Source organism: Elgaria multicarinata, chromosome 15 (assembly GCF_023053635.1).
Source record: "Elgaria multicarinata webbii isolate HBS135686 ecotype San Diego chromosome 15, rElgMul1.1.pri, whole genome shotgun sequence".
Lineage (NCBI taxonomy): Eukaryota > Metazoa > Chordata > Lepidosauria > Squamata > Anguidae > Elgaria > Elgaria multicarinata.
Genome location: NC_086185.1, coordinates 24,661,451 through 24,722,398, shown reverse-complemented (window position 1 = coordinate 24,722,398; position 60,948 = coordinate 24,661,451). Strand labels below are relative to the sequence as shown.

The 60,948-nt window shown below is 45.7% G+C and overlaps 2 protein-coding genes across 2 annotated transcripts; both read left to right on the top strand.

Moving 5' to 3' along the window:
* The first annotated feature begins 779 nt into the window (after positions 1 to 779).
* Positions 780 to 16,282, top strand: LOC134409364 (uncharacterized). The gene is made up of 9 exons (XM_063142077.1): positions 780 to 846; positions 3,782 to 3,895; positions 5,568 to 7,256; positions 9,163 to 9,262; positions 10,767 to 10,915; positions 11,034 to 11,146; positions 12,817 to 12,906; positions 13,601 to 13,723; positions 16,205 to 16,282. The coding sequence occupies exons 1-9, from the start codon at positions 780 to 782 to the stop codon at positions 16,280 to 16,282; spliced, it is 2,523 nt and encodes an 840-aa protein (XP_062998147.1).
* Positions 16,283 to 47,034: 30,752 nt separating this feature from the next.
* LOC134409363 (cis-aconitate decarboxylase-like) lies at positions 47,035 to 51,678 on the top strand. Its single transcript, XM_063142076.1, has 4 exons — positions 47,035 to 47,313; positions 48,657 to 48,749; positions 49,379 to 49,584; positions 50,760 to 51,678. Exons 1-4 carry the CDS (start codon positions 47,035 to 47,037, stop codon positions 51,676 to 51,678), a joined length of 1,497 nt encoding a protein of 498 aa, XP_062998146.1.
* The last annotated feature ends 9,270 nt before the right edge of the window (positions 51,679 to 60,948 follow it).

The following is a 60,948-nucleotide window of genomic DNA, read 5'->3' as shown; positions in this document are numbered from 1 at the left end:
CAACCATCTGTCAGGGCTGCTTTAGGGTGGATTCCTGCATTGAGCAGGGGGTTGGACTCGATGGCCTTGTAGGCCCCTTCCAACTCTGCTATTCTATGATTCTATGATTCTAAGGGAAGGTAAGAACTTAAGAGGAGCCCTGCTGGATCAGACCAAGGGTCCATCTAGTCCAGCACGCTGTTCACCTGATCCGAACCCACCCAGACACTACAATCATGATCTGAGCCCTCCTCAGAATGCCTCCTTTGGAGAGGCTGGGAGGATGGCAACAAGGGAGAGGGCCTTCTCAGTGGTGGCCCCATGATTTATGGGATACTCTTCCCACAGAAGTATTTCACGATCTCAAAGAACACTAAAAACCTAGTGAGGTAGTAATAATAATAATGATGATGATGATGATGATGTCCCTTAATATTTGTATAGTACTTTCACGTGTTCAAAGGGCTTGCGATACAGTAGATGTAACCCTCAGCCCTGTAAGGGAAGTGTGTCTCATTACGGGAAGACCATCGAAGTCAATGGTCTGACCCTGCCTAAGGCGGTGGGGGGGGGGGTAGGAGGAAGTCTGTGGGAGGCGCGTCTGCCCCCCCCCGCACCCCCCCCCGGTTCCCTCCCTCCCGGCATGTCCTCCTCTTCAAAAGGGCGGATCGCACCGGCGAAGTCGACGCTCTCCGCTCTCCGCCCAACGTCCGGCTCGCGCCAGTCCGGGGCTCCAAGGCGGTGCCGGCGCATCCGAGCGACCCTCCTGCCGGTCCAGTCCCTCCGAGCCGGGCGAGGCGATGGCAGCGGATGGGACGCGCGGCGAGTCGCTGCACCAGTCCGTCGGGCTCCTGAGCGTCGCCGCCGGTAAGCGAGCGAGCGAGCCTGCAGCAGCCGCCGGCGGGGGTGGGGATGGGCGCAGAGCAGAGGACCCCCGGGCCCCGTGTTGCTCCGAAGTGGTGGCTTCGCCGGCGCCGGCGCCGCCCTGGGTTGGGTCGGCAGCAGCCCAGCTGGCTTTGGGAGAGCCCATTCACAAGGAGCTTGGAAGGGGAGCTCGGGAACATGGAGCAGGGTTTCTGCGGGGCTCAGTCTAGCACTAGAGTCTGAACTTTAATCATGAATTATTTTATTTTATTTATTTATTATTGCATTTATATCCCGCCTTTTTTCCTGCAAGGAACCCAAGGAGGCGTACATAATCCTCTCCATTTTTATCCTCACAACAACAACCCTGTGAGGTAGGTTGGGCTGAGAGTCTGTGACTGGCCCAAAGTCACCCAGGGGGTTTCCATGGCCGAGTGGGGACTAGAACTCGGATCTCCCGATTCCCAGCCTGACACTCTAGCCACTACTCTACACAGGCATGATGGTGGAGATGATGATGATGATGATGATAGCACAGCCAGGGCCGGTGCCAGACTATTTTGCGCCATAGGCAAGGTGAACTACTTTCACACACCCCCCCCCCAAAAAAATGCCAACTTTGATTTTTAAGAACATACGTTTCCTGGAAAAAATAAGAAGCACAAAGCTTGAAACTGCTAGATTTATTTTAAAGTGCCAGAAATACGTCATGTCAATTATAGCAAAGAAATTGGAAAGGAGCATCTATGGGTCTAAAATGCATGATTTAATAGGAATAGCACATCAAAATCATCCCCCCCCCTAACTCACACGCACGCGTGCACACACACTCAGCATCACTCACTCCAAACAAGCACACACATGAACACATGCATTCACTCAAAGACCCCATGCACCCCATTCACCCATACATTCATACTCTCTCTCTCTTCTGGGTGCGTTCTGGAAGTCTGAACGTGGAGCTGCCCCAGCGTCCCTGGCTTCGCTTCAGCTGGGCGGGCGCGGGGCACCATCTTGCCCGCCCAGGCCCAGCTGAATCCTCGGGCCGGGCCAGCTCACAGCCAACGCGCGTGAGTGCTGCGTTGTGCCCGGCGCCCCTCTTAGCTTGGCGCTCTAGGCGGCCGCCTGAGTGGCCTCTATGGTAGCACCGGCCCTGAGTACAGCATAACTTGGCAAAGCCCGTCATGTCCACCAGGAGCCAGAAAAGAGAGATAATTATGTAACATCACAAGCATACTCTCAGTCGGAGCCAGATTTAGACCTAGTTAGAGTCAGTTGTGAGTCATGACTAATGGAAGGCCCATTGATTTCAACCGGTCTAATTGAAGTAGGACTACATCTGGGTCCAACTCTTTATATGTTAGTGTCAGCACCTAGCCTGACGTGGTAACCTTCGGGGGAACAGAACCTGCAACACAGGAACAGTCAACGATAATTGGAGAGAAGATGAAAATCGTTCAAGTCACCGTATTCAGGAGTCCCCCATCAAGGCACGGCCAGGAAGTGGACAATTGATTCCTCCCTTGCAGATGGTCGATATAATATTTTTATTAGCATTCCAGGAGGATGAGAGTTTTTCAGTGGAGGGACATAGCATACAAGTGGGTTGGTGACTTTTGGGAGGGGGTAATTTGGTTTCCTATTTTGGGAGGAGGGTGTCTTGTTTCTTCCCATCTCCTTTTTCTTTGTGAGCCGGGTCTATTAAGATTGCAACACTGCAGGCATGCTAGACAGGGACTGTCGTGTTTTAAAGAGGGGTGGGATAAACATAATTTAAACAAATAAATGATAAAAAATATCAGGAAACCCCTCCCACCCCCCGGCCGCCTTTATGTAAAACACCAAACACCACACTGCACCTTCCTGCAGGGAGACTTCTGTTTCCTCCATTAGGTGAGGACACTCTGGGGAAATTTGTCTTTTAACCAGAGTCTGGCTAAGCCCTTTCCCCAAGGCATCGCCCTCTGCCCTGTCCTTTTCTCTACCTGTTTATTTTTCTTTTATGCCACTCAGTTTCCCACAGAGCCGGCCCTACCATTAGGCAGATAGAGACAGGGCTTTCTCTGCTGTGGCACCCCGGTTGTGGAATGAGCTCCCCAAAGAGGTCTGCCTGGCTCCTACACTGTACTCCTTTCGTCGCCAGCTGAAGACCTTTTTATTCACTCAGTATTTTAACACTTAATTTTAACTCAAATTTAAATTATACTGTTTTAACTCTGTATTTTAACCTTATATCAATTGTGCTGCGTGGTTTTATCCTGGTTGTGCTTTTTATATTGTATTTTGTATTTGTATTTTTAACTTGTTGGTTGTTTTATGATGGTTTTAATTTTTGTGAACCGCCCAGAGAGCTTTGGCTATTGGGCGGTATAAAAATGTAATAAATAAATAAATAATAAATAAATAAATAAATAAATAAATAAATAAGCCACTTTGGGCAGCTGATTTGGGGTGTCATGGAAAAATGTTGGATATTTACTGTGTGATCCTATGCAGTCTTTTTTTAGACAGGAAAAAAGTCCTAGCCTTCACTAGCGAGTTATGCTTGGAGCGGCAGGACTTTTTTTCTTTCTGTTTAAACAATTGTAATTTATTTTTCCTGCCGGGGATGGAGAGAAGGACTTGTGGGATATTCTGCCTCCTGCACCAAAAGAACTGGGCTGGCCTTGGGTACTCTACACCGCAACTTGGGTGGGTGGGAGATGCCCGTTCCGGCTCCATCTCGAGCAGCAAAATGCCCAGCAGGCACTGCTTACCCAACCTACTCTGTCACCATTCCTTTGTTTATTCAATTTCCATTTTCATCCCGATCTCTGTCTCCCTGTACTTTGCAACCCCATAAAGGGCCAGCAACGCTGGGAAGGACCTGCAGAGCTCTCTGGTTTTCCTAATATCGGTTTCAGAGTGTCCCCACCCCCTCTCCACTCTTTCATTGCAGGCTCTCTCTTACTCGCGGTCCACTTCTACAGCTCCACGAGGCTGACCCCTCTGCTCTCCAGCACGGCTCTGGGGGTTCTCCTGGTCCTTTTATCACTTCTCGTGGGCTATGCAGGTAAGAAAATTGCAGACTCTTATCTCGAGGGCCGCATCTTCCATAAGGTGGCCCTCTGTCTCATATATATTCGTCCAAGCTTAATTGATCTTCTCCAGACCACTGATGCTTCTTCAGGATAGCAGGGCCTGGTCCTATCATTTGATAGGATCCTAGCATTTCTAGAAACCAGGGTTGGATAGCCTCCCCACACCCTTCAGTTCTGTTTTCACTTGAAGGGAATATGTTAGGGGCGACAGGTTGGGTAGCAGAGACAGTGGTGGGCATGGCCAGAACCCCCTGACATATTCTCTTGTTCTCTCGATCATCACCACCTTGGCCTGTCTGCATCTCTTTTTCTTAGAAGGAAGGAAAGAAAAGAGAGAGAGAGAGAGAGGAACACACACACACACACACACACACACACACACACACACACACACACACAGAAACAATCAGGGTGGGTTGGTGATTATCTTTAAAAAAAGAATGGTTTGCACTGCTGATCACCACCCTACACACACACACACACACCATGTTCCCACACCACATCCACTCCATTCACAACATTCATTCACCACACCTCATCGGCTCCCTACCCAGGCAGGAAAATTTTGGAAAACCGCAGGCTGGGGAGATTTACGCATTACAACGTGCTCTTCAGTCCTCGCTGGATTTGCCTCCCCGTTTAAAATGGGATCCCCACAGCCTAGCAAGGGGCTATTTGGCATGCTGTGGGAGCATGAATGATGACGGGCAGGAGGATGCATGGGATGACCCTCTCTGCTTGCCATCTTCTGCCTGAAAATGGTCCTCCCCCCGCCCCCTGCTACTCAAATAGCTGATTGGCAGGCCGGGGACAGCAGCCAGGTGATAGGAGGGCCCCTGTGAACCGCCACAGATAGGTGTCAGGTTGCTCATATGTGATATAAGTTACTGTTTACATAAGAAGAGCCAATGGGGGATGTATGAGATATTAAATTGGTTCAGAGCAAAGGCCCACCGGGTCCAGCATCTTGTTCACGTGGGGCCAACCAGCTGCCCCAGTTGGAAGCCCACAAGTAGCACCCCGGTTGTGGAATGAGCTCCCCAGAGAGGTCCGCCTGGCGCCTACACTGTACTGCTTTCGTCGCCAGCTGAAGACCCTTTTTATTCTCTCAACATTTTAACACTTAATTTTAACTTAAATTTAAATCTTACTGTTTTAACTCTGTATTTTAATCTTATGTCAATTTTGCTGCGTGGTTTGATCCTGGTTGTGCTTTTTATACTGTATTTTGTAATTGTGCTTTTAACCTGTTGGTTGTTTTATTGTGGTTTTAATTTTTTGTGAACCGCCTAGAGAGCTTCGGCTATTGGGCAGTATAAAAATGTAATAAATAAATAAATAAATAAATAAATAGATAGATAGGACAGGAGGGCCACAGTACCCATTTCCTGCTCATGTTCCTCATCAATTGCTATACAGAAGGTGAAGCTGTCGTGGCTCCAAAGCAAACTTGGTTCACAAGTAATGTCGGCTGGGCTTGTTTAGAATCTGACTGTAGATGTGAAGAACTCTCATTAGGCTGGACAAGAAGTCCATTTTAACCTTTGAGGCTATAACTCAGTCATGATACTGATTAAAGTTTGCAGCCCTAGAGTTTTGGAAAGCCTTCACTTCACCCAAGTGTTGCCTTTTCTCCTTCGACAGGGGTGCGGAAGAGCCTCCAAAATGCCTCCCTGTTTGTGTCCCTCTGCCTGACCATCTCGGCGCTCTGGTGCGGCTACGGAGTGATCCAGATTTTGGCCGGGCAAGAGGTCCTCCACGACGCTGCTGACTTGCGCAACGCAGCCGTGCCGGGACTGGTGGCCTTCTGTCTGGGGCTGCTCCTCATTGGCCTGGTGGGCTTTATCCAGAGAGACGTCCCCTTGGGCGTGGTGGCTTCCGCCATCTCTCTCGCCTGTGCCCACGAAATTGCTGCATTCTACGATGCCGCCTTTGGCTCTGCTGCCGTGGCTTGCAACTACCTGGTTGTCTGTCTTGTAGGCAGCTATGTCGGGATGGGCAGGTGCCTCTGCTTCCTCAGTAAAGAGACCGTCTATCTGCCGGGCACTGACTTGGCAAAAAGAAAAGCCAAGAACAGCCAGAATCTGGCCAGTGGTGCAGGCACAAATGATTTTACTCCGGTTGGCTTGATCCTGAACATGCTGGTGGCCAGCGTCTTTGGCTGCCGGATCCTGGGGGTGACCAGGGATCTCTTTGTAGGGCAGGTCCCCTGGCTCTGGGTGGGAGGGCTCTACCAACTCGGGGTCTCCATCTCCTCCTATCGCACTCTCGATGCCCTGACTGCCACGTTCTTTGGCTTCACCGCCCTCCTGAAGTTTGGAGGAGGCTATTCCCTCTTGATCTTGCTCTGGTTGCCCAAGGAGCCTGTTTTCCCCATTCCCTTCTGGGTGGCCTTTGCTGTCCTCCTTGCTGTTTTGGCACTTTTCATCGCTATCGGCAGCCTGGCTGATGGCCTCTATGTGCTCTTCTACATGGCCTGGTGTATTTCCCTAGCCTCCTACCCACATGGCTTTTTTGCAGATGGACCTCAGGGTGTGGCCGTGGCCGTTTTTGTGGCCTCGGCCCTCCTGACCTTCATTCACCTTTACAACGGGAACGCCAGTGTCCAAATCCCACGGGGGAAGCAAGCACTCCGGGCCTTGCTCTTGCGCCTCCGTGGTTGCAAGCTCTGGGAGGGGAAAGACCTCCATGCCCCCTACCTGGGCTACTCAAAGTACGCCGATGCCGAGGTGCTGGGCTACGCGTGCAGTGTGCTTGCTTCTTTTGCCATCACTGTGGCAGCCGAGCCAAAGTCCCTGCTTGCTACAGTAGTCATACCGTGGCTGGTGGTGGCTGGAGGGATCTTGAAGCTTTTGTGTGGCTCCGTGGCCTTCTCCCGTGGCAAGACCTTGGAGAGCAGTGCCTTCACCCTCTACGGGTTCATGTGGATCATCTGGGGCATCGCTAGATACGGAGGGCTTTATAGCACTGCCCGGGGATTCCAGGTTGCTGTGGGCATCATGTCTCTCCTGCTCTTCAACGCATTCCTTGTCCTTTGCACCCTCTTCCTGAGCGTCTCCTGGTTTGTTTACTCCCTCACCTTTGAGCTCATACTCATTAGCTTCCTGCTAGATGCTGTCGGTGTCATCTCAGCCGGCTACGACATTGTCGTCACCATCATCTTTGGCCTGGTTAGCTTCTACTGCTTCTTGTCTGCCCTGGTCAACAGCACCTTTGAAAGCCCCCAGCTGCCCACGGGACGCCCCATTGTGAGGCTCAGCGGCTTCCGGGGAGGAAGCGCCAACTGCCTCCACCTGCCGGCCAGGAGAGCTGCTTCAGTCAAGCAAGTGGCAGGTGAGGACATCGCAACGTCTCCTGTGCGGTGTGGCTGGTTCAAGGCTTTGGTTAGGAACAAGGCTCTCAAACTGTTCTCAAGGTAGGATGGCCATATGAAAAGGAGCACAAAAGGAACACAAAAGAAAGATCTCCACCCTGTGGTCAGAATATGAAAGGAGAGTCCAAGGAAGGTTCTATTGTGGTGTAAATGACACTGCAATCACACCTGTATGTTTGCAAATCATCTATTTTAGAGGAATAATCAAGGTGAGCATAACAAAAGTGTAACTAAGTATAACACTATAATTAACACCCCAAAACACATCCAAGTTGTACAGTAATACATAAAGTTGAATACGTCAATATAACAAAAATCACACATTACATGTACTGATCTAATGCATGAATACCACACATAATACGACAGAATAATGTGTGTAGACCCAGAGAATAAAACACTATATCGTATGTTAATCGATATAAGCGCCTCTGAGCCAAACCCACAAGGTAATCCGAGTATCAGCATTCAGGTTATTCACTCTTAAACACCTGGATGTCATCAACGTGGATTGGTAAGCTGCTACAGGTAAAAGTCTTACATATCACTGTGATAGAACCTGGTAGACTGAAAATACTATGGGAAAATGTATTCCGGAGATTTCAGATTCCTTCTTCAGTAACCATACCTCTGGAGGTCAGGCAGGCTCCGACCTTGTACTCCTTTCGGCGCTTCCTGAAAACATCTTTATCCCAAGAAGCCTTTCTTTAATATGCAGCCTTGGATTTCTGTTTTTGCTTCTTTTAAATTTTGTTTTAACTGTTTTATTCTGTTTTTATTTTCGTTTTATCTTGTACACCGCTCCGAAATTTTTCAACGGGGAGAAAATTCTAAATAAATAAATAAATAAATAAATATTTGTGAACCGCCCAGAGAGGTTCGGCTATTGGGCGGTATAAAAATATAATAAATAAATAAATAAATAAATAAATAAAATATTTCTCAAAATAGTTCACTGAAAAGATCAGTACATGTAATGTGTGATTTTTGTTATATTGACGTATTCAACTTTATGTATTCCTGTATATGCATGTTACAACTTGGATGTGTATTTGGGTGTTAATTATAGTGTTATACTTAGTTACATCTTTGTTATGCTCCCCTTGATTATTCCTCTAAAATAGATGATTTGCAACAATACAGGTGTGATTGCAGTGGCATTTACACCACAATAGAACCTCCCTTGGACTCTCCTTTCATATTCTGACCACAGGGTGGAGATCCTTCTTTTGCATTCCTTTTGTGCTCTCACAGTAGGGTTTTCTCTCCTTTCTTTTTCGGGATGAAAAGGAGGACAGGGCTTCTGTGTCTTTAACAGTTGTATTGAAAGGGGAATTTCAGCACGGGTCATTGTTATGCATGCAGCACCTGGTGAAATCCCTCTACATCCCAACAGTTAAAGCTGCAGGAGGCTTGTCTAGCGTGACCAGAAAGAAAAGAGGGCAGGGCTCCCGCAGCTTTAACTGTTGGGATGAAGAGGGAATTTCACCAGGTGCTGCATGCATAACAATGACACCTGAAATTCCCTTTTCAATACAACCGTGAAAGATAGAGAAACCCTGTCCTCCTTTTCACATGGTCACCCTGTCTCAAGGGGTCTCTTAAAACATCACTTGAGGGTGTGTGCATCTGTCTCTTTACCACTTTTCAGAAAGCTCAAGTTCATTTTGGTTCTGATTTTGTGCATTCAGACCTATTTCACCATCCCTTTGAACTTTTCCTTTCGGGGGTCTCCCCCTCCCTTCTGATGTTGCCCTTCCCCTTTTGTTTGTCAGGGTCTGATATGGCCACCAGGAGCTCCACTGTGGCTCCCATGTGTCTGTGGCCTGCCACGGTTATTTCTTGACCTCTTGCTTCTTGTTACAGATATAATGAAGATGGGAGGGGCCTGTGGGATCCCCACAGACACGGTGTATGTACTTGCTGCAGCCTGCAATCGGCCTGATGCTGTGGAGAAGGCTTACAAGTAAGTGGTGTATGTGTGGATGCAGTCCCAAATTAGGGTTTCCTCAGTGATCTCTGTTTATTAGGGCTGTGCACCCATCCCTGACCCACCTCGGAGGCCGGTTCGGAGCCCCCGAAGCAGCCCTGATTCGGCTTGGGGGTGCTTCGGGGTTGCCCGAGCTGCCTCGGTGCTGAAGCCGAGGCGAGATTTGGGCCCTCCGAGGCGACTAAACTGTTTACTACCTCTACGGCCACAAACTACAGTGGCCATAGAGGTCCTAATCAGCAGAGCCCCTGTGATATCTTAAAATCTCATGGCCTACTTCTGGTCATATACGGCGGCGGCGGCAGAAGCCGCCAGACACAAGGCCAGCGGTGGAAGCATCAGGTAAGGGACCACCGAGGGCTGCTCCAAAGCGCTAAGCGCTCCGAAGCATCGAAGCCAATTGGCTTTGGCTTCGGGGCGCCTCGGGCTTCGCCCAAACCATCTTGGAACCGAACCGAGGCAGGCTGAATCAGCCCGCCTTGGCTTGGATTAGGGGCCTTGGCCAAAGGTGCCGCACAGCCCTACTGTTTATGCCCCAGAGCCATTGACAGAAATCTTTGCAACCCACCATAACTCGCATATGTACCTGCCCGGACCCTAAGGTCATCGTCAGGGGTCCTTCTCCATGAGCCCCTGCCAAAGGAAGTGAGGCAGGTGGCTACCAGGAGGAGGGCCTTCTCTGCTGTGACACCCCGGCTGTGGAATGAGCTCCCTAAGGAGGTTCGCCTGCCACCTACATTATATGCCTTTAGATGCCAGGTGAAGACCTTTTTATTCTCCCAGCATTTCAACAGTCTATAAATAACTCGGGGTTTTAAATTCGTAATTTTGCATTGCTGCTGTTTTTATCTGGTTGAGCTTTTATATTGTATTTTATATTATGGTCTTATACTGTTGTTTTATACTTTGAATGTTTTTGATTTTTGTGAACTGCCCAGAGAGCTCCGGCTATTGGGCGGTATAGAAATGTAATAAATAAATAAATAAATAAATAAATGCAAGAGATCCATCTCCACAGATCTTGCTAGCGGTCTTTTGCTCTCCACACGCTCCTCAAGGCATTCCCACCCTTCTCCCCCAGAGCTTATTCTAGGAGTGTGCATGTATACACACACATATATATCAGAACGTAGGAAGAGCCGTGCTGGATCAGACCAAGAGTCAATCTAGTCCAGCATTCTGGTCGCACAGTGGTCAACCAGATACACCAGTGGGGAATTCTGCCAATGTCCTGTAATGACGGTCTGCCACTGCTCCCCTTCCACATTCACATACTATCATCTGCACGTCTCCTTTGAAAGACCTGCCAGGAAATAAGTGTTGGATAGTCAAGCAGGGGAGGTGTGTGTATGTGTGTGTGTAGGCATGGCTACTGTGACAACGGGATGTGGCTACTATGGCTTCTGAGGCATGGCTAATGTCCCCTACCCACTCTTGGATCATTGCTATTAAGCCACTCGATTCTCTGCCTCTCCTCTAGCACAAAGCACCAGGCTCAAGACCGCCCCATGTCCCTCTGGATTTCAAGTCTGAAACAGCTGGAACCTGCCAAGCATCTGTTCAGCCCCATCCTCTGGGACTTCATGGATGCTGCGTGGCCATCACCCATCAGCTTGGTGGTTCCACGAGGTAGGGAGGTCTCTCCTCTGCAGCCCTGACTGTGTGTGCTCCTACTCAAGGGGGCTGTTGCTCCCAACCTCTACTGGCTGAGTAAGCTCTGATGCAGCTCTTGCTTCTTCCATATTAGGGGAATGGGTGGACTACCTGGGCATGAAAGACTCTGCCAAGTACGTTGGCACAACTCAGAGCATTGCCATCCGCATCCCAGATTGCTCCGTTGCCACCCATCTCATTGACTTGGTGAGCAGAATCCATAGTCTCCATTTGTGTCTTGTCTTTATAGTTGTAAAACGTTGTGAAGAGCTGGCCGAGCTATCCTGAGATGTACTTGGTGGTGGTATATACCTAAATGGGAGGTTCCCAGCCTTTTGGGGCTGGTGGGGAATTTTGAGGGAGTGTTGCGGGTACTCTCACAAAATGGCTGCCATGGTGGGCGTGGCCAGTTGGAAAAATCTCATTTCCCAGAAGGCAAAGTGGTGAGACTGAAAGAAAAGTCACTTGCCCAAGAACCTAGAACAGAGGTGAGGTCTGAACTCCAAAACGCAAAATCACCCTTTTGAACCCATGTAGAGACGGCGCTGAAGGGCAGCACTTCACTTTGCAGCATTTCAGCCTCCTAGTTATTTTATTTTAATTAACAAAACAATAACAAAAAAAAACTTAGGAAATAAAATAAAAATCAGAAGGGACAGCCAGCTTGGTGGTTGCCAAATGCAGAGGCGTCTTTGGGCACAGTGGTGCTCACGGACATGTCACTGGACACCCCGGTGATGGCTTAAAAGAAAATGTATCTGAAATTTGCTGGGTATGTCTATCCTTACCCATGAAAATGCCCCTTTTGAAGCCCCTCAATTTAATGTGAATAAATTGCTCAAACACACTCCTGACACTTTCCCTCTAGCCACCACCAACAAGATACAGAGAACCCCAAGGCTGTGTTGATCTCTTGGAACACAGACTTGGAGACGCGCATTGTTTAATCTATTTACCATTGAAAGCCCTCTGACCAGGGATTTCTGAAGGGTCAGAGCATACTCTGGAATTCCTATCTCTCCTTGAGGTGCTTATCAAGGAACGGAATGCAACATTTTGTACGGGTCATAGGCTGCCAAAATATGGCATTGTTTATGTAAGAATGGCTTTCTGTTTATGGAACATGTATGGGACTTGTGATCAGTCACAGGAGGGAGGAGGGAAAAGTATGACTTCATCAGAACAACTCGGATGAAGTATAAATGTATGCTGATGTGTTGGATGGTTAGAGAGTCTCTGCCATTGGTTTGTACGAGGTAAGGGGTTTTCTCCTTTGTGCACAGTACAATAAAGAGTCTCTGTTTCTGGACCAGGTGTGAAGTTGTCCCTGTCCTACCAGGTTAGAGGAATTTCCCTAACACCCAGGTTGAATGGCATATATCTGAATTCAGCCTCTCAGTCTCCAAAGGGGTTGAATCTTTGCAGACAGGCTAGTGCAGAGTAGGAGAAAATGACTGGAGGGTGGGACGGAGGCACAGATTGGCCCACAGAACAAATACAGATGCAACAATGTATTTTCAAATAATCCCCTCCAAGAGGACTTGAAGCGTGCTTGGAAGGAAGGAAGGAAGGAAGGAAGGCCGGCCCAGCAGGGTTGTTATTTAATCTGAACTCTGTGCTAGACATAGCATGGAATTCTGTCTTCAAGGAGCTACCTAATTCTTGGCTTGGCTCTCAGCTCTACTGCAGAGGAAAAGCTGGCCACTCCCTCGCTATCTGTTTTAAACCAACTGACGCCGTTCTTTCTGAATCTTGCTCTGTTCAATTGACTAATAATAATAATAATAATAATAATAATAATAATAATAATAATAACAACAACAACAATAATTAATAGTATATTTAATTCTTACCTGCCTCTCCCTCTCCATCACCAGGTGGGCCCCATTACGGTCACATCGGCCAATCCTACAGGAGAAGCAGACACGACTCACCACAACCAGGTGTATGCCAAGCTGGGAGACCAGGTAAGTGGAAGTCTCTGCATATCTAGTCGATGGAAAGTTTGAGCTTCAGGCTTCTAATGAGATCAGCGGTTTTAATATTTCTGACTGTAGACCCTTGGACATGCTCAGAATAATGGCTGCTGTTGTGAGAGAAATGGAAGTGTAGACACCTCAGTCTCCCCCTTCTGAAAAGACGCGTGCCGGAGAAGGGAAGCACCCTGGCCATTGTCCTCCTTTCCTCTTCCTGTCTGAGGGAACGAAAGGGAGGAAGCAGGCTGGAACCATTTATTTTACCCAAGCCTGGAGATAACTGAAATTGGGAACCTCACTGTCATTCCTGAAGCAAGTCATCTCTTCACCTTGCTATCCTTTGAAGCAGGTGTGAATAACCTGTGGCCATTCAGATGTTGTTGGATTCAATTTCCCAGCTGCCTTAGCCATCAGAACCCATAGTGAGGGATGCTGGGATTTGTAGTCCAACAACATCTAAAGGGCTACAGATGCCCCACCCTGCTTTAAAGGTTCTCATGGTATTCCAGTTTGGATTAGAAGTGCCAAAGTATTACCCTGAGAATGGAAAGGGTGAAAATTGCTGGCCGTAAGGCAGGCCCTGGCCCTTGGATAGCTCACCAAAAGGCCTATGGGATGGAAGATCTTCTCTTCATGCAAATGGCTGAGGAGGAGACAGGGATTACATAGGATGTTTTCTCTGTAGGTGGATGCAGTCCTGTGTGATGGGCCTTCTCCAGAGAACATTGCCTCAACCGTGGTGGACTGCACAAAGATTGAGAGTGGGAACGTAGGATTCTTCAGAGTTGGCATTGTCCCCAAATCTCAGGTCAGTCATAATATATTATTATTATTATTATTATTATTATTATTATTATTATTATTATTATTATTATTATTTACAGTATACAGCCCCATAGCCAAAGCTCTCTGGGCGGTTTACATAAGATTGAAACAATTAAAAATTATATACAAAATTTTAAACCATAAAAACATGCAGCATACACACAAAAAATACATCTAGAAACAATTATAAATCACTATAAACAACTTTAAGCTGTCAGCCAATCCTAAAAACAGACCTGGGATCAGTGAATATAGCATATTGCTAATTGCCATGGGAAAAAGAAAAGTCTTTTATGAAAAAGTTATTATAATTGCTCTTCTCTTCTGTTTCCCTAACAAATGGCGTCAGGAAGGCTAAAGCTGAGAATGAGCTTTGAGTGATGCTAAAAGCAATAAAAAGGCTTTCTTTAGATATGTGAATAGTAAAAGACAGAGGAAGGAAATGGTGGTTCAACTGCTTAATGAGGATGGCAAATTGATAACAGACGACAAAGAAAAGGCTGAGGTGCTCAATTCCTACTTTGGCTTAGTCTTCTCCCAAAACCAGGTCTATGACCCCCCTGGAAAGAATAAAGTACAAGCTGAAGGGGTAGAATTACAATTTGAGGTTGATAAACAAATGGTCAAGAACACCTATTTCTTTGAACGAGTTTAAATCTCCAGGGCCTGATGAACTGCATTCTAGATTAATAAAAGAGCTAGCAGAAGAACTCTCAGAATCACTGCCTATTATCTTTGCGGGTGAAGTGCCGGATGACTGGAGGAGGGCTAACGTCCCTATCTTCAAAAACTAGCTAAAAGTGGGCTAGATGAAACAACTATTAGGTTGATCCACAATTGGCTACAGAATCAGACTCAAAGAGTGCTTATCAACGGTACCTTCTCAAACTGGGGAGAAGTAATGAGTGGGGTACTGCAGGGCTCAGTTCTGGGCCCAGTGCTCTTCAACATTTTTATTAACGATTTGGACGAGGAGGTGCAGGGAACACTTATCAATTTTGCAGATGACACAAAACTGGGTGGGATAGCTAACACCCTGGAAGAGAGAAACAAACTTTAAAGTGATCTTGATAGCCTGGAGCACTGGGCTGAAAACAACAGAATGTAATTTAATAGGGATAAATGCTAAGTTCTACATCTACAAAAAAGAAACCAAATGCACAGTTACAAGATGGGGGGATACTTGGCTCAGCAATACTACAAACAAGAAGGATCTTGGAATTGTTGTAGCTGAATATGAGCCAACAGTGTGATGTGGCTGCAAAAAAGCAAATGCTATTTTGGGCTGCATTAATAAAAGTATAGCTTCCAAATCGTGCGAGATACTGGTTGCACTCTATCTGACACTGGTTAGGCCTCATCTTTGAGTATTGCGTCCAGTTCTGGGCACCACACTTCAAGAAGGATGCTAGAGTGTGTTCAGAGGAGGGCAACGAGGATGCTCCGGATGCTCAGCTAAAAACTTTTCTTTTTCCTAAAGCTTTTAAAACTTGATTTTGTTCTGACTTTATACTGTTAGTTTTACCCTACCCAGTGCCTGTTTACCCTACCCAGTGCCTGTTTACCCTACCCTGTGCCTGTTTGCATTCTCTTCCTCTCCTTATTGTTTTATTATGATTTTATTAGAATGTAAGGCTATGCGGCAGAGTCTTGCTATTTACTGTTTTACTCTGTACAGCACCATGTACATTGATGGTGCTATATAAATAATAATAATAATAATAATAATAATAATAATAATAATCTGGAAACAAAGCCCTATGAGAAGCAAGTGAAAGAACTGGGCATGTTTAGCCTGGAGAAGAGAAGATTGAGGGGAGACATGATAGCACTCTTCAAATACTTGAAAGGTTGTCACACAGAGGAGGGTCAGGATCTCTTCTCAATCATCCCAGAGTGCAGGACATGGAATAAGGAGCTTAAGTTCCAGGAAGTCAGATTCCGGCTGGACATCAGGAAAAACTTCCTGTTAGAGCATTACGGCAATGGAACAAGTTACCTAGGGAGGTTGTGGGCTCTCCCACACTAGAGGCATTCGAGAGGCAGCTGGACTACCAGGTAGGCTTTAAGGTGGATTCCTGCACTGAACAGGGGGTTGGGCTCGATGGCCTTATAGGCCCCTTCCAACTCTACTATTCTATGATTCTATGAAATTCATTTTGGCTTAAGCTTTTGTGGACTAAAGTTCATGGCATCAGACGATGGAGTACTGTGGACAGTTCAGGTGTGTTTATACAGTATGTATAGTGCTGAGGAAAGAATTATAAACTGAGGACAAGGGAATTCAATGCAGGAAGTACTGATCTATCTATCTATCTATCTTTCTTTCTTTCTTTCTTTCTTTCTTTCTTTCTTTCTTTCTTTCTTTCTTTCTTTCTTTCTTTCTTCATAACACACCTAGTAAGGGACGGCCCAAATTCACAGAACACCCACCCATTCATTCAGTCTTTGTCTCCCTCCTCAGGTCCTACAGATACTGGAGCAAGTCCAGAGAAAATACCTGCCAGGCCAACAACGCCATGATCATGGAGAGCAAGACTGAGCACCACAACCTGGCAAGAGCTGTCTCCAGTGAGCCTCAAGGGGACTCGGCGGCAACCTATACCAATGAAGGATACGGTTGTGAAGAGGCAGCGCCATCTCCATGAGCAAAACTGTCCCAGCTGCATGAGGGGAGGGGGCTGCTCTCAAAGAAGGTCCTATTCTGTCGGTCACAGCAGAAAGGGCTTCATCCAGTTGCCTCCTGGATGATGACCTCTCTTCCTATTTCACGGGCATAAAATCTGCATGGTTTTGCTTTTGAACATTGGAATACACCAGCTTGCTCCCACCGAAATCACATTATGGCGCTTGGACTCAGTAATGGGCTGGATGAGTGTCGATAAATTGAGACTCAATCTGGACAAGATGGAGCTGCTGTTAGTAGGTGGTGCATCTGTCCTGTGAAGTGGCATTCATCCTGCTCTAAACGGCGGCGCTCTCCCCTAGAAAGAGCAAGTTCGTAGTCTGGGGTTGCTCATAGATCCAACTCCGTCACTTGTGGTCCAAATGGCCTCAGTGGTAAGATGGGCCTTTTATCAGCGTTGGCTGATACACCAGCTGCGGCCCTACCTGGATAGAGAGAGAGCCTGGCTAGTATTGGATTGGATGAGTTAGATGCAAGTAATCCCTGAACCATTCAGAAAAGCTCAGGTGGACGACAGCTTGAGGATGCAATGAAGGCAGCAAAGTAAGCCTTCTCTGCTGCCATGCAGTAGGCACGATTATAGCTCCTACACATGTTTAGTCATCTCTATGACGAGTCTTACGCCACTTACACTCCAGCTGTCTTCTGACCTGTTTCATTGCTTGGAGCTCCCCAGTAAACCAGGGCACCTTCTGAGCTCCACAGTGTCGAAGAGGGCACTCAGGAGTGAATTTGTCAATGGACCTTCGCACCTTGCTATTCCATAGTGCGACAACGGCCTCGACAGAACCAGCCTCCCAGGGAAACTAAATTTAGCAGTGCTGCTCCATCACTGTTAGGAGTGCCTCATAGTGTTGCACTTTGTGCATCATAATGAATGAGGAAGGAGTGTAACCATGCTCCCTAAACCAGAACATCCTGGCCTCTGGAGAGAAAGGCTCTGAGGCATTCTATCACGGGCATCTGAGAGGCCGAAACTACATTTCTTTCAGCATCTATTTGGAACAAAAGCACTCAAAGACCTTTCCCCCCAATTTTTTATTATTATTCTCTACAGAAAAAAGATGAAACAAAACTTCACAAACTTCACAAACAATACAATACAAACAATACAACACAGTACAACTTATAAAAGCATACATATAAAACATATGGGGCCATATTCCATTTAAGGCATTCCTCGTGGCAGACATACGGGCTATCTGTTACTTCACTTTAACCAGCACAGTGTTGTGTATTAAGACCACAGATTATATGTAAAATCCACAAACATATAGATCATTTTTTTCCAACTCTTGCAAGTATTCTATCAGCGGTTTCCAGCCCAATACAAACGAGGTTGTTGATTTTTCTCTTATTAGCGCTGTAAGTTTAGCTATCTCCGCCAACTCCTAAACCTTCACCAGCCATTCCTCCGTTGATAGTATTTGTGTGTTTTTCCAGTACTGTGCATAGAGGAGTCTAGCAGCTGTTGTCATGTACAAAAACAGTGTTCCTCGTTTTTCTTTGAGTTGATCGTCCATAAGTCCCAACATGAATGATTCTGGTTTCATTTGTAGATTTGTCTTTCATATTTTTTGCATTAACAAATGGATCTGAGTCCAGAAAGATTTTGCTTTTTTCACAGGACCACCTGTAAAAACCACCAGTTTTACAGGAAACTGCTCATTAACCTTCTTAATGAGCAGTTTCCCTTGAGTTTCTGAAAATAGACCATCTACCCACTTCTTGGAGGCAAAGATCACAAACAGATATGGGCGGAACGCTCTCACGTCACCATTGCTAAGAAGACTGATTTGTCTGGCTCTGTGTTTTCTCTTTCAACTGCTATGTGGTTGGCTTGAAGGCTAATGAGAAATGACCCAATTGTGTGTGTGTGGAACAAGTGTTGGGGGCATGGGGAATTTATTTATTCATGTATACCCCAACTTTCCATAAAAAAATGCCCAAGGTGGCTAACAACAATAAAATCCATATGTAAGCATTCTACAAAACATAATAAGCAATAATAGAACTTCTAGGGGGCCCAGGGAAAATTCAGGGAAAATGTTTGGTCTATCAAAAGCTGGTGGTGCTCAAATAGATATTCAGTGATGAAATGGGTTGTTGGATAGATTCATTTGGGGAGGGGCCATAGCTCAGTGTGATAGAGCACATGCTTTGTATGCAGAATGAAAAAAGATATTGACTTGGCGCTGAAAAGACCACAATGTAGGTGTCAGGTGAGCCTCTCTGGGGAAAGCATTCCTCATACAGTAATACATTAATCCCATCAAAAAAAAAGATCTCCAAGAAGAGTTGTGTCTTAGCTTCATATAGATGTTAAACGACATTGGGGACAAGATGGTACCCTGTGGAACCCCATAACTCAATTGCCATGGGGTGTGGAACAGTCAGTTGCCCAATGTCACTCTCTGAAATCAGCTCCTGTGTTTGTAGTTGTGTCACGACTGTTGAAGGCGAAGCGAAGCGGACAGGCATGGCTAAGGAAGGTGGCTGTTACAATGGGAAACGTGTGTTGCGAACCACTAGGAAAGGCATCAGAAATAAAACTGCCAATGTCATAATGCCTTTACAGAAATACACGTGTGACTATGCTCAGAATACAGTGTACAGTTCTGGTCACTGTACCTTCAAAGGTAGAACTGGAAAGGGGGCAGAAAAGGGCCACCTAAATGATCAAGAGGATGGAGCAGCTCCTCTATGAGGAAAGGTTGCCACATTTGAAGTTCTTGAGCTTAGAAAAAAAGATAAGTAAGCAGGAGACATAGAATCATAGAATAGCAGAGTTGGAAGGGGTCTACAAGGCCATCGAGTCCAACCCCCTGCTCAATGCAGGAATCCACCCTAAAGCATCCCTGACAGAGGGTTGTCCAGCTGCCTCTTGAAGGCTTCTAGTGTGGGAGAGGCCACAACCTCACCAGGCAACTGATTCCATTGTCGTACTGCTCTAACAGTCAGGAAGTTTTTCCTGATGTCCAGCTGGAATCTGGCTTCCTTTAACTTGAGCCCGTTATGATAGAGGTGTAAAAAATTATGGCTATTGACAAGTTGGAGAACATATAGAGAAGAGCAACCAGGTTGAGTGTGAAGTTTGGAAACCAAGTCCTATGAGGAACAGTTGAAAGAGCAGGATATGCTTAGCCTGGAGAAGAGAAGATAAAGGTGAGATATGAGAGTGCGCTTCACATATCTGAAAAGGCTGTTATGCAGCAAGCTTGCTATCTGGATTTGGACCAACAATTGCAAATTTCTGGAAAGCAGATATCACCTAAATGTTAGAAGAAATGTCCTAACAGTAAGAGCTGTTCAGTAGTGGATCACTTCCAAACAGACTGCCTTGGGCTCTAGTTAAGCAGAAGATGAATCACCATATAGCAGGGATGTTGTCATTGCATCATGAATGGCAAAGCCTGCACTGAGTAGAGGGTTAGACTAGATGATCCCTGAAGTTCCTTCCAACAAAGAATGTTGCTTCCCCCTGTTCACCAGGGCCATTGGGTTTTTTAAAAACTCTCTCCTAGGCAGGAGAACCTTTTTTTAAAGGCACCAATGTTTGGGAGGCAGCGAAGTGTTTCTGTAGGCCAAGGAAAGCCCATTTCCAGAAGTGCAGAAACGTGCTGTCCCAGTGCCTCCCGCATGGGCATCCAGGCTTCTTCTGGGTCATTGCCTTGGCGATGACCCAGCAGAAGCCCAGATGGGAGATGGGTGGGGCTGGGAAGGCCCATTTCCAGAAGTGCCAAAATGGGTCTTTCCAGCCTCTCCAGCATGGCAATCCGGGCTTATTGTGTGGTGTCATTATAGCGGCGAGCCAGTAGAAGCACAGATGGGCCACAGGAGAGGCTGGAAAGGTCTGTTTCGGCACTTCCAGAAAACAGCTTTCCTATCCCCGCCCATGGCACATCCAGGCTTGTGCTGGGCCAACGTCATAGGGATGACCCAGCAGAAGCCCGGATGTGCCATTGGCGGGGCTGGGAAGGCCCATTTCCGGAAGTTCCAAAATGGGCTTTTTAAGCCTATTCTGCATGTGGCAAATTCCGGATTATATCAAAATAAAGGATTTCCCCACCGGACCCCAGTTTTGCCCCCCATTTTCTGGACATGTCCGGGCAAAACAGGGTAGATAGTCACCCTGCTCACTATGGGAACAGCATTCTGGGCCTTTGGTCTGATCCAGCATGGCTTTGTTATTATTTTCATGTGTCTTACATAAGGATGTAGGAAGGGTTGTAGGATAGCCGAGTTCTTGGGATACTGAAGTTACTACAGAATTTAAGCAAGCTCTAATTTGCAAATATGTGGAAACATTAAGTAAAGTGTGTGGGAAAGTTCTGCTCATTCATTTCATAATCTCTGTCTTCCTGGCCACTGGGTACAACTGCTATAGAAACTGGTGGGGAGTGGATGCTTCAGCCCTGTGTTGTTGGAACGGCTCAATGACATCACTACCATCTGGGTGCACTTTCAGTATTTTTAACCCAACACAAAAAGTTCTCAGAAGCGTCAACAATAAATCTGGAAATGGCAAAGTGAGGTGTGCCCTGGTTTTTCAGATATTTTGCCAAGGGCTGACCAGATGGAAACTCTGTTGCCAGCGGCGGGTTTTTTGTGAAAAGGAATGTGTGAAGCAGAAACAACCTCATCTTGCACAATTGCCCAAATACACGCTGTTGAGTATTCTTAAGAAGGAAGCTACTAGAAAGAAAACCACTACTCCTGTTAGACTTCTCCGAATCTCTCTGGCCTTCCTCCTTTCTTCTCAGTCTTCTACCTCTTCATAATTCCTATTCCTGCCTTTGCCTGGCTGCCGGCCCTTCTCCTGGCCCCCGTCTATACGGGATTGTTCCTCATTGAATATAAACCCAATTTTTTGTTGATTCGAATCTAGGTAAAGAGCGTCACACTGCAGCAGCAGCAACAGTAGTTTATCTCCTGAATTTTTTTGGTAGCACAGTTATGAATACACACATGCACATTATCACATTATTGAACATACGATGCTATGGAGTATAGATGAGCGAAGCTATCAATTTTATCTGCGGAGCTCCGCAGATTCATAGAAGAGGAAACCTGAGAGCTTAAAGAAATGAGGCAGCAGAGGATGTGTGAGGGGGACTGAACAACGTGTCTCCTCTCTCTCGCTGCCCGTTCCCCCCTCTTTGTTTTAATTTTAAAAGCTCCATCTCTGGACATGAAAATGGCAGGAAGGAACGAGGCAGCCAGAGGACGCCATGGGTGGGAAGGCGGGAAATTGGCCAATCGCTTGTCCTGCTCTCAAAGTTATACCCACATGTCAAAATGCGATTTAACTCCCCCAAGGACACATAACTCTAATGCGGTACAAACTCGGACGTTAATCTAAAAGTCTTGGTAAATCGCAAATGTTAATATGCGCATCATTGCGTTAAAAGTAGTTGTTGCTACTTTCCTGGATTTCTCCCAGTCACAAGCAGGGATCCCATTTGCCAGTCCTCTGATCAAAAGGTTGCCCTACCCTTGAATCGATGCAGCTCCTGCATCATGTCCTGGATGTTTTCTGGCCTTTGGCAACTCCATATGGACGTAGATGGTTAGTAGATATGTATATCACCCAACAACAAAAACAACACCCACCGCCACAACGAAGTAACAACAACAACAACAAAAAAAAGCAAGGAAAGTATCAAAATAAAACAATATTGAACATTTAAAATATGTAAAAATATTAAACCTCCCAGAGAGCTCTGGCTATTGGGCGGTATAGAAATGTAATTAATAAAATAAATAAATAAATAAATAAATAAATGTAATTAATAAAATAAATAAATAAATAAATAAAAACGTTTAGAAGTCAGCAGTGAAATTCATAAGCAATGAATTGAGGAGTAAAGAGTAAAGTCTTAACCTGGCGGCTAAATGTATACAAGGAAGATGCCGGGTGGATCTCCCTGGGAAGGGCCTTGCACAGATGGGGGCCACTGTAGTGAAGGGTCTTCACTTGGCTGGAAGCAGGATGCATTTGTCCCAATCTAGCCGGACTCTCCTTGAGTTCTTATGGAGGCAAGTGCTGGTGAAATGGTCCTTGGAGAAGCACCATGGCTGAGAAGAGATGATTAACACTGTCTTTTATTTGGGAACCTTGGTAATTGGGCTATTTTCCTAGTAACTGAGGGCTCTTGTTTTGATTTAGTTTGGTGGACAAGGGCTAGTTTCTCTTTTTCAGTGGTTTTTATTTTTTATTTTAAGATTTCCCCATTTAGATTTTCTAGCAAAGTTATTTTGGATGCAAACATAGGCACCATCAGGATCTGAAGTTGCTCAGTGGGAAGCTGGTTTTTCCATTAAGTGGTGGTGACACTAGTTTGCATGTGGCTTAGAATGAACATCTATTCTGCACACTGAGCACATGGGAGAAACTGCTATAAACTGGTTTTGCTATTTCCCCCGGAAACTCAAATTCTGCTATGTAAACGGAAATGTTTCCCAGTAATCAAATTGATCTGGAGCAGGAGAGGATCTTGTTTAAGTCAGAGGTGAGGCACATCTATGCACTGAGATCCTTTGAATGCAAACTCCAAGAAGGTGTTCATCCTGCACTGTTGAATACCTTTCACTAGAGCAGGGGGATGGCTCTATCGATGTTATTGGACTGCAATCATCCCTCACCACTGGCTTTGCTGGTTAAGCTGATGGGAGTTGCAATCCAACAACGTCTGAAGGGCCACCTCCACCCACACTCAATCAATCAATCTTTATTTACAGTCAACAGACCCTTATTATAGCATATAGGTACGCAGAAGTTAATAGAAATACATGATGGTAAAAAGAAAGGATACAAAATCTGTAAAAATGCTAATCAGTCAGTTTAAAATAATGATCAGACATCCATGTGTGGTCTAATGAGAATAGCCAGATTAAAAAATTTGGCCACTTTTCTCAATAATAGGCTTATTGGTGCCTGTGGCGTTACACCCCACAAGTCAGTTCCTTAATGTATGTCTGCATTGGTAAGTCTGTGATGTGTTTAGACTGTTGGCCTGAGTGGGTGGAGTTAGAATGTCTTGGGATGGGGAGGAGTGATATATAAGGGAATGACTGAGGGGATTGAGGGAGACTTTTTAGGTACTCTTAGGCCACAGCTAGACCTGAGGTTTATCCTAGGATCATCCAGGGTTCACCCCTGCCTGAGCACTGGATCCCCTTTGTGTTACCTAGATGAGCAGTTTTGACCCCTGGATGATCCAGGGATAAACCTCAGGTCTAGCTACGGCCTTAGAGTCTTCAGCCTTTAGTGCTTTAGCTCTTGGTGTGTAGAGTACTTGGATTCTGGAAAGTTTGAGGTTCAGTGTAGAGAGGGGTGTCTTTTGAGTGTGGTGTGCACATAGTCAGTTGATGTATATTAAACAATACTGATAATAAAGAAAGCTCAAGAGTGATTGTGTGAGAGAAAGGAAAGCGTGTATGTGAATGGGTGAAAGGACTGGATGAGAGGTTTTGAAAAGGTTTTTAAATGTTTTATTTTCAAACAGAGCTTTTGAACTTTTAAAGTAAATTTTAATTATTTTGTTTTAACGACCACAAAAATCCCACGTGTCTGTTGGGCATTTATGATCTGAAGTTTATTCATGTAACACCCACTCTGACAATAATTCACCTCAGCACATATAATTCACAGCGCATTGTTTTATTATTGAAATCCTTCTCCATTTAACCTCTTTCTCCACATAGTTTGGAGAAAGGCGGTGTTTGTCCCTCGCCTCAAGCGTATCAAGCGGTGGCGCTTGGCTTGATCAGGGAGTAGCCGTGGCCAGGCCTGGTGTTCAGAGTCTGTGTCGTGGCAGTTCCCATCATAAGAGACTCAGGAGAGCGACCGGGGAAACACTGTATAATAGGATGTATTAGGTCTTTCCTGGCCTCTTGATAGTAACTGCAGTAGAACAGTACATGCAAGATGGACTCTTTCATGGTTTATTTTTGTATTCCTGTTTTCTTATGGTGCTGTTTGCCCAAGACCTTTGCAACTCCTTATGTTGGGGACTGAAATAAACCAGTCCAAACAGAAGGTGACTTATTCAGGAAGTCTAGACTCCCATTTACTTTGGTGATGGATGGTTTCCATGATTAAAATCCAAAGCAAACAAATGATGTTAGCACCAAATAACCAAATTTGAAAATGTCAGTTGACACTGATTATTTTTAAAAGTAGTTTGTCGTTCTATATTTTTATGAATTATTGCCTAAGCATTATGTTTGTAAACTGCCTTGGGTGTGGGGTATTGTTGTTTTTAAGATACTAGTGGGCTTTTGTCTTATGAATGAACATACCATCCAAAAAAGACACGTACTTGTTTTATTTTTGCTATAATTCTGATACCGAAATGCAGTTTGGTGCCACAAATCACCATATTAACCATGTGAATGTGTTGTTGTTGTTGTTGTTGTTGTTGTTGTTGTTGTTGTTGTTGTTATTATTTATTTATTTATTTATATAGCACCATCAATGTACATGGTGCTGTACAGATTACACAGTAAATAGCAAGACCCTGCCGCATAGGCTTACAATCTAATAAAGTTGTAGTAAACAATAAGGAGGGAAAGAGAATGCAAACAGGCACAGGGAAGTGTAAACAGGCACTGGGTAGGGTGAAGCTAAACAGTATAGAGTCAGAACAAACTCAATATTTAAAAGCTATAGGGAACAGAAAAGTTTTTAGCTGAGTTTTAAAAGCTGTGATTGAGTTTGTAGTTCTCAAGTGTTCTGGAAGAGCGTTCCAGGCGTAAGGGGCAGCAGAAGAAAAAGGACGAAGCCGAGTAAGGGAAGTGGAGGTCCTTGGGCAGGTGAGAAGCATGGCATCAGAGGAGCGGAGAGCACGAGCGGGGCAATAGTGTGAGATGAGAGAGGAGAGATAGGCAGGAGCTAGACCGTGAAAAGCTTTGAAGGTCAACAGGAGAAGTTTGTATTGGATTCTGGAGTGAATTGGAAGCCAATGAAGAGATTTCAGAAGTGGAGTAACATGGTCAGAGCGGCGGGCCAAGAAGATGATCTTAGCAGCAGAATGGTGGACAGAGACCAGCGGACTGATGTGAGACGAAGGAAGGCCAGAGAGAAGAAGGTTGCAGTAGTCCAATTGAGAGATAACCAGTGCGTGAACGAGAGTCTTGGCAGAAAAGACAGACAAAAATGGTCGGATCCTGGCAATATTATCGTTGTTGTTGCTGGTGTTTTTCAGAGGACCTTTCTCCTCTGCCCACTCATGTGATGAATCTTATCCAGCTCTCTTCATGAGGAAGACTACTGCAGAGGTGGGCTGGCTTCAGTCTTGCGTGGTCTACATTTTTCTTTTTTAACTGGGTTCTCCAGGGTCCACTAATATGTGTCAAACTTACAAAGCAGGATTGCCCACTCGGGATCTCTGTACAGTTAACTCATCTGTGTTAAGTGACCCAGAGGATACAGCTTGCTGAAGGAGACAAGAACTTTATAGTGTCTATAGTAAAAAATTACAAACTCGATCAGAATGAGGGAGGGCAGAACAGATCTACACCAAACAGGTTATTACACTTTGGAAGCGGTTTGAAAACAGTGCATGGGCCCCAACAGTTGTCAGTGCAGTTCAATACCATTATAAAGCAGAAATATAGATCCTGCCAGTGATATGAGTCTTTTGTTGAAAAATGGACCTTCTTTATTATGTACTGGTCAAAGAAAGTGCTAATCCACATTCCCTATTAGGGATATTATGAGGTTGTATAGGCTGCATTTCATATCTGGCAAGTGGACACATTTTTTTTACTTGTAAAGTAGAATATGTGTGGAAGAAGAAGGAGGTGGAGGAGGAGGAGAAGGAGGCCCACCTTGTGCAGCATTCTTTGCAAGAATCCCAGTAACCAGCAGGCAGTAGGTGGTCCACAAGAAATTGGCCAACAGGGTACCAGTGGACTATGATTAAGGGTAGGAACATAGGATGCTGACTTTTACCAGGTCAGACTACTTGTCCATCCAGTGCAGAACTGGTTCCTCTATCCAGGGTCTCAGGCAGAGGATGGGTTGTTTCCATCACCAGTTCCTTGATCCTTTTTAAAACTAGAAATGCTGCCAGGGCTTGAACCTGGACTTTTGGCTCTGTGTCTGAGCTATGATCCCTACTTTCAACCCATCACCCCCTCCCTGGGGCTCCTATCTCAATGAGTTGATGAGTTCATTTCATGGTGACAAGCTCCAATAGCCATGCTTCTGTAGGATAATTGCAGTCATCACATCAATCACCTAACATTCCAAATCCACCCTCAGGCTGCATCTTCCTGACACGGAAAAAGGTCAGTGAAGCAATAGACCAGCAATCCCTTCCAGTGCCCCTGTGTCCCTCAAAGAGCTCCAGCTGGCCCTGAAGGCAACTACATTATTTTCAGTCCAAAGTTTGGAGTGTGTTCCATGCTATGGAGATGCCAGATGAACTGACTCTGCTCAATTTGAGTAGAAATTTTGAGAATCCCACAAGAGCAGGCATGACTAAGAATACCTTCAGATGCCCTGTTGTTGTTTATTCGTTCAGTCGGTTCTGACTTTTCGTGACTTCATGGACCAGCCCATGCCAGAGCTTTCTGTCAGCCGTCTCCACCCCTAGCTCCCTCAAGGTCAAGTCTGTCACCTCCAGAATATCATCCATCCATCTTGCCCTTGGTCGGCCCCTCTTCCTTTTGCCTTCCACTTTCCCTAGCATCAGCATCTTCTCCAGGGTATCCTGTCTTCTCATTATGTGGCCAAAAGATAACAATAAGTTGGGTAGTAGTAGATTGTAAGCAACGGAGCACCTTCAAACCATGCAACAAAGAGAACATTACTGCAATGTGTGTTACGATTTTTGTGTGTGTGTGTGCTGGGGTAGACTAAGGAGATTTCCATGTTCTGACTCCAACAAGCAGGAGTGGATCTTGACTCTGTGGAAAACAAACCCTGTTTTTCAAATTGGGGTTGTGTAAACCTGAGCAGGAGCAGACATGGAGCGGATGTCCCCACTGGAGCTGCAGCCACAGCTGGAATACTTAAATGAGCGTTTCCATTTTTAGAACACCCTTTTCCTCAAAGGAACATTAGCAAAGCAAGTCGTAGTTCCACCAAGGGTCAGCAGACAGACAACCAATCTTCAGTTTTGTTTACTGTCTGGAACTGTTTGCTGCTTAGGAAGAACCACCAAAGGCCAAATGGATAGATCGCAGAGTTATAGGGTAGGAAGGGGACACAACAATTCTGTCGTCACGCTAGGGAACATGTTCTACCACCCTTGGTCTAATATTTACACTCCAAATTGAAACCAGTTTCCCAGGTTAACTGTCATGGCTCCCATCCCATGAACTCTGGGAACTGTAGTTCTTTCAAAGGGCTAGATACGGCTGACCTGGAATCCTCACAGTCTTCACAAGCTACTATTCCCAGGATTCTCTGGGAGGGTAGGGTTTTTTTGGGGGGGGGAGAGATGGATCCAATTCATTGTGTTTTTAATTGTGTTTTAATGCGTTTCACTTGTTTTAATCAAGTTTTATTTAGGATTGCAAGCTGCCTTGAGTGCCATTTTTCTTGCTAGAAAGTAGGGTGGCCATATGAAAAGGAGGACAGGACTCCTGTATCTTTAACAGTTGCCTAGAAAAGGGAATTTCAGCAGGTGTCATTTGTATATATGGAGAATCTGGAGAAATTCCCTCTTCATCACAACAGTTAACACTGCAGGAGCTATACTAGAGTGACCAGATTTAAAAGAGGGCAGGGCACCTGCAGCTTTAACTGGTGTGATGAAGAGGGAATTTCACCAGGTTCCCCATATATACAAATGACACCTGCTGAAATTCCCTTTTCAATACAACTGTTAAAGACACAGGACCCCAGTCCTCCTTTTCATATGGTCGCCCTATAGAATGGCAGGGATCAAATTAAATCAAATCAGATCAGTCCTAATTTTTTAAACCTATCTTCAAACTTCTCTTCCTTCCCTCTGTTTCATTGTCAGTACTTAAAATACCCTCCCTATTCCCTTTACCAGACCAAATGGGCTCATTTCTTTCAGGTTTCCCTCATGTTGTTTGCCTTCCGGGCTTAGTTTTATTTATTAATTAATTAATTACATTTCTATACCGCCCAATAGCTGGAGCTCTCTGGGCGGTTCACAAAAATTAAAACCATTCAAAGTATAAAACAACAGTATAAAATCATACAATATAAAAGCCCAACCAGATAAAAACAGCAGCAATGCAAAAAAATTAGTTGACATTATAGCTTCATCTTCTTCGAAGCCTTATTCAAACATGCAATAAGAGAAAGATTTGCCTGTGGAAACCCATTTCTGCTCACAAATTTCATTCATTGGATGTGGGCATTTATGCCACCCCAAGTTTAGTACTATGAAGTGATAGGGGAGGAACAGATAACGAACAAAGAAATGAAATATATTTCTTTCCATCCCAATGGACTTTATTTATTTATTTATTTAAAACATTTATATCCTGCCCTATATCAATAAGATCTCAGGGTGGCATACAGATAAAAGCATATAGTATAAAACAGTAAATATACACAGCTAAAAACAAATTAAACCATAAACCATTAGCATGTTGATGACTAATAAAGGTTCAAAACATCAAGACAGCAGCTATGTACACAAACAAACATCAACTATACACAATAATGTTCCTTCTAAGACTTACTAGAACAGGATAGTAAGTTTGTGCAATGCTTAATGCAGTGTTTTCAACTCTGTGGCCCAATCCAAGCAGGCACAGTGTTGTAGCATTTTTTGCTGATTGCAGACAGACCACGGCCACACACAACACAAGATGTGTTTCTAAACGTGATCAAAGTAACAAGGAAGATATAGAGTGAGCAGGGCACAGTAGCTGTGAAGGTTTGAGGCCTACAGAAGCAAAGCAAAAAGGACATGCCTCAGTTTCATTTCTCCAGTTAAGTTTCATTTCTTCAAGATTGAAACAGTAATTTCTGTTTTGGGGGAAGAGGGTATAAAAAGGTGAAAAAGCCAGAGAGGAGAGAGACAGAAAAGACCAGAGCATGAGGAAGAAGCAACTGGAAAAGACGAATGCAGCTAGGGTAAAAGAACTGGCATTTTGCAACTTTTATTTTCTTTTAATGCTTTTGTATCACTGAGCTCTACTGACTACATACCTTTACTTGTAATTTGGTTGTTTTAATATTCTAGTAAACTGGAGTGTCTGGAGTGTCACTCACCTCACGTCTGCAGCCTAAACCCCACATTACTGGGAAGGAGAAGGCAAAAGAAAGAAGGTGGGACTCTTAAGGAGGCAAGAGATCCTTAAGGAGTTGATGGGGGAGTCCAGGTCATAGGTGGAACCCTGACAGTAGCAATTACTTGGGCTGCCTGAAGTTCATGAGTGGTTGAACATGTGAACGTAGGTATTGTGGGTTATTTCAGACAAGAAAGGGCATATTGGCTGACTCAAGGCCAGGTAACGATGAGGCAGAAGGCAAACACCTCCTCAATAGATGCTGTGTCCTTATGCTTGATTTGTCTTTTAAAGGTTGTTTTTAATGCTTTACTTTGCTTTTATTTGATTATAGTTTTTCCCCCCTCTGAAATCTTTGTAAACTGCCTTGGTTGGCTTTAGAGAGGTGGTATAGAAATACAATCAATAAATAAAATAAATAAACCAGAAGAAGACTGATGGGGTGTTTTTGAAATGAGGTGTGAGGTCCCCAAATTGAAGAGGAGCCAGCAGGTTATTCTTCTTCGACTGAAATAGCTCTTCTGGGATTCATACTGTTTGGTTCTTCACCTTCTCAAAGATCTGCATCACCTTGGCTGCTGGGACACATCCTTCTCTCAGTATGATGATGCCAGCTAGGAGAGACCATTGTGAAGGCAAATTGATCAGAAATGCTGGCTCTATCCTGATTCCTTTTCAAGGCCTTTCAGTAGCACAAAATAATGGTGACTCATAAAGCCTCCCCTTCCCTCCCTCCCTTCCCATTTGGATGTCTTTAAAAGGGCATTAGACAAAATCATGGAGGATAAGGCTAACAATGGCTGCTACTAAGGACGGATACGTGCTACCTCCCGTATCAGAGGTAGTACGCTGGGGAACATGACTGGCAGTGTGCTGTTGCATTCATGTCCTGCTTGTGGGCTGGTTGGTCATTGCAGGACAGAATGTAAGACTAGATGGAGATTCGGACTGATTCAGCAGGGCTCTTGTGTTCTTATGTCTTTTCTTTCATAGCACAAAATAATGGTGATGCCTAAGAAACTCCCTTCCCTTCCCCACCCCACCCCCTGGCCTCATTGGCTCAGCTCCATGTCTCCCAGTTGCTGCCCCCCCTTCCTTTAGCAGACACCGGTGTCTAAAGATGGCCAATTTCTCTGTTTAGTGTTGCATCTCCAACATGCAGCCCCATTACATTCCAGCCTTATGGAGGCAGCCAGGGGCTTGTCTATATGGTTTGTTTACCCTGACCTAAATGCGCATATTTGCGTTTCAGGACACATGATGCAGCCGTCCATTCACCGTAGCGCCGGGTTTTTAACGTGATAATGCGCATAGTTGCATTTGCGATTTACCGTGATTTTGGATCACGTCCAAGTTTGCACCGTGTTATGGTTATGTGTCTTTGGGGAAGTTAATTCGCATTTTGACATGTAGGCGGAGCTTTGAGTGTAGGACAATGTGATTGGCCGATTTCCTGATTTCCCACCTATCGGCTGCCTTGTTCCCTTGCGCTATTTTTAGTTTGAATTCTCTGATTCTCCGGAGCTCCGCATATAAAAAATTATATATTCCATCGTCTCTCCTCCGCAGCATCGTATGTGTGTATATGCATATCTGCACATGTGCGCATTTATAACTGCACTATAAAAAATTCAGGAAATAAATCGTGGTTGCTGCTGCAGTGTGACGCTCTTTACCTAGATTCGAATCAATGAAAACTCGGGTTTATATTTAATGAGGAGCAATCCCGTTGTCGTATAGATGGGGGTCAGGATGTCAGTCACCACTGATCGATTCACAGGCTCTGGTGGAGAGAGGCAAGAGCCTAACGCTGAGCAGAGCTGGGTATTTTCCAAGACCAGCTGCTGAATTTATTTATTTCCACAAATTATGTACCACACTAACATCCAATAAAATATCTGAATAATGAACAATAAAGGGGAAATATAATAATAATAATAATAATAATAATAATAATAATAATAATAATAATACAGAATTAAAACCTTTTGAAATCAGATTGTGCTAATATAATTGGTTAGGGAAAGCTTGTTTAAATAAAAATGTCTTCAGCAAGTGCTGAATCAATGTTCATGCTTGCCTGAGATCAAGAGGCAGGGAGTTCCACAGAGAGGGAGCCAATACACTAAAAGCTTTACTCCGAATGGACTGCAGGTCCATTCTGAACCACCTGGCATGCCTCATCTAGTGACCTCAGTGACCAGGTAGGCTGGTAAGGGAGAAGGCACACTCTCAAAAAATTCACCAGGGAATCACTTAAGGGCAATTGACAAGCAGCTATACAAACATTGCTGTGCTAAAACAGCACCTTGAGTATCTGGACCTGAACCCAGGGCTCACCTTCATCTATCTTTGTGCAGCTGACTACTGTGGATGCCACCACCTCATTCGACTCCCCATCACAGAGAACTCCTTCCAGCTTGTGCCCCAGGCGCCTGAGAGTGAAAAGGAGAGTAAGCGCCTTTTGTGCACTTTCGTGCAAAAGCACATTCCTCCCACGTGTGACGTTGTGCGCCCCCTCACCCCAAGCAAAAAAGCTGCGCATAGCATGCATGGGCAGGAGAACTCACGCGATGACCATGTCGTGGTGGGTACTGTCCATTTCTCCACTGGGATTGGCAGAGGTGATTGCCAGTGGGCCCGTCATGTCTATCAGGTGGACAGTGACCGTCTGGTCAGGGACTCGGATCATGATGCTTTCCATCGTCCCCACTCGGTCATATCCAGCTCCAACCCCTGGAAAAAGGGAAAACGTTCCAAGTCAGCAGAAGACCTATCTTTGCATGGACCATGACCGTTGTCTCAAATTTAGCTTACATTTCTGTACCCTCTTTTTTCTACAAGATGGGAATGGAGTTCCAATCAATCTCCCACGGAGGCACTGGCTGGGTCTCGGTCTGGTCAGCTTCCGAATTACGTTCTTAAACTATTTTTGTTCAAACTGGCAGCAGCTCTCTAAGTCTCTTTTTGAACCCTGCTACCCAGGACCCTTTCAGCTGGAGATGCTATGGATTGAACCAAGGATCCCTTGCATGCATAACCATGCACTTTGCCATGGAGCAATGCCCCCTCTTCCCCTTTAAAGGACATAACATGCTTTTCACCTTGATTGGTGGCTTGGATGATCTTCTAAGACGCTATGGACATTGCAAAACAAGAGAACCCAGAAAGGACTAATGAAGGCAACAAGAGAAGGAGGGTGCCCGGCCTACCAACCTAACTTCTTCAGCCATTCTCCTTTCTGGACAATACACCCGATGCCTCCGGGGTAAACATTCTCCATAAAATCCCAGAGCAATGGGCTGAAAGGCGGAGTGGCTGCCCGGAGCTGGTCCAGGTTTGAGATGAAGATGCAGATGGGCTTCTCCTGGGGCCTGTCCTGTGTGGACCAGAAGAAGATAGATAATTGTAGGGAGGGGGATAAAAGCAGCACCATGGACCTCAGAGGAATGGGGCTTGTTTTGTAGGGCTCTCCAGCCCAGTTCTTGTAGATTTATCAGGCAGTAGCAATGCCAACTTGTTACTGTGTCATCTCAGGCTTTGGGTAGTGCCTGAGTTGCTGGCCTTGACCCGCCTGGAATATACTCATTCGTTTATCCTCTCGTGCTGATGGTGATCTCTTAGACTTGGCACTTAATAAAGAAGGTAAAGAGAGGGCCTTTATTAATGCCAACCTTTATTTAGGATGCCTGGATAGGAAACATATTCTAAGGTATGTTTCCTTCACCAGGAAATAGTTCAACAGAGGCTGCTCTAAGGCAAATAAACACGAGAGTTGAAAGAAGGGGCTGGACCTTGATGGATCCTGTTTTGAATTTCTCCAAAGTCTGGGTGAGATCGCTCTGATCCTGGTTGAGCAATACATAAAATGTAGTGCTTTTTCGCCCTTGTTTTTATTTTTAAGGCTATTTCCATCGATCACAAGTGTCTCCTGTAAGGTTGGGGCTCTGATCCAAGATATGTTTGGTGCATTCATCAAAGCCCCATGAAAGAATGTGAAGCCAACGGGGCCGGCATATACTTCAGAGATGAGGGGAGCACAGGTTCCTGATTCCCCAGTAATACATGGAACTCACTACCACAAGATGTAGTGATGGCCACCAATTTGGATGGCTTTAAAAGGGGGGTGGATAAATTCCTGGAGGAGAAGCCTATCAAGGGCTACTAGCCCTGATAGTTATGGGCTACCTCCAATATCTGAGGCAGTAAGCCTGTGCGCACCAGTTGCTGGGGAACATGTGTGGGAGGGTGCTGTTGCACCGTGTCCTGCTTTGTTGGTCTGGTCATAAGCTGGTTGGCCACTGTGGGAACAGAGTGCTGTACTAGATGGACCCTCAGTCTGATCCAGCATGGCTCTTCTTATGTTCTTATGTACCAGCTCCACAGCCGTTAATACTGTGATACAGAACTGCCCTAGGTCTGCACACTGCTGCTAGGATCCTGATAATTCCACCCTCCACTTTTAAAAGTAAGTTCCTAGCCCTCATGCTTGCAACGTAGCCTGACAATGTGATGGCAACAAATGCCAGGATATTTAGGGGGAAATGCTCTGCAGATAAATCCTTCCCATTAAGTTCAATATTAGTACATGCATATGGTTCAGAGGTTGCCGTACAATGCCCTTAGGGTGTGACTTGTCCATCGCTCATACCTTGATTCTGTAGATCTTCTCAATGGCTGCTGGGTGTTTGCAGGAGGCAGCTAGAGCATAAACTGTGTCTGTGGGAACTCCACACACTCCACCAGCATCCAGCTTATCAGCAATGCTCCTCAGACCGCTGGTCCGATGGGAAGAGGGGCAGATGCAAGGAGGTGGGGGCTTGGATTCCTTTACAGCAGTCTCAGCCTGCAAGTGATAAAAGAAAACAGTGACGGCTGATGCTAAAGAAACACACTGGGACCCCAAGTGCTGCGTCTGCTAACTGCAGGGGAAATACACTAAAGTCGGATATCCCAAAGTAGATACCCTAAGGTAGGGTGACCATATTTGGGAAACCAAAAAAGAGGACACCTAGTGTGTGTGTGGGGAAGCAGCTTTCTGAGTCCTGCAGAAAGTACGTTATTCCCCCGCCACCTTAAAGAACCCAATTGGAGTGGAGGAGGGGAAAAGATTTCATTCTTCACCACCATCATCCACTCCAATTGGGGCCTTTTCTATAACGTCCACGAATGACCCACTTTCCCCTTTAAGACCTCAATTGGAGCTCGGGGTGGGGGAATGATGTGCCTCAAGAAAGCATGTCATTCCCTCCTGCCATGCTAATGGCAGCCTTAAAGGGGAAGGTGTGTCATTCCAGGACATTATTGAAAATGATAGAAAATCCCCCCTGACACCATGGAAAGAACAAAAACCAGGACAAATCCAGGGAAATCCTGACAGTTGGTCACCCTACCTAAGGTGGCAATCTGAGTAGGTTTCGAGTGTATAGCTTTTCTTGATAGTGAAAGAAAGAAAGAAAGAAAAAGAGAGGGGGAGATAGAAAGAGAGAAAGAAAGAAAGAGGAAGAGAGATAGATAGAGAGATAGCCCCATCACATCTAGTTCAAACTCGCAGCTCCCATCGCTTCTTCTGTTGCCGCTCTGACATCGCTTCCAGAAAACAGGAAGTAATAGCCCCATTCAGTCCGGCAGGAGAGACCAGCAACCGGACTTTATCTAGGTTTTTTTGCTGTGCAACAAAGGCAAGAAGGGGCGGAAGACGCCCGAGAGGCAGACGACGTCATCTGAGTAATCCATGTGTGCCCAGTAACAAGTGTGCAGTAAAACGCTCATCGGATGGAGCTTAGAATCTCAGTCCATCTTTATGCTCCAGGGAGAAAATGAACCGAGTTGCCTCTTACCCTGAGAAGAGGAGGTCCCATCAGGATGAGCTCTTTGCCAAAGACACAGTTTGCAAGGGATGCTGTCGCCCCATAGATGCAGATGAGGCTGAAGAGGGTCAGCATCACAACTGCAAAAGGAAAGAAGACACGGGAGCTCCCTTGGAAGACACCACACAGAGACACATGGACTCATACACATTGCTGCATTGCCTCTTTGCTTGCCAGCTGATCCCAAGACTTACTCTCAAGAGGCACTGGGAGGCTTCCCACTGTGAAGAGGAGAAAGCAAATGACCAGAACTTCCATCACGGCAGTCAAGCAGAGAAGCACCATGTTTAAGTAGGAGGCTGTGGACAAGAGAGGAGACAGTGAAAACTGATGCGCTTTCTCTTACTGTGGCTTATGGCAATATCCATGTCACACATGCAGACACCCTGATTGCCACCTCCATAGAACTTTCCATCTGGTGGGTTTGCAGGTCTACTTGCCCACCAGAAGGTCTGCAATGTTTATGCACATACATGGGTACTTTGGGGGGTGCCCTTTGTCACATGCAACCATTCGAAAACATTACTTGGATAGAGGCAAGCCAACTTTGTTGGCATCTGATGTTCCACAGCTGCTATTGGAGATCTGTGGGAAGGCCCCATGACTCAGCAGCACAGCTCCTGCTTTGCATGCGGAATGTCCCTGGTTCAGTCCCTGGCATCATCTCAGATCCCAGGGCTTGGTAAACCCCCTCTCTGCTTTAAGTCTTGGAGAGTAGCCCAATGCTGTCTACTGCGTGGAGTAGACAGCATTGGGCTGGATTGTATCCAATGGATCGGTAGTCTAAGGCTGTTGCTAGATGAGGCGTTAGTGTGGTGTGAGGCCCAGTCTCCCTCCTGTGCATCCAGATGATGCACAAGGGATTCCGGGGTCAGGCCGGGCTAAGACCTCGCTTGACCCGGGATAAGCAGATTCGCTTATTGCCTGGTTTTTCCGCCGCCCCGGCCTCAGGCCAGGGCGGTGGAAAGTCTAGTGACTTCCATGGCTTTTCCCAGCTGCTCGCTTACTTGCGAGTAGCCAGGAGAAGCCACGGACTGGGCCAAGCGCTCATAGGAGTGCTGTGCCCATCGGGCCGGGGGGGGGGAATCACGTGTGGGGGGGAAGATAGGATGAATAAGTTTATTACGGTATAACAATCACGGGGTGGGGTGGGGGAGATAGGGGCTGGGGGAAAGGCCGGACCTGGCAGGAGAGGGGGGGAGAAGAACGGGCACGGGCATCGGGACGGGGGGCGGGAGAAGAAGAACGGGGACAGGGGGAAAAGAAGGACGGGGGACAAGGCATGGCGGATGGGGGGAGGACAGGCGAGCGAGCGGGCAGGGGGGGCATCAGGCATTGTGTGGGGAGGAAATCAGGGGCAGGGGGAGCAGGGGACCCTATATTTATTTTTTTTAAAACCTACCTTCTCCGGCAGTGCACTCCTGCGCACATGGCCCTTTAACTGAGAAAAAAAATGGCGCATGCGACGGGGCTTCCCCTTGCCCCGTCGCGTGTTACATCTGGAAAAGGGCGACGGCGCGTGCTAGCTGTAGCGCGCCGTCGCCCTGACTCCCGGCCGGATTATCCGGTAGGTCTAGCAAGTTCCTAAGTCTGTCTAAGGTAGCTTCATAGGCTTATCATGCTTATGTTGCCATGGTCTTGCCCAGGTATCTGCCATTTGTGTATGGAGGTCAACTGGTCTTTTGTCCGAGGACTTTCCTTTTGGATGTCTACACGAAGACCAATGAGCTGCCTGGCAAACTGGAGAATCCCAGCTCTACAGGCACACAGCCAGCAGTTGCGCACGGCACGGTGGCTTACCCAAAATCACCAGGAACACATTGATGACCAAAAAGGATGCAGCTCCTGCTGTGAAACCTCTGTCTCTCCTTGGGTCGATGTTCAGCAAATTCCCTGAAAGAAGCAGCAGAGTTGATTGCTGCAAGTAGGTTTAATGAGGACAGAGGAAGAGGATGGTTCGCAGCATTGGTTAGAAGCCCGCTGTTCTTAAGCAGCCTTTATTGGTATGGAAGGGATCTTCTGGATGAGAGAGCACTGGGCACTTATGGTGCCTTTGTCATAATGCATTTCTCAATATCACAGGTGTGTTAGTTTAGGGCTGTGCAAAGATTTGGATTCGGATGTCCGAATTATAGCACCATTTTGTGGTCACGGCAACCATTTTGTGATCTCACAATCTTTGGTGGCCATTTTGTGAACCCACAATCCTTGGCGGCCGTGACCGCAAAATGGTGCCATGATTCGGACATCCGAATCCAAATCTTTGCACAGCCCTCTTAGGTATGATGAAGGCACAGAAGCAAGCACACCGGCAGGCAGTGCTCATTCTCAGACCTCCAAAATTGCCTCTCAGCCAGGAACTTGCTAGTAACCCGAACCAGACCCAGATCCCTACATGGTCCCTCCTTCAGGCCTCCTCCCAACACTTATATCCTTTCCCCTCAGGATAAAATCCATTACTTTTTTCAGCCTCACCCAGGGAGACTTACATTCCCAACATTTGGCTGGAACAGCTAATGACCCAACAAAGTCCTTTCTCCATGTCCACAAGCCAGAACCAGACTAGATAGGCTTTGCATCTGAAGTAAGGGGGTCCCTTGCCTGATTCGGCCTCCTGAGATCCCTGCACAGGATTTTTCTTGGTTATTAGTTGCACTAATTCAGCTGGGCAGCTGGGGAACCACCTCATGCAGCTTGTGTTATCTGCATGTCTGAAGGTAGGATGTTGACCCAGGAGAATTATCCCACCCAAGAATTCTTCAGAGTTTGGCACAATCAAGGTGAATAAAAATTGATTAGGGAACAGTGTTTTACTACCTGCAAATTGGAGCCAGGCCCACGCTGCCCAAACTGCTGCATAGCAGAATGGCAGGACTGGTCTGAATCGTTCCCCCTTCTTCACTTGCATCCTGCACACGTAGAGTTGGAATATGGCTCCTGGGATTAACACCACGGGAATGCAAAGGTGCTGCCTGATGGGGTCATTGAGAGTCCCCTGGAGGGCTGAAAAGGCAGCCAGTCCATTGCAGATATAGAATAAGGCACTGGGGACCTCGGAGGTCATCTTGGGTGGCTCTTGGGTGTCTTTGGACTTTGTCAGGCAGCTTTTGATGCTCATCAGTGCTTTCTGGAGCGTTGAGCTGGACATCACTTGAACCCCAATAGGAATCAAAGCTTTCTCCGCAACTGAGTTAATGAGGCTGGCGAAAGTGGCATAGAGAGAGAAGGCAGTGTAGAGGCTGCAGGTGACCCCAAGGAAGATGTAGGCCCCTTCAGTAGGGATCTGCTGGATGCTGGAGACTGTCAGAAGGAGGAAGAGGGAACTGTGCACCACCTCCAGGACATGTCTGCTCAAGGACAGGATCAGCAGGACGCAAACAGTGGCCAGGAAGAACCAGCTGCCAACCATCCCCGCCCGGCTCAACTGCACATTCTCAGTCTGGACAAACACCGTCACAGTGAACTCTTCCCATGACATCATCAGCCAGTAAAGGCTGTGGACCCCTGACTTGGTGGTGTAATAGGCATCATCTCGCAGGTAGCCATAGTAGCTGGAGAAAATCTGACCAATGGAGTTGATGCTCACCCACACGGCTCCTATGTAGAAGTTCTTCATGTATCCGAAAAAATAGAAGGCGAAGATGAAGGCAGAAATGGAGTCACACAGGTTGCCCAGGGCCATAGGCTCAGCGTATTTGGTGTTCTTCTTCTCTTCCCCCATGTTCTTGGAAGAATTGCAGCTAGCTGAGCCGAGCAGAAGGACATTGAAGAGAGGGTTCCCAAAGCCTGGGAGAACGTACCTTTGGGTGATGCCTTTGAAAAGGAGCGCTATTGCGCCATAGAGGCCGCAGGCTACAATGGCCAGCTCCAGGATCCCTGACACCACCAGAGCCCAAGGGGCAAAGAGTCCCACGGCTTCAAACACCAATGCCAACGTGATGGCTCCAAAGACAAAAGGCAGGATGTAGTTCACAGTAGCGGAGCAGAAGGACAGGATGAGCGAAATGAAAATATAGGCCACTAAGCCTGCCACGGCAGCCTCGCGGATGGAGGGATGGGTGGACTCAAGGGACGGGAGGAAAGAGGCGTTGCTGGGGCTGAGTGTTATGTTCTCGGTGGAGGGGTACCCCCCCAAAATGATGCGTGTGGCTCCGTAACTGCTCCACAGCCCTGCAAAAGCTATGAAAGCTGTGCCGCCCAAGTGATCATTCTTCCGGAAGGTGAGCAGCCCGGCCAAGAGCTGAGACAGGCCTCCGATCAGGATGAGGTGGACTCCTAGGCAGAGGACCAAGTAGAATTCATGAGGAGGTCTGCTAAAAGGACAGAGCAGCTCAGGGTTCAAACAGGCCTCTCTGGGTGTGCTCAGATGCGGTGATAGAATGTATTATTTACGATTCATTTACAACATTTATGTACTGGTCCACATCAAAAGAAATCCCAAATACTGGAATGGATTAACATGTATAAAAATGTTACCCCTTGGGGCTTCAAGTGGATGAGACATTGGGAAGGGGTGAGTGTTGTACACTTGGGGTGGTGGTGGCTGGATTGGGGAAGCTGGTGAGCTAGAGGTTCTCCATACCTGCCATAGGCTTCTAGTCTGATGATGGCTCTATACTACCTCCGGTATCAGAGGCAGTATGCCTACCTTCTCCAGTTGCTAGGGAACATGGGCAGGAGGGTGCTGTTACACACATGCCCTGCTGGTGGGTTTCTTGTGGCCACTGTGGGAACAGAGTCCTGGACTAGATAGACCCTTGGTCTGATCCAGAAGGGCCTTATACTTGTTTTGCTGCTTCCTCCCAATCTTTTTTCCCCTTTTGTGTTGTGTCTTTTAGATGTAAAGCCGTAGGACTGGAACTGACTTATTATTCACCTTTGTAAGCTGTGCTGGGAGAGTTTTTTTGGCTGAAGAATGTGGTAAAAATGCTGCAAATAAATAAATAAATGGCATCTCCTTCCCTTACTTTGAACTTCTCAATGACTTCCATGGCTGCATCTCTCGATATCATCCCCTTTCCTTATTTATGTTAATGACTTGAGAGTCATTGTTGCACTAGAGGAGTTTGGGTAGCACTAAGAGTAGAACTTCCCCCTGTGAATCCTCCCCCTCTTCCTCTTTTGCCTTTCCACCATTGTGGCAAGTGGTCAGCTTCACCTATGTTGAGAAAAGGGGAGGCTGGCCCTCTACTCACCTGCAAGGATATTTTCCACCCCTGTTGGCTGGACATGGCTCTGAGCAGAGGAGAGGTTCTGTAGGCACATGAGGAAGGCGCTGACAACATTTGCCAGGAGTCCAAGGACCGAGGGTTCACTGTAGAACACGGCAGCAAAGCCTTTGTGGCTTGCCATGGCTTCCAGATGCAAGAGGATGCTGTGTGTAAACAAGGGACAGTGGGAGTCAGAGAGGGAAATATAAGGAGAAGGATGCTGCTTCTGAAAGGTGTGTGCTGCTGCAGGAGCAGTGACGTTGGGAGGAAAGAAAGGGTGCTCTCAGATCAAGGGATATTTGATCGTTTGTCATCAGTCAATTCAATAAGAAAGCTCAATGGTCGTTCCTCTTCAAAAATCACAACTTTCTTTGGTGCTCTCCAACGTCTGCCCAGATATATGACTGTGACAAGTGAAAAGAGCAGTGAATTCCCTAGGATTTATTTCACGTTTCTCAGGAATGCAGCATTTAAAAGAGAGGCAGCTCTTGAGTAGAACCTTATGGGAACAATCTCCTCCTAATTTTGCTCTCACCATCTAAAGAATCTGAGATACAATCCACTGGGAAACTGCTCTGAGCAAACAAATCAAAATGGGTGGAAGTTGCACAAATGTGCCCTTGAACACCTCCCTTTCATTTCAACACAGCTTGCTCAGGAGATATTTGTTGTTCAGGTTGCGCTCATCACCTTTCTAGAATCTGGACCTCAGAAAGGCAAATCTAGGGATGTCTGCAAATATGTCTTTCAAAAAAAAAGGAAGGCAGTAATTGAATGATCTGATATATACAGAGTGTCCAAAGCACACAACAACAAGATATACATTCAGGGATAGACAGTGATAATTAACCTTGTTTATTCAAAGATATGATGATTATAACTGATGCATCCACCTGCATGACAAAATGATGCCATCACCAATGGCAAACTGCTAGTTGCCTAACAAAACTGTACATGAATTACTCCTGATACAATCATATCCACCTTTTTATAATAAATAATTTCTAATGGGTGGAAGTTGCACACATGTGCTCTTGAAGACCTCCCATTCATTTCAACACAGCTTGCTCAGGAGATGTTCCTTGTTCAGGTTGCACTCATCACCTTTCTAGAATCTGGACCTCAGAAAGGCAAATCTAGGGATGTCTGCAAATATGTCTTTGCCTTAAGAAAATAAAAACAGGTTGAGAAACACGACAACAGCAGCAGCAGCAACAACAACATGGAGAAGTCTTTTCAGTTGGGCCTCTGTGTTATTCTCCTGTCAGTTTGGCCTAACATCTCAATATTTATTTGAAGCCCCTCAAAAAGGAGATGGGGACAATCTTAGATGTTAAAGAGCTAAGGGGAGCACTCAATGGGACGACAGGTTAACAATTCGCTTTGGGCGGCATCTGGTCCAGATCAGAGTGGACTTTCCACAAAGGACTTTCCCTCCTTGTCATTTCCCTGCACTCCTACTTCCTTTACATATCGATGGTCCTGCCTTCTCCCTTTTGTCCAGCTGGGATTTTCCAGCTCTTACTAGGTTCTGAAATGGACAGTCAAAAAACAACAAAAATTCCATCCATGTGCCACCAACCTCACAATTATGTGCACACAAGGGTTTTTTCTTCTTCTTCTTCTATGACAGACTTTTCCTTAGACCACAAAAGGCTAAAATTAACACTCGGCAGTAGCCAATGCTTCTTTAGGAGTTGGCTACTGGACAAGGGGGACGGGAAGCAAATCCCAACAGCACTCAAAGTTGCCTGTTGGGGAATAAAATGGGACAGTCCAGCATGACACATTCAAACTGGTGCTGGTAAAATGTGCTCATTTCAGGCTCCACCATGGCCCCATGGATTAACAAGCTGTATGAGCCAAGGGCCAGTGGAGGGAAACCTAGAGGGGGAGATTATTCAAGGGGACCTGCAGACCACCTAACACAACATTTATTTATTTTTATTTTTTACAAATCAAACGTTACTGCGCTCCCAAGATGCTCACTATTAGGCCTTTTAGTCACTCAGTAAATCATAACTGTTATCATATCATGCAGCTGGAGCCTTTACCCTATTGCATAGCCATGAAAAAAAGCCAAGCTCCCCATAGCGCACATTTCCCTTTTCCCTTTCCCCAATTTGCCCAAATTTGCATAACAGGATTACGGGAAGTTGCCCGGAGGTAATCCCGTTGGCATCTGAACCTAAAGCAGAACCCTCCACACAGGTCTAGTTCCCTTTTCACTGCTTCCCCATCAACATCCAGATTGAAGCATGAACCAGATGCATCAGCAAACCAGGGGATTTTCTCCACCCCAACTCAAGGAAGTGGCCGAGATCACAACAAGAAAAGTTAAGCAAAATTTGGTATGCTTAAAGCTCTCCCTAATATATATTATTGTGCCAATTTTGGTGCCTTTATCTTTAAATCTTATGCAGATGTAAGCATTTCTTTAAAATCCTGCTCCTGCGCCCCAGGGGCAGCTCAGAAGATACGCTCAAAATGTAGGGGCTAAATATGGCAAATCTTTTTGCTTTATTGTACAATTAAGGCAGGATGCATGGGAGTACTTCACAATCAAAGCAGTCCTTTGCATGCAATTTGCAGTGATTGCACAGTATAACTGGTGTGATAAAGCTCAGTATTGCTGCTCATACAAGCAGGACTTACATGTCTGTTCAAGTTAAATCTTTCCAGTCGATTTGCAGCCACTTCCACTGTTCTTATTGATGGCTTAGCACTGCACCTGCCCTGATTACAATTCAACATTGTTGAGACAAAAGGTATGTTGATTTGGACAATGAACTTCTTTAAATGACTGTTTTATAGCACACTTGTGACTGGCCACTCATGGCTATTCATGGGTCATTTTGATGATGCCATCAGCTTTTTGCATGTCTCCCACTCCATTTCCCCATTTTAGCATGATAAATTAAGCTACAGAAAACCTGACTTTTATGAAATAAGTTGGGATTTGTCGGGATTTCCTGCCATGCGCAGATGAAGTTGTGCTATAAAACGTCCACTAGGAGGCACGGTTCCCACTGAACTGTATGGGCCACGTGGTCACTGCTCTCTTCCGTGTGTAATTTCAGCCCATTACAAAAGCAGAAGAGAAACAGGAAGCAGAGCCACAGTAAGGAAATACAAATTACCCTCATCTGAAGGAGCCCAATCACCCCTAAGACCAATTGAACCAATTTGATCAAATCTGTTGTGAGAATCAGGATGAAGTGGGGGAAAGACAGCATTTCCCCACCACCAAGTTTCTTTCTGTTGACCTGAACCTTGGGATTTTCCAATTTCCAGTCAAGTGCCTCATGACAGGGAAGGGTTATTGCTCAATTGTAGAGGACGGGCTTTGAATGCAAAAGGTCTCAAGTTCAATCTTTAGGATCTCCAGGTTGTCCAATGTTTGGGTTAGATTGTGACACTCCCTGGCCCATGTAGCCTTCCCCAATCTGGAGCCCTCCAGAGGGTTGGGATTTCAACAACTACCATAAGCCCCAGCTATCATGGCCAATGATCAGGAAAGATGGGAGCTGTAATTCAAAACTTCTAGAGGGCATCAGGTTGGGGAAAGTTGTGTAAGGGGTACTCCAGGACTTTGGCACCCCCCAGGCAAGGCATATTCACAAGACCGCACAGCTTGGAAAGTGTAGAGCAGGAAAACTGACCAGCCATCATGATATGCACGACTAGGTTCTCTTTGAGTGCTTGGGATGACTTTAGCCTCACCTTCCAGCATCAGGGATGGCAGAATTTCAACCCATTTGCTAAGCTTAGTGGTATGTGCCACCATTTTGTGTCAGCTGGGTGAAAACTAATTTCCATCGCAATCTTAAGAATGTTTACTCAGAAGTAAGTCCCCTAGGTTCAATGGAGCTCAGTCCCAGGACTGCTACCATCATATGGATCTCCATACAGAATGGCACCCATTTGTCATCATGAATTTGAGAATATGAGATACCAACAGTCATAGCTTTAGCTCAGTGTTTAAACACAGGGCATTAATTCTCACTTCTGGTTTATGTCATTTAACATCTGTGCAAATATGGTTAGTTTGAAGAGTCTGGCAGCAAAGAGATGTAATCATGTAAGACTCTGAATGCAACTACCTCTAGAAAAATCTACACTGGGGATTCAACAATAGCAGCAAGTCAATATAAGAGAGATCTGAAATATTCAATGAGCATCTTTGAATTTGGTGGAACATCTTCTCTTTACTAATCGGTAATACTAGTTTGGAGCAATGCTACACCCAGATATTTGCCACTTCTCAATACCCATAAAACTGTTGTGCAAGTCTGGTTATTGGTTTGAATTACCACTCCACATATACCGTAATCTTCAATGCCATAATCACATGCCTGAAGGACAACATGCAATGTATACAATAAGTTGACCAAAGACTGAGTTTGCCCAACAATGAGCAATTTAAAATACCTTTAGGAAACTGGCTACAACATAGATTTGGTTCCTCCTCACAAGCTTATGGGGACAAACTTGGTGGACCATCAGGGCACAACGTTCAACGGACTATTTATTTATTTATTTATTTATTTATTACATTTTTATACTGCCCAATAGCCGAAGCTCTCTCAAGAGAAACACGAGCCATATAAGGAACACAACCAAATAACATAAAGCAACAGACAATGGATATAATAGGATACAGGCTGTAAGGTCTCTTACGTACAAGTTACCTGCTCTGAGAGATATTTGGACAGAGTGGCCTCACGGTTGCTCCTTCTCCCTGTTATTTCCTGATAAGTACCAGTTTTTATGATCCCCTTAAGAAAATGGGAGGAGCTCTGGGTGTGTAGGTGGGGTGGTGTCATTTCTTGGCAGTGGCACCTATGACATTTTTCTCACAGTGGGTTCCTTGAATCCTGCCCCCCCCCCCCAGGTATTGTTCTCACCTATTTTCCCCCTTCATTGAAGAAAGGGGTTTCCCTTCAACTAATTGTCCCTCAGCAGGAAACACACCCACACAGAGCCCCTACCCACTTTGTGGCTGATGTCACCACCTCTGAAACCCATTTGCAAGGGAGATATAAAGCCTGACACGACAGGTCCTTCAGGCACACCAGATCCAGCATCGCTGGTCTTTAGCAACATCCCAGGACTCAAGAAACAGAACCAGCTGCCAGGATGGTCTATACCACCATGCAGGTAAAGACAGCCCGTCTCCTGGGGAATAGTTATTTGCAGTCTAAGTCTTTCTTTGTAATATAGTTTTGTTTTCACGAAGGACAAAGAGAGACTTTGACTTGATTGCTGTCACGGCTTGGCATATTTTTTCCAGTTCTGCATTTGAGCCTCTTTGGACGTACTGTTTTTATCTGCCTAAAGTCTGTTAAATTTTGCACATTTAATTTTTTATGCTGTATTCTACGCTGTATTTTTATGCTATATGTTATTATCGTATGAATTGTTGTAAACCGCCCAGAGAGTTTTGGCTATTGGGCAGTGTACAAATGAAAGAAATAGTAATGAATTTTTTTTAAAAGTATGAGTTTAGCTTAGCTATTTTATGGTAAACTAATATTGTCATAATCACCCATTCCTGAGCTTTGACACTGAGTATACTGTGTATATACCTCTATAATGCTCCCCCCCTAATTTCCAAGCTAACCTTCTTGAACAGCCAGTCAGGAGTTTTGAGAAGTTTCAACACCCCCGGCAGCTTCCCCTCCACACCCAAGCTTACTCACATAGAGAAGTTCCTTTCCCTGTATGTATTGATTTGCTAGTCGCTAACCAGCCTAGGAGCACTCATAAGAACAACGGGGGGGGGGGGGATATTCCTCCAGCAACACCATGCATTTCAGTGACAGGAATGCCTTCTGCTTCTCTCCTAGAACTCCCAAAAGATCTTTGCTGCATCCAGGCATCTCCGCAAGGCGGCTGCTAAAGGTTTGTTCCTTTCTTTTGTAAAGACTCTGCAACCCTCCTCAAATATTACAACGAATGCCGTTTGGGCTGAGCGAGATGTGGCGTTAAATATCTCTTTGCACTTCTTTTTTTAACCAAAAATATATATATGCAAAAAGTAGCTGCTTGAAGGCTGTTGTGGGGATCACAGCAGGTGGGGAGTGGAGGGGAGCAGAAGCACACACCGTTTGTGTGTCTGTACAATGTTCTGATCATGCACCCTTGCAGAAGAACACACAGTTTGCCCCACTGCCTCTTTTTTTTGTAGGTTGGCGATGCCGTATGGACAATGCTTGAAGGTGCTATCTAGCTAATTTCTGACTGCCTTACTTCTATCCAGCAGTGGCTTCAACAGAGTCCATAAGACTGGTTGAGCGGAATGATGCTGTTCAGGGTGCTTGAGTGGACCTGCTTTATTCACCACACAAGCACCTTCCTAGTCATTTACCTGCCCTGCCTTACCTTAGCAGCCCCGGAGAAGAGCCCTTTGGAAGAGACAGTCACGGGCAGCTTTGCTTCCTTCATCCATGGCATTCGCCCTGATCACCTCCCTGATGTGGTCCGACATCGGAGCAAGCGAATGATCCTCGACAGCATTGGGGTGGGGCTGGTGGGTAGCACGACCCACGTATTTGAGATCGCGCTGCGGTATGGCCAGGTAAGACTTCCAGCACCAGCCATTATTGCGACTCCAGATAGTACACAAGCCAAGGTCACAAGACAAGGAACTCCACTGCTGCTCTTACAAGACCAAAGAGGGACTGAACTAGCCAAGGTTGTTCTGAGCAAGCCAAGCCATCAAATTTATTTATAAAAACCCATTGGTCATCACAAGAGCAAGTCAGAAATGGTCCGTCCTCCTTCCTGTGTTATTTCTGCACAGACCATTTCTTCAGCATTAAGGTTGTCTTTGGACTCTGGTGTATAAACATTTATTTCATAGAATCATAGAATAGCAGAGTTGGAAGGGGCCTACAAGGCCATCAAGTCCAACCCCCTGCTCAATGCAGGAATCCACTCTAAAGTTATTTAGTTAGTTTTGTTTAAAGCATTTTATGCACATCTTTGCACAAACTCTTGCAATAGGGAGGCAAGTCTTAAATCAGGGATGGGAAATGTGAGGCCCTCTGGATGTTGGCCCTAGCTAGCATAGCCATTGGGGAGGGATGATGGGGACATGAGAACCTAAGAAGAGCCCTGCTGAATCAGACCAAGGGTCCACCTAGTCTGGCATTCTGTTCCCACAGTGGCCGACCAGCTGTCGACAGGAGACCCACAAGTAGGACATGAGTGCAAAAGCACCCTCCTACCCATGTTCCCCAGCAACTGGTATACATAGGCATACTGCCTCTGATACTGTAGCACATAGCCATCAGGACTAGGAGCCATTGATAGCCTTCTCCTCTAGGAATTTATCCAACCGCTTTTAAAGCCATCCAAGCTGGTGGTCAACACTACATATTGCGGTAATGAATTCCAAAGTTTAACTCTCCACTGTGTGAAGAAGTCCTTCCCTTTATCTGTCCTGAATCTCTCACCAATCTGCTTTATGGGATGATCCCATTGTGTTCTAGCATTACGAGAGAAGGAGAAAAATGTCTTCATCTCTACTTTCTCCACACCATGCACAATTTTGTACACCTCTATCATGTCTCCCCTAATTTACCATTTTTTCTAAGCTAAACTATCCCAGCTTTTGTAATGTTTCCTCCAACCCCTTGATCATTTCATTCACTCTTTTCTGCGCTTTTTCCAAACTTGACAATATCTTTTTTAGGTTGCTGTAGCCCATGAGAGTTGTACACCATCAACATCTGTAGGGCTACACATTCCCCCATTCCTGCCTTCAATGAAATTTAGTGTTGCTTTCAATGCCAGGCTCATTTCCACCCTCGCTGCCCCTAGTCCTGCATCTTGGCGGGAGGATCAGAATCCCCCTAGAGAGCTAATAACCCAAATGTCCTCTGCTTCTCTCACTAGGTTTTCCTTTCTCATTATCAGGAAACTTACTCATCCAGCCCCATTAGCTCGGTCTATGGAAGGAAAGGTTTGAAGGTGTCTCCTCCTCTGGCGGCGTTTGTCAATGGCGTGGCGGTAAGTCATTTCCCCTCCTTTATACCTTCTGGAGAGAGGAGTGTGGAAGGGTGTGGGGCTGGTCAGCCATCACTGGGACCACTTGGGTAGGTATAGGATTTTTATTCACACTGACCTGTGATTTTTTTATTCACATTTTCCCTCATCTGTTTTGCTTGTGCCACTGTGTTCAAAGTAGATTTATAGACCCAGGGTGCCAGCAGAACCTCCAATATGGTCTCAGCCTGTTTCTCATTTTCATGAAGGCTTTGAACTCTCTCTCTCTTTTCCTCTCTCTTCCTTTCATTTTTTTTCTTTTTCTTACCCACTTTCTCATTCCTTCCTTCTTTCCCCCTCTCTCATTCAATGGGAGACTCTTATTCATTCTCTCTCTCTCTCTCCTCTCATTCTCTCTCTCTCTCTCTCTTTCTTTCTTTCTTTCTTTCTTTCTTTCTTTCTTTCTTTCTTTCTTTCCTTTTCTTACATTCTTTCTCCCTCTCCCCTCTCTTTCCTTCCTGCTGTCCTTCCAAAAGAAGGGTTCAAGCACTTTCTCCACCAGAGCATATTCCAGAATTGAAAGCAAGGTGTACTTTCAGTCACTGCCAAACTCGGAGATCTCAACGGATTCCCCTTTCCTGGCTCCCTTGCAGGCTCATTCAATGGACTTTGATGACACTTGGCACCCAGCCACTCACCCATCGGGGGCTGTTGTACCTGCTCTCCTGGCGGCCTCCCAGATGTTGCCAGTGGCTTCCAGACCCAGCGGCCTTGACTTCCTCTTGGCTTTTAATGTGGGCATCGAGGTTCAAGGGAGGCTCCTGCACTTCTCTCATGAAGCTCACAACATTCCCAAGAGGTAATGTTTTTTCAGATCCTCTGTGGTTGGTTAGTAAGCAGCTGGTCTCAGTGGGTGGGTGCTTGAGTTACATTTTGGGATTCTTTGTCATTTTGGCACCAGCAGAAACTAGAGTGACTTGAACAGAGACGCTCGGTGTTATAGAAGAAAACTCTTCTAGCTCTGGTATTTGATAATAATAATAATAATAATAATAATAATAATAATAATAATAATAATAAATTTATTTGTTACCTGCCTCTCCCTCTGGATCGAGGAAGGGCACAACACAAATGCAAACATCATATATCTAATTAAAACATTCAAAACTAAAACATTATTAAAAGCAGCACATTATTAAAAGCCAAATTTAAAATTCAACTGGGTAGGCTTGCCGGAAGAGATCAGTCAATAATAATAATAATAAATTATTATTAACAACAATATTAACAACAAGAACAACATTATCATCATTATTTATATCAAACTCTTCTACAATTATAATCTGAATGGCTAACAAATATACATGGAATACAAAGATAAAATACAATTTAAAACAACCAGAGGCACAATTCAAGAGGGAAAAAAATACAGAGAAGAGCAGCTGCCTGATGAGTGCTTTTGTGTGACTCAAGAGCTGCATAGTTTTTTGATCAGCTGAGGCCGGTTGCACCCAGCAAAAGGTATTACCGGTATGGTTTGCTTTACTGTCTTTTTTGAAATTCTGGCCAGATCTGCACCTTGTGTCAAATCATTATGAACGTGGAATAAAAAGCAGGAAATAACACTATGAAAGCGGTATATGGAATGTGGATGGTGCCCTTCAATACCGCTGTAAAGCTGAAATACAGATCCAGCTGCTGTCTCTTCTGCCTCTCAGAGGGGAACAAAACCCTGGGCTTTGCTCATTTGCATTTCTTAATATATTTGAAAGGTATACACTTTTTAACAAGGAGGGTGGGATCCCCCCTCCTCCAATTTAGGCAGGGGACAGCATCTGGTCCCTTTGAACATATTTGTGAGTCCTTAGATGCTGCTATCAACATGGCTCAGGGTGGGTTACAGTATTATAAAATATGAACAAGACCTCCCCGGCTCAAACGACTTCTGTCAAAGCCTCCCAAAGTCTTTCATTTAAAGCACCCAGCCCAGCCCCTTTCATGCCATTCTAACCACCTCTGGGCTTTCCTTTATAGGTTCCACCCTCCTTCGGTAGTTGGCACAATGGGCAGTGCTGCTGCCTCAGCCAAGCTCCTGTCCCTCAACGCAACCCAGTGTGGCCATGCTTTGGCGATTGCAGCTTCCCTGGCAGGGGCACCCATGGCGAATGCTGCCACCTCAGCCAAACCCTTGCATATTGGCAACGCCACTCGCCTGGGCCTAGAGGCAGCCCTCCTAGCAGCCCGTGGGCTGGAGGCCAATCCGCTCATCTTGGATGATGTCCCCGGCTGCGCGGGCTTCAGTGCTTTCTATAGCGACTACCAGCCCAGGCCACTAAGCCTGCCAGCAAACAGCTTTGGATTCCTTCTGGAGAGGCAGGACGTTGCGTTCAAGAGCTACCCGGCGCATTTGGGAATGCACTGGGTGGTGGAGGCAGCCCTTTCGGCCAGGAACCTTTTACTCAACAATTCCGGCTCTCTCTCTCCCTCTGCGATCCGCACCGTCATCCTGAGAGTTCCAGTATCCAAGTACATCAACAGGCCCTTCCCTGCATCTGAACACGAGGCCAGGCACTCGTTCCAGTTCAACGCCTGCTCGGCCCTCTTGGATGGCCAACTGAACATCTCTTCTTTCAGCGACGGCAACATCTCCCGCCAGCAGCTAACGCAGCTGCTCTCCAAGGTGGTGGTGGAACACCCGGAGGACAACGTGGCCAACTTCGACAAGATGTACGCGGAGGTGGTGCTGATCCTACGGAATGGAGACATCCTGACCGGCCGATGTGACACCTTCTATGGGCATTGGAGGAAACCCCTGAGCAGAGGAGCGCTCCTGAGGAAGTTTCGATCCAATGCATCTCAAGTGCTTCCAGAAGACAATGTGGACAGCGTTGTCAAAATGGTGGACAACCTGGAACATCTCTCAGATATTTCTTTCTTGGCTTCTTGCCTGTAATGTTGAGGATACTAAGGAGTCTCTAAACCCCACTACAATAGCAACAAAAAGGGAACAAGCTAGTTTCCAAATTCTGTAGGATTCTAGCACCCAACTGAAAAACAACCTTGAGTAATGAGAATAACTTAGGAATGCGATTGATCATTATTTATTACTCTTTCTAAGTCTCTGTCTTCTGGTTGCAGAGTATGGGTCTTCTTGGTGTGTTGTTCTAGATGCCTGCACATCTAACATCCACCACTGATTAAAGACCCTGATTGAACTTTGGGGATAAAACATACGCGTGTTCTTTCTGGGAAGAGATATCATTTATTTATGGACTTGATTGATATCCCATCTTTCCACCAAGAAAAATGGTGTTCATGGTGCCATTTGGTTATCATCTCATCCAGAAGGTGAGCAAGAAAAAAATGGCAAAGGTTTTGTTTAAAACAATTTGCCAAATCTTCCCTACAGAGTGATCAGTACAAAACTGAATCTGTTTGGTGGCATTTCTCACACAGATGCCTTATTTCCTTCTGCTTTCATATGATTGGATTATTTTATTGTTCTGCTGGTCAGACAGAAAGTAGAGTCTTAGAGTCTGCAATGAAACTCTTGTTTTCTGAATTTAAAACCACATGTTCTAGTTTGACATTATTACATGAATGTTCACCTTCAAAAGCGCCAGTTAAGGTGAGCATGGTTTTGGTTACAAGTCCAGTTGTTGTTTTTAAAGCCTTCAAACATTTAATGCATTTGCTCTTAAAAAAAACAAATCTTTTCCAGAAAGTCTGCTTATACTGATATAGTACAATTAAGAGGCCAAAGAATGGAGGCGACTGGACTCCTTGGCTACAGCCACAGGCATTGCCTGGGTCTGAGATCCAGGGCCAGCCGCCACGGCCTTGGAGAACTCTTCAAAATGTCACACACTTCTTTTTCAGTTCCTTGCATTGCTGCTGATCAAGATTGTCACATAGCCTAAGAAGTTGATTTGTATGGGGGAAAGTCTAAATAAAAGATTTTAAATATATTTGGAGAAATGTTTAGCGTTGGGTTCCCGTTTCCCATAGGGAAACCTGTGCATTTTCCCCATGTCTTTCAGCTGTGTGGATGAGGCTGACTGTGGATCCCAAAGTCAAGGGTCCCCTTTCCCTCGCCAGACCACCCTTCTATATCAGAGGTATTGAAGCTCAGACCTATGGGCCAACCTGGCCTTGCCCAGATGGCCATAGAATCATAGAATCATAGAATAGCAGAGTTGGAAGGGGCCTACAAGGCCATCGAGTCCAACCCCCTGCTCAGTGCAGGAATCCACCCTAAAGCATCCCTGACAGATGGTTGTCCAGCTGCCTCTTGAAGGCCTCTAGTGTGGGAGAGACCACAACATCCCTAGGTAACTGATTCCATTGTTGTACTGCTCTAACAGTCAGGAAGTTTTTCCTGTTGTCCAGCTGGAATCTGGCTTCCTTTAACTTGAGCCCGTTATTCCATGTCCTGCACTCTGAGAGGATCGAGAAGATATCCTGGCCCTCCTTTGTGTGACAACCTTTCAAGTATTTGAAGAGTGCTATCATGTCTCTCTTCTCTGGACTAAACATGCCCAGTTCTTTCAGTCTCTCTTCATAGGGCTTTGTTTCCAGACCCCTGATCATCTTAGTTGCCCTCCTCTGAACACGCTCCAGAAACCATGTCTGCTTCTTTTTCTCCCTATCACAAACTGTATGGTGGGGTCTCTGTTTTGGCTTTCCCACCATTTCCCCCCTACTCTAAAACTCAGTAACTGGCCATAAGAGCTTTAAGCTAACATTTGCTGATATTTTGGTCCCTTCATGGATCTATGGATTGCAATAAAGATGTATGGTATGGTATATTTTGGCCCCAACCTCTTATGCATTTAGCTCCATCCACTGCTGGAATTCGACTCCTAAGAGCAAAATTTAATTCAGCCCTCAGACTGGAAGAGGTTGAACAACCCTGTTCTATATGGACTCTGAAGCCTGCTGGACCCTTCAGCAAATGCCCCACAAACACACACTTCTCAGGGATGCTGCTACAAGCTTCATCCCACATACCTGTTTCCCTCGAATTATCCCCTACAGCGCTAAGCTGTCACCGTTGTTGTTGTTGCTACCGGGTGGCTAGATCTTTTGCATACCAGGAAATGGGTTTAAGGGGGGAAATGTAAAAAAAATCATTTAAAAAATCAACGGATGACCCAATCCATTTCAAAATTGGTATGCTCAAAGCTCTCCTTAATATCTATTACTGTGCCGATTTTGATGTCTTTCTCTTTAAAGCTTACGCAGATGTAAGCGTTTCTTTAATTTTTCTTCAAAACCTGCTCCTGCGCCCCAGTGTCCGCTCGGAAAACAACAAATGAGACGCTCGAAAACTAGTAGCAAAATACGGCGAGGCTTTTGCCTTTGAGGCACAATTAAAGCAGGATGCATGGGAGTACTTCACAGTCAAAGCAGATTCTAAGGTGGAAAACTTCGGAGTCCTTTGCACACAATTCGCAGTGATTGCACAGTATAATGCTGGTGTGATAAAGCTCTACAACTCCTTCTGCCTTAGCACTGCTCAATACCTTGGTCACCAATCTTGCAACTGTAAAGCTACTCTGATAGAGAGGGAATTTTGTATAGCTTGACATCCTTCCGAGTGCTTCCCAGATCCCCCCCCCTCTGTGCCACATTACTCTGCTCCCTAGAGATCCATGCGAAAGGCAGAAACCAGAATTGGGTTTTGATTTGGGGTCCTTAGAGGGGGTCACCCCACTTGCTCATGAGAACATCCCGCATTCAGAGTTCCGCCTGCTGTCGGAGGGCACTTTTACACTGCAGATGTTTTACTCTGCAAAAGAAGCTCGTAACAGAAATGTTGCATTCCTGAACACGTGGTTATGGGTCACAGGACAGTCACAAAAGCTCATGGCCTATTTTGCACCCCAGATATCATACACCTGGAGCTGACAAGGAGAATCATTGTTAGAAAAGGAAATTGTGGAAAGAAAAGGAGACTTGAGACAGGCAGGTAAATAACATTCCTGGAACAAAACCGCAGTAGCCTGGCTAATGTGAGGTTGAAAATAGTTAGGGTCTGGCAAGCAATTCACCAAAGCCCCTTGTTCGCAGTCATAAACAACCTCAAGAAAGAGGCTCTTGTCCCATGTTCCACAGCCAACAGAGACTTCCCTTGCAGGTGTTTCCTTGCAAACAAATTTATAGCGGGGAGTCAGGGGTTGCAGGTTGCCACTTTCCCCCTGGCATAACTCCTTTGCCCTTAAAAGTTGCAGGGAAAAAAATTCAATAGGCACAACTTTTCCTGGCATGAAGACTTCAGGTGGGGTTGCTGGCCTCCAGTGCCAAGCCAAGGAGAGAAGCATGAACTGATTTGCTTCTACATACCATTTCTGTGTCCCTGACTGAAGAGTAGAAAAGTGTAGGGCATGGGTGCAGTAACTTAGGCCTTGGCTCAAATCCTATCCAGCTGGGGACCCAATCCGGACCTCTGGGGGTTAGAACACAAGAACATAAGAGCCCTGCTGGATCAGACCAAGGGTCTGTCTAGTCCAGCACTCTGTTCACACAGTGGCCAACCAACTGTCCCACAATCAGGACAGATGAGATAGGACCAGATGGGACCACTCCTTCCCCTGAATGCTGATTATTTGGTGTTTTCCTAGCTTTTGAACATTTCCCCCCCATTCTAAAGGGTTGAAAGGTCTCACCTAAAGTGTGGTTACTGGCAATAAACTAAAATATGCTGGTAGAAATGTACATATCCAGGGGGGAAATAGGCTGGGATTTCTGGCCTCGCCCAGCATTGAAATGTGGCCCCTGAGATCATCTCTGAATTGGAATTTGGCCCGTGGGTTGACAGTGGTCAATATCTCTGGTGTAAGAGGTGCAAAGGAGGCCTTTGGGAAAGCAAAGGGTCTTTTGGCTGGGAAATGACACGAGAAGAAGCAACATGTTAAGGACAAAGGAGTGGCCCTTTCCAAAATGCTTTCTCCCCACACCACCTTGGGGTGATGGGATATGGTCGGTGTAGTCATGCACCAGAAGCCGAAAGAGGATCAATGGGGAGCAACAGCTTGGGTACAACCCACCTTCCTAAGTCTGGGATGGGTGCAGGAGAGACGATGGGAGCACCTGAGGATTATCAGAGAGGAGGGGGGAATCACATTTCTCTACCATCACTTTGCCTCCTGTTTCTGTCCCACAACAGGGACAAGGAGCTTCCTCTGTCTTCACATGGGGAAGAAAGAGGAAGCAAGCATAGAATCATAGAATCATAGAATAGTAGAGTTGGAAGGGGCCTACAAGGCCATCGAGTCCAACCCCCATTCAATGCAGGAATCCACCCTAAAGCATCCCTGACAGATGGCTCACCAGCTGCCTCTTGAAGGCCTCTAGTGTGGGAGAGCCCACAACCTCCTTAGGTAACGGATTCCATTGTCGTACTGCTCTAACAGTCAGGAAGTTTTTCCTGATGTCCAGCTGGGGCCTGGCTTCCTGTAACTTGAGCCCATTATTTCATGTCCTGCACTCTGGGATGATTGAGAAGAGATCCTGGCTTTCCTCTGTGTGACAATTAGCATGTGGCCCATTCAGTGGGCATTTTTTAAAAAATCTCACAGCGTCTTCTGCACGCAGCAGGAAATGGTAGCAGGTTTTGTTATAGCCCCTTCAGATTGAATTTTCTGGGTCTTATTTTGTGATGGAGAAAAGATCAGAGGGAGAGGGAGAAGCATGGGAGGATTGCTGAATCGTCAAAATGCCCTACGAAGAACCGTGAGTGGGCAGTCATGAGCGTGTGATAAAATGCTCGTCTGAAGAGTTCCCTTTCTCAAGACTCTGTTTCCTCCCTGGAGTTGTACAACCTTTCCAGATGCCCCAGGAGACTCTGTCGGAGACCCCGGCCCAAAGTTTGAGAAGCACTGGTTTAAGATTACCAAGGGGTTGTGTCTGCTACAGGCAAAGTCAGAAGGGAAGCCAAGACACATGGCTCTCTGTGGAGATGTGAGGTATGAAAGATGCTTTTAGCAGCAATGCTCACCTTGCTGTTGCCACCACCACCCTTTTGCCTGGCTCCAAACCACTCCGATTAACTGAACCAAGGACTGGATTCCATTCAAAACCCAGTGGGTTACTGATCCCAATGCCTGTGCACAAGAACCCCCACCTCAGCTGCTGTCTGTCTCACAGTTCTAGCAACTGCACACCCTGCAAGTGTCTCATGTCCTCCCTGACAGGATGGGATTGAATTCTGCTCCAGTTTTCAGTCCTAGGAGGACATCTTTCATACCTATGCGTGATCAATTGGAGAAAATAGCCAAGGAATCAACCCCTGGGAACTGTCCATGGTGATGAAACTAGGCTTTCTGCTGATAGTACTTCGTCGCTATGAACCTCCCAGGTGAGGTTTGAAGGCCTAAGCCCTGCTGGAACAATTCAATACCACCATCACCCTTGCCAAGTCAACTCACACCAGTGGCTTTCCCATTTCAGAGGCTCTCAAAATCACGGCCACTTTAACTTTTGTGCTGTCCATCATACATCCTGGTCATAAAAGCTTGTTAGTTAACATCGCTTTTGACTTGTACTTAAAAGCAACTATAATCTAAAATTAAAACAAACAAACAATGCAAGCAAAATGTATAAGACACACATTTTTAACTGGGCTTTTAAAATTACTGCTATAGTTATTTTAAAGTTTGCTTTTAAGACTTTAATGTATATTTTTATTTGATCATGGTTTTATGCCCTGAAATTTTTGTAAACCCACTTGGTTGGTTTTTGCAGAAAAGTGGTACAGAAATACAATCAGCCAACAAACAAACAAATAATGAAATAAATAAAGATATAACTTAAGTAGCAGAAAGCTACCTAGTGGGAGCATTTGTAAAACTCTCAGAGTCAAACATTATGTTTTAAAGGAGGCATAAGAACATCAGAAGAGCCCTGCTGGATCAGACCAAGGGTCCATCTAGTCCAGTAGTCTGTTCACACAGTTGCCCACCAGCTGTTGACCAGGGACCAACAAAGTAGGTCATGGTGTAACAGCACCCTCCCACCCATGTTCCCCAGCAACTGGTGCACAGAAGCTTACTGCCTCTGATATTAGAGGTTACACTTAGCTTCAGGGCTAGTAGCCCTTGATAGCCTTCTCCTCCAGATTTATCCAATGCCCTTTTATAACCATCCAAATTGGTGGCTATAACTACATCTTGTGGTAGTGAATTCCAAAATTTAACTATGTGCTGTGTGAAGAAGTCCTTCCTTTCATTTGTCCTGAATCTCCCACCCATCAGCTTCATGTGATTGACCCTAGGTTCTAGTTTTTTGAGAGGGAGAAAAATGTCTTCCTGTCCACATTCTCCACACCATACACAATTTTGTACACCTCTATCATGTCTCCCCTCAGCCACCTTTTTTCCAAGCTAAACAATCCCTGCTGTTGTAACCTTCCCTCATAGGGGAGATGTGCCAGCCCCTTAATTGATTGATTGATCGATTGATTGCATTTCTATACCGCCCAATAGCCGAAGCTCTCTGGGCGGTTAATCACTTTAGTTGTCATTTTCGGCACTTTTTCCAGCTCTATAATATCTTCTTTTAGGTATGGTGACCAGAACTTTAGGTGTGGTGACCAGAACATGCCACAAGTATATGGACTTACTGCCTATATGCTTGTGGCATGTTCTTTAGTGAACAAGCCTGGAGGAGACCCATTCAGGAATCTACTCCCAAGAAATCACTCCATTCAGTTCTACATTCTGGATTGTCACACTCACATCCAGAGTAAACTGGAGAAGAGGAGGCAGGAGGGCAAGACGTAGCCAGAAATGACTTCTCATGTGTCAGCATGTGGATTGCCGACTTCCTGGATATTGAGGGAAATGGACCAGCCTTTGGCTGTAAAGTCTGTAGGCTCAGAATGTCACCCAGCTTGTTCCCCTATGCCATGGACAGTGATGGGACGCTCCTGGGGGTGCAAACAGTAGGCAGTGAGGCTGTGAAAACAGCCCACTCATTCTCAATATTGCAAATGTTTACTAACAGGGACTGGCTGGCGAGATCACATTACGCCAGTCCTTTTACAACTTCATTGGCTGCCAGTCCAGGTCCGGGCCCGATTCAAAGTGCTGGTATTGACATTTAAAGCCCTAAACGGTTTGGGGCCAGGTTATTTGAAGGAATGCCTCCTCCCATATGTACCTGCCCGGACCTTAAGACCCTTCTCCGTGAGCCCCTGCCAAAGGAAGTGAGGCAGGTGGCTACTAGGAGGAGGGCTTTCTCCGCTGTGGCACCCCGGATGTGGAATGAGCTCCCCAGAGAGGTCCGCCTGGCACCTACACTGTACTCCTTTCGTTGCCAGCTGAAGACCTTTTTATTCTCTCAGTATTTTAACACTTAATTTTAACTTAAATTTAAATTTTACTGTTCTAACTCTGTATTTTAATCTTATATCAAGTTTGCTGCATGGTTTTATCCTGGTTCTGCTTTTTACACTGCATTTTGTATTTGTGCTTTTAACCTGTTGGTTGTTTTATTATGGTTTTAATTTTTGTGAACCGCCCAGAGAGCTTTGGCTATTGGGCGGTATAAAAATGTAATAAATAAATAAATAAATAAATAAATAAATGTTTGGGCACAGGGATGCCTTCAGACTTCATCTTCTCAGTGTGACGAATGACACTGTTCCTCTCAGCCAAATTTAGCACCCCTAAGGGTGCCTCCAGACTCCTTTTTGTACCATTCCCTTTGGTCCCTCGGTGACCTTGCTCAACTTCCCGCACCCTCAGGATACATCCACACCAGCAGTTATCAGGAAGATATAGTAGAGTTTACCCTGGATCCTGTGATCCTTTATTGATTGTGATTCCTGCCTTGGGTTTTTCTTCTTCTTCTTCTGCACAAAAGACAGTGGGTACCCCACCCCATTAAAGAAGCAGCAGAAGCTTTTATACAAGAAAAGTTTAACATTATTCCGCTTCCTGGCTTCCAGTCTCTTTCTTTTTCAATCGTCAGTGTCCACCATGAATTCATTTGCACATACTTTCCCCTTGTTGGTTTGGTTGCTAATTTCTTTTAGCAGAAGCAAAACACCCACACCTGCCCAGCATTGACCCCTTGCTGAGAGGGTTGTGAGAATACCCCTTGCCTGCAAGATGGTTCAGCTGCAAGCAAGATGGGAGTCTCTCAGTTTGTGTCTTTTTGAGAAAAGCAAGGCTGCCCTCTAGTGGTGAACCTAAGGCAGCTAAAGGTGGGACCTTACTTTTTGAGGTTTGCATTCCCTCCAACCACTACGTCAGTGGTTCTCAAACTTTTTCAGGTCACCGCCCCCTTGGTTCCACAAACTCATGCCCAGTGCCCCCTACCCTACACTATAAAACTCATTATTCAGAATAGCGGTTTTCAATGACCCACTAAGGAAGATAATAACAATAAAATTCAAAACAGTAACAATTAATTGAATCTGTATTCAAAATCCAATTACATTTTTTTAGTTTATTCAATTCAACGTAATTGATGAACTTGATCCAGTGATATCATCTTTTCAAAGTCTGATAGTCATTTAGCAAGAATATTAGATATCACATTTAGTAACTAGGGTAGAGTACCTCACTATTCTGTACATTCTTAATGTGAAGTGATAGCAGTTTCCCAATGTCTGTTTTAAAGTCACTTAAGATGAGTCTTAAATTTAGTAATCTGGAGTCCATTTCTTTGTTTGGCGAGAAGCAGGCAGACCACACTAAAACCATATTCCACCAAATATGATGTTGGAAATGCAACCAGGAGCTTCTGAACCACTCTCCATAGTGCAGGATAGCGATCAGAAATTTTCTTTCTGATCAAAACTCCTGGTACGATTTCTTAAACTTTGCCCTTTTAAATGGGAAGCACCCGCCGCTGGCTTGCCGAGGAAGGGAGGGAAAAGAGAGTGAACGCCTCTGTTTTGAAGCCAGCGTGGCGGGGCACACCAAGCAGAGTATGTCTCCTCATTAGCACTGTGGTGCTTTTGAAACATTTCAATTCACTGTTAAATGGACTCTTCTTAAACGGTATTAATACATGTTGTGACATACACTGGATAAATTGGGGTTTGTTTTTTTAGGACACTTAAAAAAAAGGCTGCTCTCTATTGGTTCTGGAAACTTAGTATGCTGCAATTATGTCTTAATTGTGAGCTGTAGAATCAGTCATGTGACCAAGGCCATAATGGGGTGGCCATTCCCCCTTGGGGGTGGCCATGTTGGAGTGGACATGACCCCTA

Excerpts from the sequence above, each read along its gene's own strand:
- LOC134409364 (XM_063142077.1), top strand. The coding sequence starts at position 780 with ATGGCAGCGGATGGGACGCGCGGCGAGTCGCTGCACCAGTCCGTCGGG. Across the intron at positions 12,907-13,600 it reads ATGCCAAGCTGGGAGACCAG|GTGGATGCAGTCCTGTGTGA; the intron begins GTAAGTGGAAGT and ends TTTTCTCTGTAG. Across the intron at positions 13,724-16,204 it reads GCATTGTCCCCAAATCTCAG|GTCCTACAGATACTGGAGCA; the intron begins GTCAGTCATAAT and ends CTCCCTCCTCAG.
- LOC134409363 (XM_063142076.1), top strand. The coding sequence starts at position 47,035 with ATGATGCTGTTCAGGGTGCTTGAGTGGACCTGCTTTATTCACCACACA. Across the intron at positions 47,314-48,656 it reads TCGCGCTGCGGTATGGCCAG|GAAACTTACTCATCCAGCCC; the intron begins GTAAGACTTCCA and ends TCTCATTATCAG. Across the intron at positions 49,585-50,759 it reads GCTCACAACATTCCCAAGAG|GTTCCACCCTCCTTCGGTAG; the intron begins GTAATGTTTTTT and ends TTTCCTTTATAG.